General features: G+C 45.4%; 1 protein-coding gene across 1 annotated transcript; it reads left to right on the forward strand.

Moving 5' to 3' along the window:
• Positions 1-15,255: 15,255 nt before the first annotated feature.
• LOC120997091 (C-type lectin domain family 2 member A-like) lies at positions 15,256-49,069 on the forward strand. Its single transcript, XM_040427033.1, has 9 exons — positions 15,256-15,486; positions 32,804-32,878; positions 34,050-34,133; positions 38,448-38,525; positions 44,530-44,617; positions 46,076-46,263; positions 46,706-46,809; positions 46,960-47,080; positions 48,669-49,069. The coding sequence occupies exons 1-8, from the start codon at positions 15,358-15,360 to the stop codon at positions 47,072-47,074; spliced, it is 861 nt and encodes a 286-aa protein (XP_040282967.1). The 5' UTR covers positions 15,256-15,357; the 3' UTR covers positions 47,075-47,080; positions 48,669-49,069.
• The last annotated feature ends 23,020 nt before the right edge of the window (positions 49,070-72,089 follow it).

The following is a 72,089-nucleotide window of genomic DNA, read 5'->3' on the forward strand; positions in this document are numbered from 1 at the left end:
TAAATAAAGTTTTTTGTTGCATCACCCTAAATCGGGTGTCTGGGGTCCACAGCACAGCTGTGTGACCCTAGACCCCCCCAGGGGTGCTGCAGCTTGCCCCCTCCCCCCCCCCCAACTTTTTTTTGGGGCTCAAGCATTTTTTTAAATTTATTTTTTATGCGTACACTGACTTCGGCCGGCACTCTTAGCGTCCGGCCACTGTTAGCGCATCTCACACCCCACCGCTGATCAACTTTGGCCGGTTGATCAGCGAGTTAGAATTTTTTATAAAAAAAAAATTTCCACATTTTTTGGCCTTTTTTTTATTTTGTTATTTTTTGTCTGTTAGGTTTAGGTGGACCCACACACACGCACACCAAATAAAGATTTCCACGCACACACACACCAGATGTTCTCGGCCGAGAGAGCATACACACAGCTTGCCTCCAACTCAGAGAGTCCCAGTGAGGATGAGGATGACCCCACTTTCCTTTTGTCATCCGCGTCCTCCTCATCATCTAGCGATGATGATGAGCCCCCAAAGCAGCGGAGACGCCGCCAGGCGGAGCAAGGGGACCGCCATGCTAGGGACCCTGTGGCCCACCCTAGTATGAGCAGCTCTGGTGCTCGTACTAGTTTTCCAGCCCACCAGATCAGTCCACCGGAGCCCCCTGCTGGTGAACTTGTCTGGTATACCCCAGAGCGCTTTGAGCCCGTGATTCCTGATTTTGTAGGCCAACCAGGAATCCAGATTTCCACAGTGGGCTTCACTGAATATGACTTTTTTAGTCTTTTTTTCAGTGACCACTTTGTGAACCTGATGGTGGAGCAAACAAACCTGTACGCCCAACAGTTCATTGCTCAACACCCGGGCTCCTTTTTGGCTAGACCCGGTGGCTGGACGCCGGTCAGTGCAGGCGAGATGAGGATGTTTTGGGGCCTCGTGCTGCATATGGGCCTAGTCAAGAAATCTAGTGTCAGGCATTACTGGAGTCCTCTACCAGACCCCACTTTACAGTATGGCCATGACACGTACCCGGTTTGAGGCCATCCGGAAATGCCTGCATTATGCAGATAATGCAGCATGTCCCCCCAAGGTGATTCTGCCTATGACCGCCTGTACAAAATCAGGCCGGTCATCAATCACTTTGGTGCCAAATTTTTGGAGGCCTATGTACCTGGAAGGGAGGTCGCGGTTGATGAGTCTCTCATTGCTTTCAAGGGGAGACTCATTTTCCGCCAGTATGTTCCCTCTAAGCGGGCAAGGTATGGCGTGAAGCTATACAAACTTTGTGAGAGTACCTCAGGGTACACTTACAAGTTTCGTGTGTACGAGGGGCAAGATTCCCATAGTTAACCCCCAGAATGTCCCCCCACTCTGGGTGTTAGCGGGAAACTTGTGTGGGACCTTATGCACCTACTGCTAGATAAGGGTTACCACCTGTACGTGGATAACTTTTATACCAGCATTCCATTGTTCAGGTCCCTTGCCGCCAGATCCACGTCCGCTTGTGGGACCGTGCGAAAAAATCAACGTGGCCTCCCTACCTACCCCCTCCAGGTACCTATCCCCAGGGGTGAGACCCGTGCCCTTACTAGTGGAAACCTGTTGCTGGTCAGATATAAGGACAAGAGGGATGTCCTTATGCTGTCCACAATTCACGGTAACGGCATCACCCCAGTGCCTGTGCGAGGTACCGCGGCAACGGTCCTCAAGCCCGATTGCATCGTCAGCTACAATCGGTATATGGGAGGAGTTGATCTCTCTGATCAAGTCCTCAAGCGATATAACGGCATACGCAAAACCCGGGCATGGTACAAAAAAGTTGCGGTCTGCTTGGTGCAGGTTGTCATGTGCAACTCTTTTATACTATCCCGAAGCGCTGGCAGCACAGGGACATTCCTCCAATTCTATGAGGCAGTCCTCAAGGACCTGATCTTTTCTGACCGGAAAAGAGCAGGCTGGAGTACCTCAGGAACTGGAGGCGCCCGGATCGTCCCTGGCCAACACTTTCCAGGTGTGGTCCCCCATACTGGAAAGAGGGGACGGACTCAAAAAAGGTGCATAGTGTGTCACAGGAGGGGGATATGGAAGGACACCACCACTCAGTGTGACACGTTCCCCGATCATCTCTGCATTGACGGTTGCTTCAGGGAGTACCACACTTCCATGGAGTATAAATTTATAATCCCCTTCCCCAATTTTAATTCCATTTAGCCACTGACAATCGGAAAAAAACTATGGTTCTCAGACTTGAGACACTAAAACGAAAAAAAAATTCTTTCAAAAATATTATTTTGGAAAACTAAAATAAATAAAAAAAGTAGACATATTAGGTATCGCCACGTCCGTAAGAATCTGCTCTATAAAAATACCCCATGACCTAACCCCTCAGATGAACACGGTCAAAAAAATAAAATAGAAACTGTGCAAAAAAAGGTATTTTTTTGTCACCTTACATCACAAAAATTGTAATAGCAAGCGATCAAAAAGTCATATGCCCCCCAAAATAGTGCCAATAAAACAGTCTTCTCATCTCGCAAAAAATGAGCCCCTACCTAAGATAATCGGCTAAAAACTAAAGACTAAAGACTCTTAGACTATGGAGATACTAAAATGTTTTTTTTGTTTATAGACATATTAGGTTTCGCGGCGTCCGTAAGAATCTGCTCTATAAAAATACCCCATGACCTAACCCCTCAGATGAACACGGTCAAAAAAATTAAATAAAAACTGTGCCAAAACAGCTATTTTTTGGCACATTTTCCATTTTAATCCGTTTTTTCCCCCAGTAACAAAGCAAGGGTTAACAGCCAAACAAAACGTAATATTTATTATCCTGATTCTGTAGTTTACAGAAACACCCCATATGTGATCCAAGATGTATGACTATGTGGACAATAACACAATGAAATCTACATTTTTAAATTATTTTTTTTTAAGGCTGGGTTCACACCTGAGCGTTTTGCAGCGCGTTCCTACGTGGTCTCAACAGGCAAAAAACAATGATCCCCTGTGGGCATGGTTCTCACCTGAGCGTTTTACAGCGCGTACGAACGCGCTGTAAAACGCCCTATGCCCCAAGAAGTACAGGAGCTTCTTTGGGGCGTATGGTCGCGCGTTCCCGCACATAGACTTCCGGGAACGCGCGACAATGGGCGTTTGCTTGTATCTCCCGCGTATGTAAACGCCGGATAAAATCGCGCATACAGGAGTACGCTCATGTGTGAACCCAGCGTTAGAAGTTTATGAAACAAATGTTATTTAAATTTGAAAGTGTTACTAGTTGTACTGTTTCTCTAATACAACAATTGTAAAAACATGTTTTTATTTGTTAATAAATTGTGTAAAAAAAATGCAATTTAAGTTGTTGGGAATTGTTTTATTTTTTGGAGTGACGTCACTATATTGAATCCGATTGTATAAGTTTACGTTTGATTTTCTTCTTCATCAATGTAAACAGCAGTGAATCCTCTTCTGCATCACAATGTATTTCAGAGGTGCATCCAATATGTCCACACACAAAAAAACCCTCACCATGTATGTACAAGGGCAGTTCATAGGGACATCATGTAACCACTACAAAATCAAAAAAGCTCCTGGAGTAAAGAGAGTCTAAATTTGCTTACCGAAATGTATCTTTCCTTGAGTCCAAAGGCAGCACAACACAAAGGGTTAATGTCTTGCTCCTCCCGTCTAGGACAGAAGATAAATCATTAGTAAATCAGACTAATTAACCCCTCTATAAAGGAGGACATGCAGCGTGCCGGGCCACAGGGGGGTGTTTCTTATGTGAGTGTGACGGTGGTGATGTTCCGAGTGGGTGTAGTAGTACTCACAGTTCAGTTGCTCCCTGAGCCGGTCATGCAGTGGATGGGAAGACAGCACCAAATCCTCCGAGGCACTCTCGGTTACAGGGGACGCCAACCAGATGGAAGCTAAGGGTGCCCTTGATGGTGGTGGCATTTAGGGTGCTTGTGGTGGCTGGGCCCCTGGTTCGTGACGCCAGCACTGTTAGGTGCAATGAAGAGATGGAATGGAATGATGAGAGAGGCAGTAGGTGAACCAAACAGGAACTTTACTTGTCAGATGTAATAAAGCATCTAATATCATCACTTTGTCTTGCATACAGATGGCAAAAATGGTAAAGGTGCAAATCCTAATTAGCAGGCTCCTGGAGGTGAAGTGTAGAGGTTAGCTCCAGCTCACTTTAGTAGAGGTGATGTTCTTCCTTGTACTTGGTTCCTGATCTTGCTCTGCTTACTCAGCCTTTAAATGTAGCTTAGATCCTCTGTAAGTGAATATTCTGACAGATGGCCTTTCTGTCCTTAGCTATGGTGGGCAGCTTGTAGCTTAGAATCCCTCCACCTAATGCAAAGGTGACTAAAGCCTGATAAACGGCAGTTATCTTCCTTTGTCTTTCTCTATAGTTCAGTAATCCAGAACTTGACAACCAAACAGGGTGGTCTTCCTAGCGGGAGGCATCAGTCTTCTGCTCCATTATTTGAACAGGTTGCAGTCCTCAAAGTGATAGTTCACTTTATACCCCGGAAGGGTAGTCTACAGTAAAGGATCTGCTAGTCCTACTCTTGGACTCAAAGGTTGAAGTAACATGGTTCCCTGGACACCACGGAGGACGAGGACAGAGACAAGGCTGTCTCCTCTCCTTCCTCCTCCTAATCTCCCATTTCTCAACTCTCCATTTTTCAACTAACTCCCAACTTCCTGTGGCTGCAATATATAAAGGGTGTGCTATAGGGACCTCTAGTGGTGGAAGTATGTAATGCATGTAAACATCCTGTAATATGCATTTAGCAGCATAGACCAAGGAATAGTGTAGAATGACATCATATTATAAATAACACTTTGGAGAGGACCATACACACATATGTGGGACACTACAGACACACCCACTAGGCAGACGTGTTTTTTCCAAGCAATGTCTTTTTCAGGGAGGGATATTTGTGCTGCCTTTGGACTCAAGGAAAGATAAATTTCAGTAAGCAAATTTAGACTTTCCTTATCGTCCTTCGGCAGCAAAACACAAAGGGATCTGAAAAGCAGTATTAAACAAGAGGGGGGGGGGGGGCGGCGAAATAGTAGCCTTACTAATCACTTGTCTGTCAAATGCCGAATCGCAGGCACCAGATACATCCAACCTATATTGTTTTGTAAAGGTGCATGGAGAAGACCATGTAGCGGCCCTGCAGATTTGATTCATCGCCTTTCTTCCCCCCTCTTTTCTCTGCCCAAGCGACTAAGTGGACAGAGTTGAGTGTGCTGTAACTCCACCTGGTAACTAGAGTACTCAGAATTAAGAAGCAGACTTTTATAGTATTCTTAATCCAAGCAGTGTAGCTTGCTGGCTTTTATACTTCTGGTCAGCCGACCTGAAGGAACCTGGTTTTCCAATGACCAGTATATGAGGCTTGTCTTGTTCAGCTGATTGAGGATTCTGATAGATGAATTTCTTAACTTACATTCATGTCAGATGAGAGCTTTGGTAGGATACAGGGCATCAACCTTAACATCAGGTCTTCTTTGTAACATTTTCTTTTTATTGAAAGTTTTTCATATATTAGGCATAATCATTTCTTATGACAAAATATATTTCATTTCAACTGTATGCATATAACAACAGACATTGTACAGTTAGTTAATATTCCAGAAAGGACCGTAGTCTTTATTAACAAATCAGGTCTTCTTGATGTACTTTCAGATATGGCCCATGATAGAGCTTGCAAAGTCTGACACCTTCTTGGCTGATGCAAATGCCACCAGAAATAAAACCTTCCAAGATACAAACCTTAGTGGTGCTTCTGTAAGAGGCTGAAATAGAGATTCAACCAGGGTCTTGAGGAGAACCGCCCGATCCCAGGCTGGAATGTTGCAGGAATTTATCTTCTGCACTGACTATCTTCTGCTGTCTTGGGGACTGACTTTCTGAGGAGGAATTTGGCTTCTCCTGGGGTCTCTGGACGGTACTCACAGTTAATGTCTCGGGTATGCTTCTTCCTGTAGCTGGAGGTGGCTGCTTGCTTTCTTCCAGCTGAGGCTGCAAGGCTTTGATTCCTATATCTGGGAGCTCCTACTCGCACAGCCTTCCCCTAGCCGGGGTGGCTGGCACACCAACTGATCTTCCTTCCCCCCCCCCCCATGAGGCAGGACATGGGCCAGCCCACTTCTGCTCATAGAGGGGAGCTAAACTGGAATGAACTATTCCAGTTCAGAAACACTAAACTGGCTAAGTCCTTGCTGAACACATTGCTGCCACCTGCTGGTGAACATAGAAATGACAGCAATATATATTTTTACAAGGCTTACAATGCACAATTGTGAGAATATGATATAGAATTACATTAGATAACAAGGTAAATACACTTAACAGGTTGTAGCGGGGTAAAAGAGTTTCGTAACACAACTCTGGGGTGTTACAAATACAGTCGCTGAGTCTTCAACTGGGACCTACTTAACAGATCCGCCTGAACATTTAGAGTACCCTGAATGTGGATGGCTGTCTACGATTTGACATTCCACTGCCCAAGTCCTAATTTGACTGTATTGACTGTTCCGTGGATCAGAGCGAGTCCTGTGCCAATTGTTGATGTAGCACATGGTGGAGATATTATCTGTTTGTTCCACCACTGACTGATTCTTGAGCCTGCCCTAAATGAAGAGCTAGATATATTGCTCCCAGGTCTCTGATATTAGATCACAGATACATTTCTTGAGGAAACCACCTGCCCTGAACTCAAAGAATGTGGAAATGTACTTCCTGACCAGAGTTATTGGAATGGCCAGAAAAATGTACCATGTTCAGTATTTCTTGGCCGAAGCCATCAAGACAGGTCTTCCCGAGTTTCTGGCTTGATCACCACAAGACGAACCAGACTTGAAAACATTGGTTTAGTTTGCTGGTTTGCAAGCTACCCTAATGCCCATGTTATGGCTTCTATCGAAGAGGTCAGGAAAGTATATATTTGTAGACAGAGCAGCTGCCTGGCCTGATCTGATAGCGATCGTGACTAGCAACAGGAGCGGCGGTTGCACGGGGGGGCTTGCACAGAAGTTGCTGGCGGGAGCCCTGTTTAAATATTTGCTGTGTGGCCCAGTTATGTCTAGTTACTCCACTGGGTCCTGACTGGCACTTGGTGATGGGACCTAAAATCTCACATCCACCTTGATTTCTGGATCTGCTCCTGTGAGAGCTTAACCCATAGAGGACCCTTGCCGTACATGTACGGCGCTGGTGGAAGTGACTTAAGGACCAGTTCCTGCACCCGCCCGATCGGAGGCACGAACCGGCCCCTGCTGCATACGCCGGCATCAGTGAAAACACTGATGCCTGCGTATTAACCCCTTGTATGCCGCGGTCAAAGCTGACCGCGGCATGCAGAGTGTTCGCGGAGGGTACGGGTGCCCTCCGCTTTTCCATCGGGTCCCTGCACTGTAGTGGCGGGGACCTGATGGCAGAGAAGGCAAGCTCGATGCCTTCCATAGGCATCGGGACTTGCCTTCTACGGAAGCCTGCGAGATCCAGCCCTTAGGCATAAATGCATTGCAGAGGGGATCAGACCCCAGAAGTTGAAGTCCCGAGTGGGACAAAAATTAAAATAAAAAAAAAAAAGTAAAAAAAAAGTGTTTTTCATAATAAATAAAAAAAAATGTTTAAAAGAAAAAAATTAATTCCCAAAATAAAACACATAAAATTGTAAAAAAAAAAAAGAAAAAAAAAAGAAAACCAGACATATTGGGTATTGCCACATCCATAACGACCGGCTCTATAAAAATATCACACGATCCACCCCCTCACCTGAACACTGTAGAAAAAATGAAATAAAAACTCTGCTAAAACAATCATTTTTTGTCATTAAATAGGTGTATGCCCCCCAAAATAGTACCAATAAAACCGTCACCTCATTCCGCAAAAAATTAGCTCCTACATAAAACAATCGGGCAAAAAAAACAAAACTATGGCTCTCAGAATATGGAGACACAAAACATGATTTTATTTTGTTTCAAAAATGCTTTTATTGTGTTAAAAGTGAAAAAAATATATAAAAAAGTATACATACTAGGTATCGCCGTGTCTGTAACAACCAGGTCTATTAAAATATCACTTGACCTAACCCCTCAGATGAACACCGTAAAAAATAAAAATAAAAACGGTGTCAAAAAGCCATTTTTTTAACCTAACATCACAAAACGTGTAATACCAAGCAATCAAAAAGTCATATGTACCCCCATAATAGTACCAATTAAACAGTTATCTCGTCCCAAAAATAATGAGCCTCTACATAAGACAGTCGCCCAAAAAATAAAAAAAACTATGGCTCTCAGAATATGGAGACACTAAAATGCTTTATTCAAAAATGCTTTATTATGTAAAACTGAAACAATATTTGGTATTGTCGTGTCCGTAACAACCTGCTCTATAAGAATAGCACATGATCTAACCTGATGAACATTGTAAATAACAATAAGTCAAAACGGTGGCAAAACAGCTATTTTTTGTTACCTTGCCTCACAAAAAGTATAATATAGAGCAACAAAAAATCATATGTACCCTAAACTAGTACCAACAAAACTGCCACTTTATCCCGTAGTTTCCAAAATGGGGTAACTTTTTTGGAGTTTCTACTCTAGGGGTTCATCAGGGGGCAAGGGCGTAGACAAACGCTCATGGGCCCTGGTGCAAGAGTTTAGCTTGGGCCCCCCTTCCCTCAGTGCTTTGTGGCCAAGGGCAAGGAAGCACATAGCCTTCGTGCTGCCTGAAGCAAAAATTTCAATTCCCCCTCATGCCAAATTCTTGACCTAACCCCTTCCCTTCAGCCAGAGGTGTAACCTGACCAGCATGCACATTGTATAAAACCAATGTCTTCTTATGTGGCCCAGGTTTGGGCCCCCTCATGCTCCTGGGTCCAGTAGTGACTGCTACCTCTGCACCCCTGTCTGGGGGTCTTCAAATATGACATGGCAACTTAAAACTATCCCAGTGAAATCTGCCTTCCAAAAACCATATGGCGTTCCTTTCCTTCTGCGCCCTGCCGTGTGCCCGTACAGCAGTTTAGGATGGCAAATGGGGTGTTTCTGTAAACTACAGAATCAGGGTAAGGGCTCATTCCCACGTCATGGGTGTCCCGTTGCCGTATTGCGGACCGCATATGTGGATTCGCAATACACGGGCACCGTTCCGTGTGCAATCCCCAGCAAAAAATGCATACAACGGAGGATGCCCGCAACGGACCACATGTAAGGCAAATGTGCGGGTGTGGCTATAAGAAACAGGAAATCACTGAAAAATGGTGCACTACAATGGTAAATGCAATTGACAACATATGGCTAAACCCTGACGCTGATATTAAAATGAAATTTCGCCTATATATTCTTATATTAAGAACATCCAGGAGCCCGCGCACCCCGTCAAGGTTTCTCAGAACAGCACGGGACCTAACGCTAACCTACCTATGCCATATGGACAATTAATGATAGGTGCATAAAGACCGTCACACAGCCAGCAGCTCTCAGTTACCTCCAGTGTAAAATCCCACATACAATGGGAGGAGGTAGGAGGCTGTGAGTCCCACCTATAACTGGCTCATGTGACGCAGGCTGCCCAGGTGCACCTGCATGTTACCCATAGATCAAAATTGGACGTGTGAAATCGCACATACAATGGGAGGAGACAACGGCAACGGCTACCAAAAGTTCTCTCTGCCCTTGTGAGTAGGGTGTCCGTATAAACCAGAGAACCAAACATTGTGCACTAAGCGCTCATTACTGACTATACTTTAAGTATTGTCCACCGATACCAAAGAAAGCGCAGTGGTGTCTTCACTCTGTAGACCCACCACTATGCAATGAAAAGCGCCCGCAAAGAGAAGAGTAGCTTTATCCTGTATTCCCTTCCAACATCAAGGTCTAATTATGCTTTACGCTTCATTACCTTGATGAATAAGACAGGTAGCAAAATATTTTTCCTAAGCCGCTGCACTAGGCCTTAGGACATGAATTAGACATTAGGAGGATTAGTCAAACTCCAAACATTCCCATAAATCAGGAGGAGGAACAATTTCTCCTACAACTCCAGACATACATAATAGCAGCTGGTCACCCTTAATGGTGTTAGACTTGCCTGGTACATAACCATTTGGTCTAGAACCATTAGTTATACATGTACTCGACTTAGCACACAACCACTTGGTTCAGGTCAGGGTTAACGGGTCCCTGTCGGCTCCTCTGCAGATACATAATGGCACAAGGCAGGGTTGCCCCCTCTCCCCTCTTTTGTACATACTGGTGATGGAGTTCCTGGCCAGGGCTCTTAGAGCTAATGATTCCATTAAGGGCCTCCAGGTAGGAGACATGGTTTCCAAGATCGCTGTATATGCGGACGACCTTTTAATCTTCTGTTCTGACCCGAGGGTTAGTTTTCCTAACGTCTTGAAAGAGTTTGCTCTCTTTGGGGACCTTAGTAATTTCAAGGTTAACTTACATAAGTCTGTGATACTAAACATCAACCTCCCTGAATCCCTGGTACACGACCTAAAGACTTCATTTCCATTTAGATGGTCCTCCAACCACCTCACTTACCTTGGCACGTCTATCCCCTCACGTTTGTCAGACCTTTTTTCACTAAATTTTACTCCCCTGTTGGAGGAGGTTCGTAGAGATCTGAAGGCCTGGAAGCATCTACCGTTGTGATGGTTTGGGAGAATCCACGCAATCAAAATGAATATCCTTCCTCGGATTTAATATTTATTTTGTACCATACCGATATCCCTACCTTGTGGTTTCTTTAGGACCCTCAGGTCTCTGCTCCTAAAATTTATTTGGGCAGGGTCCTCCCCTAGATTGGGTTTACGCTTTTTGGCTCGTCATAAGCTAAAGGGAGGTATAGGAGTCCCTGACCTTTCCAAATACCATAAAGCTGCAATTTTTTCATGTATCTTAGACTGGTTTCATAGCACTTCTTCTATGAGATGGGTTCAGTTTGAGCGGATGCTAATTGGATTCCCAACCCAAAACTTACTTTGGCTGGCGAGAGCCCTTAGACCTCCGAAACTCCCCTTCATAACGGCCAGCGTTTTGAAAGTTTGGGACAGACACGCGGTGGCCTTAGGTCTCACCACTTTTCCGGGGCCGTTGATTCCCATATTTAATAATAATCCAGGATTCCCCATAGGAGAGGGCACTAGATGGGTGATGGGACTCCGAAAAGAAGATAACCCACAAGTTAGACAGTTGGTAGTCGGCGGGGCTGTCAGACCTTAAGTTCGCTTGTTGATCCGTCCAACAGGGGGGCGTGGCTACAATATCTTAGCATAAAGAAGTTCTTGCACTCACTAGGCCCCTTGGTAAACGTATCCAGGGATCTCACCTCCTTTGAATCTCTCTGCACCCAAAATACACCTCCTACACACCTGGTGTCTCTGGTTTACGGGCTGCTCCAGGAGGGGATGGGGCCGTCCCATCTCTTCCATACGTGGGGGCCTTGGAGAGAGAGTTGTGTAAAACCTTCTCTTCCGAGCAGTGGGAGAAGGCGCTTACACTGTCCCACAAGTCATCTGTCAGCTGCAGCTTACAAGAAAAGAACTTTAAGATTCTTTCTAGATGGTATAGGACCCCCGTTTTGCTGCATTCCTTCTTTCCCACGTGTCCAGACATTTGTTGGCGTTGTGAGAAGGAGAAAGGCACCATGTTACACGTGTGGTGGCAGTGTGAACGCCTCTCCCCTTTTTGGAACAGAATCAATGAGCTGTATGGGCTGGTCAGCGGTAATACCACTAAGTGGACACCGGAGGGCGCGTTGTTGTCAATGTTCCCTGGCCCCATCTCCTCCCTGAAGAAGGGTCTCCTCAGATTTTTTGTACAGGCTGCTCGCCTGGTTATCCCTCGCCATTGGAAATCTACGATGACACCGAGCTTCGAGGAGTGGCTTAACACATTTGAAAAGATACACAGAATGGAGGAACTTATTGCTGAGGATGATGGCCAGGATGCAAAATACCTTAAGATATGGTCCCCTTGGTTGCTTTTTAAAGGATCTGAGTCTTACCTTTCGTGGTTGAATACCATCTCTAGTAATGCTTAATACAACCTATGCTGATGGGTTATGGCACTCCCCTTTTTGTCCCCTTTGTTTCTGTCTGTCTGTGTGTGTATGTGTGTATGGTGTTAGATGTTTTTGCTCCCTTTTAGAGTAGATTTAAATCTATTTGTGAATGCGTCACTTTGCTTGTAGACCACCTACATTTGTTATGTACTTAATCACTTCAGTATCCTGGTACTGTAAATGACAGATTTGGTATATTGTTTTGCACTGTGGTTTTATACCTTTTGATCCGATAATTTACTCTTGTACTTAATAAAAGAGATTGAACAACACAACCACTTGGTTTAGAACCTTAGCTTTAGTTGTGTTCACCTCCCACTGAAGGTCCTTGCTCAGTAAGAAGGACAGAGTACAATTGCTGTCTCCTTCCCCCACCACCTCCTATGGCCGTTCTCACTCTGGGATCTGCAGTACTGGCACAGCACTTGCCAGTACTGTTTTTTGCTGTCTATTGGCTGGCAGCTTACTATGACATCAGCTGCCAGTCAATAGTAGACTGTAATAGGATCAAACTCAATCCCCAGCATGAAACTAGTGTAGAACAGACTGGTTGCTCCTGCACACAGAGCTCTGCAATGCCTGCCCCCCCCCCCACTGTGTACAACATCCAAGTTTAACAACCACATTTTTTCACTGCTTCGGACTACACTACGTCTGGGATCCAAGGATATCCAGGTAGGAGCACCGTGACACGTGCATACAATATCTACAGAGACATTGTAGGCCACTCTGGAAATCCTACCCTGGGTACCAACACTACCATCTACAAAGGGGACTCCATGACCTCGTTGCTTAACTGCAACTGGCGTCATGATTAATTGCTCTATAAGAGGGACATATTTCGTAGAAACCTCCTTAGGGGCCAGGGATACCCCAGACGCTGGCAGTAAGCCCGCTGCAAAAACACATAACATGGACATACACGAGGAACAAACGGTGTAACAAATAGTACAGGGGTGTCAAATATTCTGTTCTATCCTAGATTGGCCATTTTGACCCCTCAGAACCTGGTGGAGCGTATGCTGCTGAGAGTTAACCCCTTTATGGCCAAGCTGACTAGGCCCCACTTCACGAGTTCTTACTTGGTTACTACTACTGGACACATTGCAATTACTTGCACAAGGGAAATTCCTTGCAATGTGTCCTTTGTTCCCACACCTGAAACACGTGACTTGGCTTCCTTTGCTGTGTGTTTTGTACTACCTGCTATGCAATATTTCGCTATGTGACCTAAGCCACCACATGCAAAAAATCTGATCTTTGCCCTGCATAGCTTAGGTCTGTCTACACTGCAGTCGTGCTGCCTTCTTTTGAATTGTTCCATCCTCAGGGATGCACTTTTGACAAAAAAATTTTTTTCCCAAAGCCATGGAACAATTTCTGTTATTCTGAATAGGTAAAATTTTTGGGGAGATTTGGCCTATCACAGACTGACCTCCCTGTTTTTGCCCTGGACAGGGCAACATTTTTGGAGATTCTGGCCCTGACTTTAAGGAAAAAGAAAGGGCAGGCACCATTTTGTAAAAATTGTTGATGACATGTTGCATGCCAGTCATCAGCTGGGACCTAACAGCAACCTTATAATTCAATTTGGCTACCATCACGTCAGTAGAGGCAGCCCATTCATTGAAGGCCTTGATCTCCGCATACAACTGAGTCAACTCAATTTCCTCCTTCTGCCTCTGCAGCTCTACTAACTGTGACTCTGCCAGCTGTGCCCGTAATGCCGAAACCTGGTTTGAATTACTGGCACAGCACTGGCAATGAATGTTCGGAGGAATTTTCTCTGTTGACCGAGACACCAGTGCAACATGCTCTGGCTTGCAAATGCTATCCTCAAATGTATGCACAATTTTGGCTAGCATATGAAGCCGTTTGGTCGCCTTATTCAATCCTGTCTGTTTGTTAATGCAGAGCTTTTCATGTCTACAAGTAATTTCTGCTGACTTGTACGTGGTGGGAAGGATAGGGTAAATGTGTTGTGTTTTACCAAGTGCAGTAGTGTTGAGAAGTCCATACTCGGCTGTTTCTCGTCTGTTGGGTAATTGGAGAAGGTTTCAGTATCAGTGTGAACCTGATGTTGGTGTAAATGTGTGACACTAGAGATCTGTGCCACAATGCTGAGGAGAGGAGCCGAAAGGAGCTAATGAAAGCTATGTTTTGGCCAAGTGTGGATGGTCCCTGTTGGAATTGACCTGCTATTGCCCTGCAAGATTAATTACTCCTGGGGCCTGTCCATCAGAGGAGCATGATGGAACTGGTGTAATTACAGAGTGGTGGTCCAGACTCTATATATCGATGACTTATCCTCAGGATAGGCCATAAATATCCAATCGGTGGGAGTCCAACACCCATCATCCCCACCGATCAGCTCTTCTCATGAGCTACCAACACTGAAAATAACACAAAGGACGTAGCTGAAAGCAAGACTGTTTTCATGAGATCAGTAAACATAATAATATAATTTCTGCAGTAGTCACATGTGAGGCTGTAGAAGTAACTTTTTATGAACAGGAGATTGTTAAAATGTTGTTGGATTCAAATATATAGAAAACTGGATGGAGATCCAACTGATCATGATGTTCAGAGATATTCTACAGGAGGGGAAAGCATTAGAGCTTTTAAAAATAAAAAGGAAAATCCACAACTTATCATTATCTTTCATGTCCTCCTGAAAGCACATAAGGAGAACTTTGCCTTGTCTATGAGGCCAATTGTCTCAGGCATATGTTCACGTCACTTATGGAGCATCTCCATCAGCCTCAGACATTGGTGGAGAGGATGCCTGTTATTTTTAAAGAAATCTATAGAGATGCTCAAAATTATGAGCGGTGGGTGACGTTGCCTTGTTGTGTTCTTCCATCTCCCATGGCAGGGCTATCGGCACATTGTCAAGTCTACTCTACAGATACGCATCTTATTCCAATGAGCACAAAGAGAAGTCACTCCACCCCACCCCAGAAATGTTCTCGTTAAATGGTCTCCAAAAAGATGCCTGAAAAAACAAGCCCTCAAACATCTACATCGACGGAAGAATAAGGAAGTTACGGCTTTTGAAATATGTCAATGAGAAAAGGAATGGGTTAAATACTGTACTTAGTGTCATCTATCACGTTCTCCAACTCCTCCTCCTCCTCTTTGTGCCGTATGTTACACTGAGCTTTCTTTTGCCTTTCAGTTGGCAGCCGTTTTGGTCTTCTGTACACCTGTCCTGCAGCACCATATACTGTGTCCACACACAGGGTCCATCTACAGCAGCATCATGGAGGATATTGAGCACAGTATTGCCGAGTCCGGTTTTCTGACCAATTCCTATCCGCCAACTCTGGATGGAACTTTTGAAACTCTTTACAGCAGCAAGGAGCAGCTGCGGATCTTCTTGGAGTCGAAGGTGAGTGATAGGGGCGTGGAGGGGGGGCACTGAGAATAATGAACATCTCACCCATGTCACCATACACACACATAGGTATAAGGCAGGAGGATTATTCTAGCCACAATGTCACCATAAATGGATGACATATTTTATAATACTTGCCCTATAGCCGTCACTCAGAGGTGTTACTAGAAAGTTCTCAGCCCCATACCACACTTTTGGAAGCCCCTGATAAATGTTTAGAAGATTCTGGGACAATGGTCCCACACACAGGGCGGCACGTATCAAAACTGGCACCAAGAAAAAGTTGTTGTTTTTTTTGCACCAGGTTTTTAAAAAATTTTCATTCTCTCTCACAAATGGTATTTTGCAGTAAAGACGCTCAACATCACTGCCATGTCTGGCTCCTTAGATTCCTCTGTGCTGCTGTGTCTACGTTAAACGAGCAGTGACCTTAAAAATAATTGATAAAGTGTCCAGAAGAGAACTTCACCCCCTCCCCCATTGTCTGTCAGGATATTTTGCAGCTCCTGTAACTAACAGGGTAAACAGTTAAAGGCGTTGTCCATGATTACCAGCACGGTATTTGCAGTTTGACCCGTGGCTCTTTTATATGTTTCTTTTGTCCTGTTACAGTCTCACCCTCCGCTCTACCCAATTGCCGGCCTCATGTACTTGGACGTAATAAACCTGTAATAGGGCACCTATGGAGGTGTATGGGGTCTTATTGTACCTCCATATACTTCTGAAGTCATTCTCCATGTGGAACTGTTAAGATTCTGCTGTGTGCAGGAGGACAGAGCAATGAGAAAGAAATGAATAACTAATAATAATCCTAATACTGTGATAAAAGAGACAATATGTAATAATAAACAACAACAAGACTGTGGTAAATGACAGATGATAGGTGTATAATAACTATAATAATATGATAAAAGAAGATATACAGTATAAACATAAGAATAATAAGACTGTGGTAAATGACATAAGAGATGATAGGTGTATAATAAGTATAATAAGATAAGTGGAGATATATAATAATAGGTGACAATAAGAAAGTGATAAATGATATAATACATCATAAGACTGTGATGAATGATATTAGAGGTGATGTATGATAATATACACTCACCTAAAGAATTATTAGGAACACCTGTTCTATTTCTCATTAATGCAATTATCTAGTCAACCAATCACATGGCAGTTGCTTCAATACATTTAGGGGTGTGCTCCTGGTCAAGACAATCTCCTGAACTCCAAACTGAATGTCAGAATGGGAAAGAAAGGTGATTTAAGCAATTTTGAGCGTGGCATGGTTGTTGGTGCCAGACGGGCCGGTCTGAGTATTTCACAATCTGCTCAGTTACTGGGATTTTCACGCACAACCATTTCTAGGGTTTACAAAGAATGGTGTGAAAAGGGAAAAACATCCAGTATGCGGCAGTCCTGTGGGCGAAAATGCCTTGTGGATGCTAGAGGTCAGAGGAGAATGAGCCGACTGATTCAAGCTGATAGAAGAGCAACGTTGACTGAAATAACCACTCGTTACAACCGAGGTATGCAGCAAAGCATTTGTGAAGCCACAACACGCACAACCTTGAGGTGGATGGGCTACAACAGCAGAAGACCCCACCGGGTACCACTCATCTCCACTACAAATAGGAAAAAGAGGCTACAATTTGCATGAGCTCACCAAAATTGGACTGTTGAAGACTGGAAAAATGTTGCCTGGTCTGATGAGTCTCGATTTCTGTTGAGACATTCAAATGGTAGAGTCCGAATTTGGCGTAAACAGAATGAGAACATGTATCCATCCTCTGATGGCTACTTCCAGCAGGATAATGCACCATGTCACAAAGCTCGAATCATTTCAAATTGGTTTCTTGAACATGACAATGAGTTCACTGTACTAAAATGGCCCCCACAGTCACAAGATCTCAACCCAATAGAGCATCTTTGGGATGTGGTGGAACGGGAGCTTCGTGCCCTGGATGTGCATCCCTCAAATCTCCATCAACTGCAAGATGCTATCCTATCAATATGGGCCAACATTTCTAAAGAATGCTATCAGCACCTTGTGGAATCAATGCCACGTAGAATTAAGGCAGTTCTGAAGGCAAAAGGGGGTCCAACACCGTATTAGTATGGTGTTCCTAATAATTCTTTAGGTGAGTGTATAACTGTACCACTGGCGCTCCTGCTCCCTAACAAACTGCTGCAGTTCCGCACAACCTGCTGCCAAACAATTGTAAAACTACACCCACTTAATATAAGGCACTGCGCAATCCCTTCTCCGCTACTTATCCTGCTCGCCCGCCTGAGATGTATCCACAACAAGTATCAATATCGCGATCAAGATTACCTTGCTCTCGGATACTCTTCTGTGGTTCTTTCACCTCCTATCGCGGGTTTAGAGGCAGTTTTTTTTGTGGATCGGGTGTTTCTTTCTCATAGGAGTTCGCCCCGGCTGGTGGCGCAACTCCGTATTAGTTTGGTTGAGCTACAGGTTGAGCTGGTTGAGCTACAGAGCGCTGTGAGTGCCAAAATCCAACGCGTTTCGGACAATGTTATCCTTCGCCAGGGAATCACGTGGCACTTCCCGATACCATCCTTTTATGCCTCCCCTAACCTGTTATTTTACCTCTTCATGTACCACATCCAACTTCAACTTCCCATTTCTTTGTTATGTTACTAAAAGGCGAATAGCTCTATTTCCCCATTCAGACCCTTCGGTACCAGAGTATCCATAATAAAAATCCATTTTGTTTCTTCTCGTAACATGCTCTTTATAAAATCTCCCCCCCCCCCCCGCTCATCTACCCACAAAATGTTGACCCTTCAAATTTTCCTCTGTGTTTGTCTTTGTAATGCCTTGACAATGTGTGCCCCTCAAATGTCCTTTGGATATTATATATATATATATATATATGTATAGGCAGCACCGTGGCTCAGTGGTTAGCACTGGTGCCTTGCAGCACTAGATATCTGTAAAGAATAAATGAAGGCAACTGGACTTACTGTAGATTTCTTAAAAACTTTTCACTCGTTCTTCCAACGAGATTTCTCAATTCTGAGAAAGAATTGAGAAAGCTCGTTGGAAGAACAAGTGAAACGTTTTCAAGAAATCTACAGTAAGTCCAGTTGCCTTGATTTATTCTTTACAGATATACCATGACCTGGATAAATGAGAACCTTCACAGACATCTTGCAGCACTAGAGTCCTAGGTTCGAATCCGACGAAGGACAACATCTGCATGGAGTTTGGATGTTCTCCCTGTGTTTGCGTGGGTTTCCTCTGGGTACTCCAGTCTCCTCCCATACTCCAAAGACATACCCCATTGGGGACAGTTGGATGCTAATGTCTGTAAATCGCTGCAGAATATAGTAGCGCGATATAAGTGCATAAAATAAATAAATAAAATGTTCTCCCAGTCTTTTCTTTAATTGTCTCTTAGTTCGTCCAATATTAAGTCTTTTTACAGGGGCATATAATAGCATATATTACCCCCCTACTATTACATGTAATGTGCTCTCTAATGTCATGTGTATATGACCCATCCTTTTTTTATGTATTTGGGATTGTTTTTTGCATTGAAAAAAACCCTTTCAGTAAATTTACCGGTATATTTCCCATGCTTTTTTTACCTACTGCTGTACATCCTCTTGTAGAGGCCACCATGTTACCTACATTTTTTGCCTTTTTATACACAAACCTAGGGGCATTTGGGATGCATTCTCCAATAATCTTATCTTATCTTTTAAAATATCCCAATATTTATTTACAATTTTTTTTAAACATTTCGTCTGACTGTTATACCGTGTAATCATTTGGTGGGATTTCTTCCTCATTATTTTTCTGTTGTTTTTTTGCGCATCCTGCCTCCTCTAGAAGAGTTTGTCTACTTAATTGTTCTATTTCTGTTTTATGTTTTATTAGTATTTCCCTATTATACCCTTTGGATTCAAACCTACTCTGCATATGTTCCGCTTCTTTTTTATATACCTCAATTTCAGTACAATTCCTTTTTATACGCAAGAACTGACTTCTAGGTATATTATCTAGCCACTGAGGTAAGTGGCAGCTTTCTCTAGAGATAAAACTATTAGCATCAGTAGGTTTATTAAATGTTTTTGTGCAGATTTTTCCTTTTTCAATGTACATGGTCAGATCTAAAAAGTTGATTCCATTTTCACTATATCTAGGTGTTAATTCTAAAATTCTAATTCTAATAAAAATCATTTTTATTAATGTATTTAAAAAGTTTGACAGACTCCTCCCCCCCCATATGAAGAGCACATCATCTATAAAACGCCACCACAGGACGAGGCCCGCCCGGAGTCCGTCCTCTGGATGTATGGCCTCCTGCTCCCACCACCCCACATACAGATTTGCAAACGCCGTCCCCATCGCGGTCCCCCACATTTGGATAAAGTTTTTTGGTATACATTCCCCTAAATACTCTATCTGGTGTTTTGGCATCTCTCCCTTCTTATATAAAAAATATTTGGCCTCTTCACATCCCTTCTGATTCTCAATAACAGTATACAGTGATTTTATGTCTAGTGTGCCCATTATTTACCCTGGTTTCCATTTTATGCTACCTAATATTTGTAACATATGTTTCGTATCTTTCAAATATGTAGGTAGGGCTTGGGCACATGGTTGTAAGTACTGGTTGGCGTATCTCGAGAGAGAGCTAGTTAAAGAGGACCTTTCACCTATCCTGACATTGTGAACTAACTATACAGACATGTAGAGCGGCGCCCCGGGATCTCACTGCACTTACTATTATCCCCGGGAGCCGCTCCGTTCTCCTGCTATGTCCTCCGGTATCTCCGTTCCCTAAGTTATGGTAGGCGGAGTCTGCCCTTGTTCTGCTGTAGTGCTGGCCAATCGCATTGCTGAGCTCACAGCCTGGGAGAAAATAACCTCCCAGGCTGTGAGCTCTGCGCTGCGATTGGCCAGCGCTAGAGCAGAACAAGGGCAGACTCCGCCTACTATAACTTAGTGACCGAAATCTCCGCCTACTATAACTTAGTGAACGGAGATACCGGAGGGCATAGCGGGAGAACGGAGCGGCACCCGGGGATAATAGTAAGTGCAGTGAGATCCCCGGGCGCCGCTCTACATGTCTGTATACTTAGTTCACAATGTCAGGATCGGTGAAAGGTCCTCTTTAAGCAGTCAGTCCCAGACACTATAGGTCTTCCCGGGGGCACTGGGTGTCTTTATGTATTTTTGGATTATGATAAAAAACTGCTATTCTAGGGTGTTTAATTTCAATAACTGTTGCCTCTCTTTTATATAGGAATCCTAGGCTCTTTCCCTTTTGAACTAGTTCTTTCAATTCTCTTTTATACATTTCTGTAGGGTCTCCTTTTAAAAGTCTATATGGTTTTTTTTTATCACTTAATATATTTTGCACTTCCTTATCATAATCTTCCTTATTTAAAATAACTATACCTCTACCCTTGTCCGCCGGGCGAATAATTATGCTATTATTCTTGTTTTTTAAGAGCCAGCCTTCTCATGAATTTTCTTATCCCTATAAATGCCTCGAATTTATTAAAGAAAGTGGTGGGAGCATATTTTAAGCCCTTTCTGAGGATCTGATACTCCCCCTTTGTTAAAGTATGTCTACTTAGATTGTATATTTGTTGCCCCACAATCTCTTCTTACATTTCTTTCCTTACTTGTTGTTGCTTTTTCTTTTTGGTGAGTTTCCCTCCTCTACTTCCCCTTTTTTTGGGCCTGAAAAACATCCTGTCTCGCAATTCTTTTTGTCACCGTTTTTTTCTTTTCATTTGTATTACTATTGCTATTCTTATTTTCTTATTTTTTTCCTTTTCTTTTTCTTTTTTGTCTTTATTCATCATTCCCTTTTTGTTGTTTCTGTTTATCACTTGTATCTTCTTTATTTTCTATACCACTCGTTCCAATTCCCAGAACCTGTTTCTCTGACCGCCCTCCCTCCATTTCTTCCCGCTCATTACTATCTTGAGATAGCGGATCATAGCGATTCTGGATTGGAACCTCTAACGCAATTCTCCTCTCTCTGATTGTTATTTCCGGGGAAAGTGGGACAATTGGACCCTCATTTAAACCTTCTTGTTCGGTATGAGTAGTGAACACGGACATTTGGTCCTCTTGTTCACTACTGTATATACCTCCGGTATATATTCATCCACAGTTTCGAATGAATTCAGGTTCTCCATTGTTTCACCTTCCCTGTTTGGGGCGATATTAATTGGCAGAGAGTCTCTATAAAATTTCTTCTTTTTTTCTCTTTTATTTCTTCTTCTTCTTTTTGGTGCACCAAGACAAACACGGAGGAAAATTTGAAGGGTCAACATTTTGTGGAGTAGAAATAATAAGGGTAGATGAGGGGGGGGGGGGGGGAGATTTTATAAAGAGCATGTTACGAGAAGAAACAAAATGGATTTTTAATATGGATACTCTGGTACCGAAGGGTCTGAATGGGGAAATAGAGCTATTCGCCTTTCAGTAACATAACAAAGGAATAGGAAGTTGAAGTTGGATGTGGTACATGAAGAGTTAAAATAAGGGGTTAGGGGAGGCATAAAAGGATGGTATCGGGAAGTGCCAGGTGATTCCCTGACGAAGGATAACGCATTGTCCGAAACGCATTGGATTTTGGCACTCACAGCGATCCGTAGCTCAACCAGTGACGTCACTAGGTGCTCCGTGCTAGCGCGAGCCTTCAAACGAATACAGAGTCGCGCCACCGGCCGGGGCGAACTCCTATGAGAAAGAAACACGCAATCCACGAGAAAACCTGCCTCTAAACCCGCGATAGGTGAAAGAACCACAGAAGAGTATCGAGAGCAAGGTAATCTTGATCGCGATATTGATACCTGTTGTGGATACATCTCAGGCGGGCGAACAGGATAAGTAGCGGAGAAGGGATTGCGCAGTGCCTTATATTAAGTGGATGTATGATAATAGGCAATAATTCTTTGATAAATTATACACACCAGAGAACAGAGGACATAATAGAGCGTGAAAAAATGTACAGCAGAGAACATAACCAACACACTGCTCTGGCACTTACCTATACTATATATCGGTAAGTGTTCCTGTCAGGCTGCTCAGCCATGATGGAATGTGGTAGGCAGGATCCCATCATTACCATCCATTGTAGAGCCATGTAGTGAGGCCTCGTCCCCTCATCCCCCTCCCCTTGGCAGCACTGTAAGTGGAGGCAACCAGTCCTGCTCCCATTCTAGGACAGGTTGTTGGAGACCGTTTTAACTCATTCCTGGAGAACCCCTTTAAGCCAGTTAATACTGAATATAAAAGAGACGTAAATGAAGGTTTCCACATGAGCACACATAGACACAGAGGAATCCTTACATTCCTCTGTGCTGCTGTGTCTACATTAAACGAGCAGTAACCTTAGAAATAATTGATAAAGTGACCAGAAGAGAACTTCACCCCCTCCCCCATTGTCTGTCAGGATATTCTGCAGCTCCTGTAACTAACAGGGTAAACAGTTATAGGTGTTGTCCATGACTACGGTCACAGGCTTTGCAATTTGACCGGTGGCTCTTTTATGTGTTTCTTTTGTCCTGTTACAGTACTTTTCCTTTTTGCTCAGTCTCACCCTCCGCTCTGCACAATTGCCGGCCTCATGTACTTGGACGTAATAAACCTGTAATAGGGCACCTATGGAGGTGTATGGGGTCTTATTGTACCTCCATATACTTCTGAAGTCATTCTCCATGTGGAACTGTTAAGATTCTGCTGTGTGCAGGAGGACAGAGCAATGAGAAAGAAATGAATAACTAATAGGGATGAGCAGACCCCTGGATGTTCTGGATCGGCAGGGTTTGGCCGAACTTCGGGTCAAAGTTCGGGTTCGGGACCCAAACTTTACCCGAACCCGAACCCCATTGAAGTCAATAGGGACCCGAACTTTGGTGCACTAAAATGGCTGTAAATTAGTCCTAGTAAGGGCTAGAGGGCTGCAAAAGGAAGCAAAATGGGGGTAAGAGCAGGACAATTGCCCTGCAAACAAATGTGGATAGGGAAATTACTTAAAATAACATAGAATATAAAAAAAAATATATATATATAATCTTGAACTAGGAGGCGGAGGTCGAAGTGGAGTAGGAGGTTGAGGACGCTGTAGACATGGCAGTGCAGGTAGACACGGCAGTGGAGGAGGAGGAGATAGCCAAGACTGTTTTTTGTTTTTCCTTTATTTATTTTTTATAAATTTGGGAAGGCCCTAAAAAATTGGGAAATAGAAAAGAGAACGCAAAGAGAAAGTGCGCTGGAGTATAACAATGGCTGGGTGCGACCGGTATACTTGTCTATTCAGCACAAGGTACGGACAAGTCCTGTGGGATCCATGCCTGGTTCATTCTAACAAACGTTCAGACAATACACTGACTGCAGGGCAGGCCAGCACCTCCAAGGCGTAAAGGGCAAGCTCAGGCCATGTGCCCAAATTGGAGACCCAGAAGTTGAAGGAGGCAGACCCGTCATTCAGTATGTGTAGGAGTGTGCACACATACTGCTCCACCATGTTGCTGAAATGCTGCCTCCTGCTAAGACGTTCCATATCAGCTGGTGGTGCTGGTTGTTGTGGCGTGCTGACAAAGCTTTTCCACATTTCGGCCATGCTAACCCTGCCTTCTGAGGTGCTGGCGGTGCCCCAGCTGCGTTGGCGACCTCTTCCTCCTCCTCTGCCTTCGCCTTGTGCTTCCACTGTGCCCCCGCTGTCAGGTGGTAATGCCACCAGCAGCGCGTCTACCAGTGTGCGCTTGTACTCACGCATCGTACGATCACTCTCCAGTGACGGAATTAAGGACGGTACGTTGTCCTTGTAGCATGGATCCAGCAGGGTGGCCATCCAGTAATCAGCACTGGTTAGAATGTGGGCAACTGCAGCATGTAATCGCTCATGTGTGTCAGGCTGCCCAGAGGTAAGGACAAGCTGTCCTCTGTGGGAGGTGTATCGTCTGTGTCCTCTGTATCCCTCCAGCCACGCTCCAGTGATGCCCATGAGCTGCTTTGGGTGCCACCCTGCTGTGAACACGGTTCCTCCTCATCATCATCCACCTCATCCTCCAGAACTGTGTCCTGGACAGTTGTGTACCTGGCCTCTGTTGGTGCAGAAACCCACCCTCCGAGCTACTTGTGAATGACTGGCCTGATAACTGTGGAAATGATCCCTCTTCCTCCTCATCTTTCTCCTGTGCCACATTCTCTTCCACTATCGCCCGAAGTGGTTATTCAAGGAGACATAGAAGTGGGATAGTTACGCTGAGGACGGTGTCTTCGGCACTGGCCATGTTGGTGGAGTACTCAAAACAGTGCAACACGGCAATCACGTCCCGCATGGAGGCCCACTCGTTGGTGGTGAAGTGGTGCTGTTCCGCAGAGCGACTCACCCGTGCGTGCTGCAGCTGAAACTTCACTATCGCCTGCTGCTGCTCGCACAGTCTGTCCAGCATGTGCAAGGTGGAGTTCCACATTGTGGGCAAGTCGCATATGAGGCGGTGAGCGAGAAGGCCGAAGTTACGCTACAGCGCAGACAGGCGAGCAGCAGCAGGGTGAGAACGCCGGAAGCGCGCACAGACGGCCCGCACTTTCTGAAGCACCTCTGACATATCGGGGTAATTTTTCAGGAACCTCTGCACCACCAAATTCAGCACATGTGCCAAGCAAGGGATGTGTGTCAAACCGGCAAGGCCCAGAGCTGCTATGAGATTTCGCACACCACCAGGCCAGGCTTGAGGCTCACTGGCACCAACCACTCATCGGTCTGTTGTTCCATGACCGTCCACAGCTCCTGCGCGGTGTGTTTTTTTTCCCCCCCAAACAGATGAGTTTCAACACAGCCTGCTGTCGTTTACCCCTGGCTGTGCTGAAGTTGGTGGTGAAGGTGTTACGCTGACCGGATGAGAAGGCGGTAGAGGAGGAAGCGGAGTAGGAGGAGGAGGCAACAGGAGGCAATGAGAAACGTCCTGCAATCTTCAGTGGTGGAAGGACATGGGCCAAACTGCTATCCGCCTCAGGCCCAGCTGCCACTGCATTTACCCAGTGTGCAGTTAGGGAAATATAATGTCCCTGCCCGTGCTTACTGGTCCACATATTGATGGTTATGTGGATCTTGCCACAGATGGCGTTGCACAGTGCACACCTGATTTTGTCCGCCACTTGGTTGTGCAGGGCAGGGATGGCTCGCCTGGAAAAGTAGTGGCGGCTGGGAGCCATGTATTGTGGGACAGCCACCGCCATAAGGATTTTAAAACTCTCCGTCTCCACCAGACGGAATAACATCATTTCAAAGGCCAGGAATTTTGAAATGCTGCCATTCAGGGCCAGGGCTCGCGGGTGAGTAGGGGGGTACTTCCTCTTTCTCTCCAGTGTTTGGGGGATGGACAGCTGAACGCTTTCATGGGACATTGTGGAGCAGTTATGACCAGTTCGCAGTGTTTGCCAAGCGAACACATGCAATCTGCCATCTTAACTGACAAGTCAGGCGAGGCACAGGTAAGTCCTTACCTGTGCCTGTGCGCGAGCCAGTCTGAAATGAAATGCGGTCTCCAGGAGCAGGCAGTTCCGAGAACAGCCTCCGGGGGCCGTTCTCGGAACAGCCTGCTCCCGGAGACCGCATTTCATTTCAGACCGGCTCGCGGTACTGCGGTGGTAGTCACACTTTTTACTTCGGCGGCCATTTTTTGCTTTACTGGAGCGGAAGCTCCTGCCATTTGAAACTGGTTCAAGACCTCAGGTTGTAGCGGTGCTGGCAAACGATCTTTTGGTCGCCAAAGCGCAAGACGCCATCTGGCGATTCCCGCAAGCAGCGCACCTTCCCGGTGGCCGCTGGGTCCTCCTAAACGACTGGGGCACCAGACGTTTTGATAGTAGGCTCGTCCTGAATCAAGCTGCTGCCCCGCTCCACATTAAACCAAAGTACCGTCCCAATCCTCCGCTCCAATTCAAGGTCGCCGGGAAGAGGTCGCTCCAACAGTCGGACGACCCAGTTCTCTACCGCATTTCTATATTCCCACGTATCGGCTGAGTGGGCCGTAACTCGAAAGGGCATGACAGGGATGAGCCGGTCCTGCTCCCAGCTCTTCTGGGGCGGCAGAGTGGGAACTCCGGTCGCCTCCGCCGCGCCAGCCGGCACGGGGAACACTGGTGTCACTGAGATGGGTCCCCCTAAATTGTGATGTGGTGATATACAATTTTGTAATACTGATTAAGAAAAAAAAAAAAGAGATGGGTCCCCTCAAAAGCTGGGATACCTTGAGGTCCGGAGCAGGTCTTTTGTCTTCCGGTAGCTCGTCTCCCCAGCACATGTCGGTCCAATTTGGGCGAGGCTGCGCAATCTTGCTCTCCATAGTGTGGGAGCTGACAGGAAATTAAGGATGTGCTATGGAGTCCTCACTTCCTCCCTCCACGATGTAAAGTAGTTCCCTGTTGGCAGGGCTTAGTTTTCGCGCTTCCAGAGGGGGCGTTGCTTTAGTTTCGCACCTTTGGGCATGAAAAATATACTGTGCCATAGCATGGCGATTTAACTCTTAGGGTTCCGACGCGTTTAGTTCGCAACAAAGTCATCAAAGTAATTTTCAAAGGTAGATTTGTAAATCCAATAGGCCAGGCATGCTCAACCTGCTGCCCCCCAGCTGTTGCAAAACTACGACTCCCACAATGGCCTGCTGTAGGCTGATAGCTGTAGGCTGTTCGAGCATGCTGGGAGTTGTAGTTTTGCAACAGCTGGAGGGCCGCAGGTTGAACATGCCTGCAATAGGCAAATAAAGCTGGTAGGCACACAATTTTGTTGTTTGTATCCTGTTCTTCGGACTTATATGGCAAACAGGTACGTTATTCTTATCTTGTTAGTGACGCCAATTGATGCAATGGGCCACCGCCGGCGTCTGGGTAGCCCTTGCCCCTGAGGAGGTTTCTACGAAATATGTCCCTCTTATAGAGCAAGTAAATGTGACGCCAGTTGCAGTTAAGCAATGAGGACATGGAGTCCCCTTTGTAGATGGTAGTGTTGATACTCAGGGTAGGATTTCCAGAGTGGTGTAGGGTGGCCTACAATGTCTCTGTGGATGTTGTATGCACGTGTCACTGTGCTCCTACCTGGATATCGGTGGATCCCAGATGTGGTGTAGTCCGAAGCAGTGCAAAAAGGGTAGTTGAACTTGGATGGTGTAGAAGGTGGAATAAATGGAATACAGACTTGTAGTAATGTTGAACAATTGATTTTACTTGAGTAAACGGTAATCCAAACAGTTTCCAAACAGTCTCTTGGTCATCAGCATTTCTGCAAAAATCTCAGCTCTGCTATGCGGTAGCTGTGACGAATACCATATCCCGACTGACGTCAAATATGTAGAGCCAGCGAGATACGGTATGGTCACTGGTTACCAAGGCGTGACATTACGCCCTCCTGGAGGAGCGGGTAAGGTCAGTCTTAGTACAGTTTACACGACTGCTTCCTGTCCATGCAGGCCCAGAGAGGCAGAGGGTTGGAGACAATTGCTCATAACCCTGACGAGCTGAGAGAGCCTTTTCACTTCCCCAGTGAAATAGCGCATTCTCAGACCGGGTATACTGCCACTAGTTTCTTGCTTGATATAAGCCCGGTCCGCTAACGGGATTATATAGAATAAGAAACCTACCCGCGGTAGCCTATAACTATGCCAAAAGACGGACGTAGGGATTCGTGATCGAGATTCCAGAACAGCACAAGATTAAATTATATATTTAATTGCCTTAAGGGCTCACTAGACATAACACAATATACACAGAAAATATATACAGTGGTCTGCAGTTATAAATACAGATGATAGGGTACAACAGGGTTAAGCAGAACAATAAGTCAGTTTACCAGGTATATGAGTCCTGTGGGTTGTGATGAGTTCTTAGCTGGAGTCACGTGGGGGCAGTGATGCCAGCAAGTTGCAGGTCCCTCTAAACACATGGCACGATGTGACCCCCCTTCAGAGAAAAGACACGCCCGCTTGCTGGCACAAGCCTTTTAACCTGTAGTTGGTTCCTCCCCTCCCGGCCTCTGGGAGGGGTCCACTCCCCCTCTGCTGGGCTGGCAGCACATGAGCCACAAAACCGATTAGGGCTCATGGCTCCAGACCAGAATGTCGCAGGGAGGTGGTTCTGGGACCAATGGATCCACCTGGGTTCCGGCTACCAGTAGAGTCCAAGCATGGTACCGTTATTTGGTTTCTGTGGGGAGATATGTATATCTCCCCTCCCTGACATCCCGACACCAAACTATGACCATGTGCCTGTTCATAGTGGCCACAGGGACACAAATATGAATCTGGTTTATGTTTGTGATGGACGGGCGATTCATAATTCCTTATGAATCGCTGGTTCCATGATGTCTGATAATGTTCATTGAACTATGGAATGGCCTAGACCCCCTGTAGAGAGGTTTTTCCTGTTCCATTAGCTGGGTTCCTGGCTGGCTGAACTGAGGTGAGAAATTGTAAACAAAGTGGCCTGCAGGAAGTTCTCTGCCATTTGGCTGGGCTTTGAAGCAGGGCCCCCCTGTGGAGTTCACTACCTCTGCTATCTGACATAAGATGGCTGGTGTGGGAACATGGCTGACATAAAATAATAATCCATATTCCTCACAGTGCTATCAGCTCTGCTATGCTATGCTGGATTTAATAGGAATTCTCTCTTCTGCTGGAACTTAGGTTAGCTGTAGTCTGTCTCTTACTTTATATCCTAGGAACTTCTTGTCCTGGCTTTGGAGTACCTCAAGATCTACTTCAGCTTAGATGGAGGCAATGCCAGCCCAGGAGGGGACAGGCAACCATGTAGACTTCAGAGGCTAGGCCGTGCTCTGCTAGCCAACACATGACCTCTCCTTAAGGAGGGTGGACTAGACTGACTTACTGACTAACTAAACTCCTCCCTCTCTAGAGAGGTCTGGAAGGAACTAGATCAGGGATGGTCAAACTCGGCCCTCCAGCTGTTGTAAAACTACAAATCCCATCATTCCCAGTCTGCCTACAGCTATCAGCCTACAGCAGGGCATGATGGGATTTGTAGTTTTAAAACAGCCGGAGGGCCGAGTTTGCCGATCCCTGAACTAGATGGTTCCTCTCGAGGAAACTATCTCTGCCATTGTTTGCTGCCACCTGCTGCTGAACCAGGCAAATTACATGAACATTAGGCAGTTACAGGAATAAATATGCAAAGTGTGACGGACATGATACAAATGCAATTGATGACATGAATTAGCACATAGGAGACAGTAGCAAGGTGCCAAAAAGAAGTGCTAATGGCACTCCGGGACATTACATATGTCCCCCACCGAACTAATAGACGGATTAACTATATTAATTTCCCTGTCACAGATGCAGTGCAAGTGTACCTCACACAAAACATGGGTATATGTCACCCACCGAACTAACAGACAGATTAAATATTATTTTTTTGTGTCAGGGGTACAAAGATGGTGCATTGCACCGACAAAAAAATCGCTCAGGTCACCCACAAAATAAATAGCCAGATCAGATTCATAACACTCTCCCTCACTTCAGCTGCCTGCTTCCTGTCCCTGCACTACCCAGAGCTGATGGGCGGTGCTACACGTGATCCAGCTTGTATAGAGGCTGGGTCACATGATGCACCGGCCAATCACAGCCATGCCATTACTAGGCATGGCTGTGATGGCTTCTAAGTGCCCACAACTTAAAAGATTGTTTATTGGCTGCCCTGCAGCATTTCAACAAGCTTTATTAAATGCCCAAACACCGAACTCGAACCCGAACTTTTGGGGTCCGGATACCCGAACTCGCAAAGATCGGTACGGACCCGAACTGTGCAGTTCGGGTTCGCTCAACACTAATAATTAATAATAATAATAATAATAATAATAATACTGTGATTAAAGAGACAATATGTAATAATAAACAACAACAAGACTGTGGTAAATGACAGATGATAGGTGTATAATATGTATAATAATATGATAAGAGGAGATATATAATAATAAGGCAATAAGAATGTGATAAATGATATAATACATCATACGACTGTGTTTAATAATATCAGAGGTGATGTATGATAATAATAAGCAATAATTCTTTGATAATATGAGGTGATCTATAATAAAACGACTGTGATAAATGAAACAAGTGTGTTAGGTCTGCAGTCCGCGCCTGCTGCCCTCCTCCGGTCCCCTTCAGGTGTGGATGCCGCACCACACCCCATGCCATCTGGCATCATGGTCACCAGCTGACCATGCTGCTGCCTCCATGCTTCTGCCTGATGCTCCCTTAGGACATGCAAGCCTCTTAAAGGTCCAGTGTGCACACCCCCAAATCCTTCCCCAGCCAATGGCTGAAAGTTCCTAGGTATTTAAGGCACCCTCCCCAGGCAGAGGGTGCCTGAGCTTTAGGTTCCCTGGTGATCAGCAGAGTTGCTGATAGTCTAGAGCAGTTGCGATTTATCTGCATTTCTCCTGTGTTATTTCCAGCCTGTGTTCCTGCCATGCTTCAAGTTCTGATCCATCCTGCCTGTGTGCTCCTACATGTTCAAGTCCAAGTTCAGTTCAATTTGTGTTTAATTTAACCCAGTCTGTCTTCTCTATCTGGATCTCTAAAAACAGCACTCAAGCCTTGGTGCTTAGGTTTTTGGTACTTTTTCTATAGCCAAAAATAAAGCAATGTTTTTTAGCCACACGAAACCTGAAAAATATGATCAAATCGTGTGACTCCTGTTCATTGATGTGCCAGTTCTTGCAGCGCACGGCAGCGGCCAGGGGTCCTTTAAGAGGGGAAAAAAATTGCTTGTTTTGTCGTGATGCCAGTTGCAATGAAGCAACAAGGGCAGAGGGCCCCTTTTAGTGATATGGATGGTACCCAGTGTAGGAATGCCAGAGTGGTGTAGGGTGGCCTAAATGTTCCTTAATGGTGTTGCAGGTGTCACAGTGCTCCTACCTGGATACGCTGGAATCCCAGACAGTGTCGTCCGCAGCAGAGCAAAGTGGGTAGTTGAATTGTGGGATGAAGAATAAATTGAGTCCAGACCTTGTATAAAGTTGAACAGCAGCTTTAATTTCAATAAACTTTCTTCCAAACAATTTACAGGCTTTGTCTTGGTTTTCAACAAGCTTTGGCATTAACGGTGGCAGGCAAACTCCTCTCTGCTACGTCTGTTGCTCTCTGGCTTTGCTGTGCTAACAGGCCTAAACAGGAATCTTTTCCTTTCCTTTCTGCTGTACTTAACTTGGTAGTCTGGTCTATCTCTAGCTTTGTCCAGGGAGGCTTTTAGCTGTGGCCTTCAGATGCAGCAGGGCTTAGGGTGCTCTAGCTGGATTGGGAAAGCCTAGTCCAACAGGGACAGCTCCTGCCACTCCTGACTAGCTAAACTCCTCCCTAGAGGGAGAAAATAGAATGGAAAGAAGGGTTCCATTCTAGGTCAAATAGCTCTGCCATTGATGCTGCCATCTGCTGGTGAACCAGGCATATTACACTTGAACAGTTACATAACAAGAAATATGAATTCACATTTTGCAAGACCTGGAAATAAATACATCTTATGACATGAGGTTAACCATAGGAGATAGTGGTGTGGTGCAAGAGTAGTAATGCACCTCTGGGGCGTTACATTATCACCACTAGTCACAAACTGAGAGGGCCAGAATCCTGAGAGCCCTAAAGTTTATTACTTCAGCAGATCGCTATGTGCCTAGGTCGAGATGTAAGCACTGTTCAACGTTGCGTGTCCCATTGGTTGGGAGAACAGCGACAAACTGGAATGACAGCAGGAGGTGAAGAGGAGAACCTCTGCACAGATGGATCATCTGATTAGCAGAATGGCGCGTAGAGATCCTTTCTGTTCTGCAAGTGAAGTTGTCACATCCCAAAACTAGGGCAGAAAATAGTGTCTACATAAACCAGGTATCTGGTATAAGGTATCTGCATGACATTGGGCTATGAGCCAGACCTCCAGCTACAGGTGCTCCATTGACCTCACACCACCAGTGTCAACAGCTATCATGGTGCACATCAAAAAGGCAATGAAGGCTGGTCTATCCTCTTCAGGGATGTGTCTTGTTTTTGTATTGGACAAAATGATAGCCAGAGACCAATTGCAGACCACGTGGACAATGCCATGAAGAGGCATCATTTGCATTTTTATCATTTGCATATCATTACCATGCTAACGATCCTGTGATTTCCATAATGCCATGACTTTTCCTTCTTGATGTTACAATTTCAATGTTGAGGAGTGTATAATGTTTTATACTAGAACTGTGATAAATGATGGATAAGACGTTATATATAATCTGACACTTTATCCCTCCAGCCCAGCAGGAAAAGATTACACTCCTCATCTGTGCGTGATTTGGACGATGAGCCCCAATTAACTTGCCCTTCACAGGTAAGGACCAGTTATTACTGGTATTTCTTCTATTGAGGACAATGGACTGTACTGTGTTATGTCTCCTGAAGACACGTTTCATCCTCTCCAGACCCCTCTGACCTCTCCAGCACCTTCTGTCCTCTCCAGACACCTGTCTCCTCCTTTGTCCTCTCCAGACACTTCTTTCTTCTCCACTTTTCTCTCTAGACCCTTCTGTCCTCTTCTCTGTCTTCCTCAGACTCCTCCGTCCTTTCCTCTGTCCTCGCCAGACCCCTCTGTCCTCTCCAGACTCCTTCATCATCTCCTCGGTTCTCTCCACATCCTTCTGTCCTTTCCTCTGTCCTCCCCAGACCCCTCCACCCTCTCCTCCATCATCCCCAGACCTCTCTGTCCTCTCCAGACACCTCTGTCCTCTTTTCTGTCCTTTCCAGACCCCTCTGTCCTCTTTAAACCCCTCTATCCTCTCCAGACACCTCTCTGTCCCATATGTCCTCTCCAGATCCCTCCATCCTCTCCTTTGTCTTCTCCAGACCTCTCTGTGCCCTCTATCCTCTTCAGACCCCTCTGCCCTCTCCAGACCATTATTTCCACTCATCTGACCACTCCAAACCACTCTGTGCTCTCCAGACCCGTTTGTCTCCTCATCCCCTCTTTTCCTCTTTAGACCCTTCCAGATACTCTCTATCCACTAGACTTCTCTGTTCCCTCCAGACCCATCTTTCCCCCTCCAAACTTCTCCAGACTCTTCTATCCCCACCAGATATCTCTGTCCTCTGGCTGATCCTAGCCCCAGTGTACTCAGCACAACCTGAAAAGTTATATGACCTGTCAGTCTATTGCGAGGGTGTAGTGGCCTGAAAACTACACATTTTTAGCAGTATGAGTATAGTGTGTGTGGGGGAGAGGAATTACATTAAAAGGGGTTACTATGCATTAGTAAAGGATTCTTTACAGTAAAAGTAGTTATGTACAGGACGAGGTCTTTATCGTAAAAGCAGCTGTTACATATAGTAAGCAGTTCTTACATAAAGGGTTCTTCTTAGTGAGAACAGTTACTATATAAGAGGTTTCTTTATACAGCAAGTATTTGTTGTGCATAGGAAAGGGGTTCTTTACAGTAAAAGTGGTTATATACCTGACAACCAACATAATGGCTTCTCTGAGTGTCTCCTTTTGGTTTTTCCAACAGATGCATTATCCCAGTGCTCCAAATATCCAAGATTTTTATAGAAGTAATTATCAGAACCAGGGCGAGATCGATGAGGCTGACAAGGTAAGTAATGGTGGTGACCTCCCCATGTTCTTGTGGCTGGAACATGTATGGGCACAACCCTGACAAACGCCCCGGAAATGATACTCAGATATTTATGCTAACCTCCCAAAACTAGGACCAGACTATTTGCTACTTACCTTGACTGTTACTTGCTGGAAAAACAAAAAAGTTATGTAATCAGTGCGACGATACTGAGCGATGAAATCAGGAAAATAAGTAACAGCAGGAGACTTTAGTGACTTTTTCAATGGCTTTTGTGAGGTTTAGAGCTTCTCCATCTGTATTTACATAGTGGTAAAAAGATCTGTTCCGAAAATAACTCGCCCTATACTCCACACTCTACACTCCGCAATCTATAGTCAGCGCTCTCCACTCCACAATCTATAGTCAGCGCTCTACACTCCACAATCTATAGTCAGCGCTCTACACTCCACAATCTATAGTCAGCGCTCTACACTCCACAATCTATAGTCAGCGCTCTACACTCCGCAATCTATAGTCAGCGCTCTACACTCCGCAATCTATAGTCAGCGCTCTACACTCCACAATCTATAGTCAGCGCTCTACACTCCACAATCTATAGTCAGCGCTCTACACTCTGCAATCTATAGTAAGCGTGCTACACTCCGCAATCTATAGTCAGCGCTCTACACTCCACAATCTATAGTCAGCGCTCTACACTCCACAATCTATAGTCAGCGCTCTACACTCCACAATCTATAGTCAGCGCTCTACACTCTGCAATCTATAGTAAGCGTGCTACACTCCGCAATCTATAGTCAGCGCTCTACACTCCACAATTGTCACGTTTCAGTGTGGGTGGGAAAATCACACCAAACATAGGAGGGAAAGGGGTGAGGAGTAAAGGCCTGGACACTAGTGAAAAGGAGCTGGTCAGCTTCTAGAGAAACCCTAATTAAAGTCCTGATTGACTGCCAATATGAACTGACCCCAGAGTTAGGTGAGTTCATACACAGGAACCTAAAGTCCTAATTCACCCTGTAGGATCCTGGTACTAATGTCAGGACAAGAGACAACCTGTTCCTCCAAACGGTAGGACAAACAGGAGTCTCCCTCAGGCCTGAACCCAAATGAAAGGGAAAAGAGCAACACAAGATAACCCGAACAATAAACCAAAGGGAAAGAAGACACTTAAAAGGTTTTCTGCCACCAGATTTAACCCTATTAAACTGGCTGACATTAGCGATGTGCTAATGTCAGCAGACCCTAACTCTACTATTCTTATGCTTACTGATAGCCCCCTTACTGCACAATTTTAACTTTTATGATATGCAAATTAGCCTCACAGAGCAGGGGGGCGTTGCTACTGCACCTAGAGGCTCCGTTCTCCCACCTCATGTCACACCCTGCCATTCTTGATTGACCTTTTAACTTCAAAAGGCAATGGAATTACAGGAACTCCGCCGAGATCCAAACACCAGCAATCCAAAACCAGACTGAAGCTATAAACCGCACAGCATAGTGGGAGAAGCCACAATAAATAGGGAAGGATAAATGACCACATAAGCAACACCTGAGGCAAGGGGTGTGGCCATCACCAGAAACAACACAGACATGAATTGATCCACAAGGAACCTGTCAGATCAAAACACGTGTTGCCAGTCTCACTGATCTCCTGGCACCTGTGACAGGAATGTCTGTGACAGCAATCTATAGTCAGTGCTCTCCACTCCACAATCTATAGTCAGCGCTCTACACTCCACAATCTATAGTCAGCGCTCTACACTCCACAATCTATAGTCAGCGCTCTCCACTCCACAATCTATAGTCAGCGTTCTACACTCCACAATCTATAGTCATAGCGTTCTACACTCCACAATCTATAGTCATAGCGCTACACTCCACAATCTATAGTCAGCGCTCTACACTCCACAATCTATAGTCAGCGCTCTCCACTCCACAATCTATAGTCATAGCTCTACACTCCACAATCTATAGTCATCGCTCTACACTCCACAATCTATAGTCAGGGATCTACACTTCACAATCTATAGTCAGCCCTCTACACTCCACAATCTATAGTCAGCCCTCTACACTCCACAATCTATAGTCAGGGCTCTACACTCCACAATCTATAGTCAGCTCTCTACACTCCACAATCTATAGTCAGCTCTCTACACTCCACAATCTATAGTCAGCTCTCTACACTCCACAATCTATAGTCAGCTCTCTACACTCCACAATCTATAGTCAGCTCTCTACACTCCACAATCTATAGTCAGCGCTCTACACTCCACAATCTATAGTCAGCGCTCTACACTCCACAATCTATAGTCAGCGCTCTACACTCCACAATCTATAGTCAGCGCTCTACACTCCACAATCTATAGTCAGCTCTCTACACTCCACAATCTATAGTCAGCTCTCTACACTCCACAATCTATAGTCAGCTCTCTACACTCCACAATCCACACACTGATAGCAACACCGCAGGAAAAATGCTAGCACAGGCTTCCAGTATCCGTAGTTTGAGGTGCTGCACATCTCGTATCTTCACAGCATAGACAACTGCCTTCAGATGACCCCAAAGATAAAAGTCTAAAGGGGTCAGATCGGGAGACCTTGGGGGCCATTCAACTGGCCCACGACGACCAATCCACTTTCCAGGAAACTGTTCATCTAGGAATGCTCGGACCTGACACCCATAATGTGGAGGTGCACCATCTTGCTGGAAAAACTCAGGGAACGTGCCAGCTTCAGTGCATAAAGAGGGAAACACATCATCATGTAGCAATTTCGCATATCCAGTGACCCCCTTAGACTTTTATCTTTGGGGTCATCTAAAGGCAATTTACTATGCTGTGAAGATACGAGATGTGCAGCACCTGAAAGTACGGATACTGGAAGCCTGTGCTAGCATTTTTCCTGCGGGGTTGCTATCAGTGTGTGAAGAGTGGGAGAAGAGGGTTGCATTGACAATCCAACACAATGAAATTGCCAATAAGTTTGATGTGTCACATGACCCTCTTCCTATTGAAAAAACTAAAGTTGGATTCAAAATGGCCGACTTCAAAATGGCCGCCATGGTCACCACCCATCTTGAAAAGTTTTCCCGCTGACATATACTAATGTGCCACAAACAGGAAGTTAATATCATCAACCATTCCCATTTTATTAAGGTGTATCCATATAAATGGCCCACCCTGTATAGTCAGCGCTCCACACTCCACAATCTATAGTCAGCTCTCTACACTCCACAATCTATAGTCAGCGCTCTACACTGTGCACTCAGTACTCCACAATCTACACTCCACAATATACACTGTTTGCTCTACACTATATGTTCTACTCTCTGCGCTCTGCTGTATTTGATTTATACTCCATGCACTCCTCGCTCTGCACTCCTTTCTATACACTACACTTTATACTCCACAACCAATAAAAATGAAAATATGAAGCCAAGATCAGCTCTCCACAAAGTGTAGCTACTCTGTATTTTGTGATTCAATTTTTTTTCCATTTATGTAGAAATTTGTTCTCTGTTCAAAAACTCTGTTTCCCCATGTGAATTTCTTCCTGTGCAGCCTGGGATAAGAAGGAGTTAATGTTGTGTAGCCTGTGTTAAAGAAGAATGTTGGGCGTCGGTGTGGTTTTATGTGTAATAGAACGCAATCAGACATCTGCTATGACTAAGACCTCTTACACATCAGAGTTATAGGAGCAGAACAATGAAAATAACAGAACAGCAAATAACTGAAGGAAACGGAGTCGAACAGACCCCATTGACTGTAATGGCACTGGTTCTGGAGAACACTTTTTTAGTGGAGAATGCATGAAGGACTGCTCCATATCCCGCACTCTATACTCCACACTCTGTATACCGCACTCTATACTCCATTCTCTGCCCTCTATACTCCATATCCAACACGCTGTACCCCACACTCCATATACCGCACTCTGTACTCCATGGTTCATTCTCCACCTTTTATACTCCACGCTTCGTATCCTGCACTTTGTACACCACGCTCCATATCCCGCACTCTATACCCTACACTCCATATCCCGCTCTCTAAACTACATGATCCATTCTCTGCCCTCTATGCTCTGTGCTTCAGTTCATACAGAACATTCTATTCTTCATGCTCCATACTCTGCACTGTATTCCCCACCCTCAATAAACTGCACGCTATGTCTTCTACCAAACGCCTTATACTCCACACTGTATACCCCATACCCTGTATCCCACACTCTATTTTGAATCATATTCTACACTCTAACTGTGCACTGTGTATTCTGGAGTATGCTGGATCTGGGTTGTCTACTGATTGCTGTGTTGTTGGTCTCTTTGTACAGGAGCAAGAGACACCACTAGACCAACAATCGTTTAATATCTCTGGAAGGACAGGAGACAATGTAGAGAAGAAGAAGTCGGTGAGTGATTACCATCACCAGATCAAATTTTCCTATCTCAGCCTTGTTTGAACTGTCAGGTCTGTGTAGACCCAGCAGCTCTTCCTTAAGGTGGATTTTACACGCGCCTACCAGAAAGCCGTTTGTTGGGAAGGAAGTGTTCCATGCACTGGTCTCCTTCACAGTATGAGGACAATGGATCGCTATAGCTGCTGGCCAGAAACGATGATTGATGTGCCTGCACGAATGACCAGACCACCCAATGAATGAGCGTTCCACTCGTTAATCAGGTGATTGTTGGCACATTTAGATGGGCAGATTGTCGGGAATGAGCGTTCGCAGGAACTGCCTGACAATCGGAAAGTGTAAATCCACCTTTAGGATCGACATTCTGGCGATCACCTGATCAGTCGGATGACCCCCAGGATCAGTAGAGGCAGCAGTTTTACTCATAGAACACTGTATGTATGAAGTTGGAGAAGACTGAAGTGGTGAAAACCTCATTTTAGGGGCCTAAATCTCTAGAAACCTGACAACTGAGGGGCCTAAATCTCTAGAAACTTGACACCTGAGTCAACTGGGTTCCTGAAGTTCTGCAGTTGTTTTCTTGTGCAGACTGCAAACCCAATATATCTATTAGGTCATACGGATGTCATATACAGGTGAAACTCCAAAAATTTGAATATCGTGCAAAGTTCATTTATTTCAGTAATGCAACTTAAAAGGTGAAACTAACATATGAGATAGGTACGATCATGTAGAGAAATGAAGGGCGGCACTCACCAGTGTACAAACTTCGATTGTTGCTTTATTCAATACGTTGCAAAAGGCGACATCGGGCAGGACGCCAAAAGCTTCACACATTTAAGACAGCGATTCCAATAGGGAGGAGAGCAGCCCTTTAGAAAATGCGTCAGAAGGAGCCGGCGAAAAACCAAGGCAAAGAGAAATCAGAAAATCTGGACGCACAAAAAAACTAGTGTCTTGGAGGAAATAGTTATTTCTTCCACCCTTGACACACAGTCCACTGATGAGAACTAGGCTGTACACGAGCCCTAAGCAGGGGGCTCGGGTACAGCTTGACTGAGCAGTTCGACCCCGTCACATTTGAGATGGACCTCTTTAAGACTGTGAGAAAATTGCATTTGCACAAAATGTTCAAAAACACACCTCAGAGGGCAACCCCCAGGGCGGAGGGGCAGCTGACACTTTTCCCCGACCCCACGGCTTTTTTTATATCCACCAAGTTTAATGAAACTGAATTAAAATGTCTGGATTTCCTTTCCGAAGGAAGTTTGGTGACTGAAGAATCAGTACCAGAGGGTGAGACCACCTTTACAGGTGGGATCAGGTCCACATTTTGCCCCCTCATACCCGCCGGTACTAGCATAGACATCTTTCACCATCAGGTGAAGAGGGATGTGCGTGCTATTGTGTATCCTAGAGCACAGGATAATGTCAGTAGTGAGGAGCGACAGGCTCTAGACTGGCTTTGTGCACAGGATGATATTGTAGTGAGACCGGCGGACAAAGGGGGCAATGTGGTACTTATGTCGAGGGTGTATTACATCAATGAAGCCCTTAGGCAACTAAGGGATGTTTACACTTATGAAGTGATACGGGGGGACCCCACCTTGGACATCAGGTGCCAGCTTGAGTGTTTTGTTCGCAGGTATGTGGCAAGGGGTTTCCCAGGTGACAACATGGTGGACAAACTTGTACCCACATTCTCCTCTAGACCCTGCTGGTACTTCCTCCCCAAGATCCATGTTGCTGAGCCAACCCCCGGGACGTCCTATCGTCTCAGGGATTGGCTCGGTGACTAAGCCCTTATCAAAATACATTGATTGGCTCCTCAGACCGTTACTTCCCAGTGCTCCTGCCTACCTCAGGGACACCAATGATTTTTTGTTGTCCCTGGATGAAGTACATTGGCAAGAGGACTACCAGCTGGTGTCCCTTGATGTGGAGAGCCTCTATACCCGCATCCCCCATGATGCGGGCGTGGAAGCGATCCGAGTCATCCTACAGAATGTGGGGAGGAGTGACCTCTTCTGTGATTTTGTCTGTGGGGTTTTGAACTTCATACTTGCGAATAATGTCTGCAAGTTCGGCAGTGAGTGGTTTAGACAGAAGCTGGGCACGGCAATGGGTACCCCCGTCTCATGTACATTTGCCAACATGTATCTTGCGAGACTGGAAGACAGATTTGTGTTTTCCGTGTCCAATCCATTTTTAAAGTACTTAAAAGTTTTCTTACGTTTTGTTGATGATGTCTTCATTGTTTGGTCTGAAACGAAGGTACAGTGTGAAGAGTTTGTCCGGTACTTAAATACGAATGATATGGGGATGAGATTTACCCTTAATTTTGGGGGGGCACGGTTGGAATTCCTGGATGTGGTTGTCATGGCTAGGGGCGACGGGTTGGTCACGGAGGGCTTTCGTAAGCCCACGGCGAACAACTCCTTGCTCCGCCATGACAGCTTCCATCTCGGAACTGTCAAGAAATCGTTGCCGTACGAACAATTCATTCGATTACGCAGGATTAACAGTGAGTTAGAGGGATATCGACGGCAGGCGTTAGAGGCAAGAGGATACCCAGAGAGAGAAGTCAGCAGAGACATGGAAAGGGTTGAGAAAAAATTCTCTCAAAGGGATTTACAGCAAAAAAATAGGGAACCTAGAAAAGTGGTGGAGATGCCTGGGTCGGGTCATGGTGACATAAGTACAGGCAGATTTGCCTTCTCTTTTAGGTTTAGCCCAATAGTACCCTGAGTGAGGTAACTGAGCAAAGACCACTAGTCTCCTTCAGAAGGAACCGTACATTAAGAGATAAACTTGTAAGGAGTAAGGCTGGTTCCCGTACAGTCTAGTCAGTGGCTGACAATTAGTCGACCAGAAGGGAACTTCAGATGTGGGAATTGTTCCCAATGTAAATACAATTCTTGCAAAAAATGCATTGATTTTGCAGGGGTACACCACAGGGTGCGGAGTTTTATCAATTGCAGAAGTACATTTGTGGTTTATCTTTTAAGCTGCAATTGTGGCCGATTTTATATCGGCAAAACAATTAGATGCTTATATGAGCGCATAAGAGAACACATTAACTCCGTAACCTCTGGTAAAGGTTGCCCCAGGTTAATAGAGCATTTTAGAAAGGTACATGGCGGGGATATTAGTTCCCTGTCTTTTTCAGGATTAGAGGTGGTGCAACCACCGCCACAGGGGGGTGATAGACATCGGCTTCTGCTACAGTGGGAGGCGAGGTGGATTCTCCGCACCCAGGCGGCGGATGAATTGGGCCTCAACGACACAAAATTGATTTAAAGAGGACCTTTCACCAGAATAAAACCTCTAAACTGACTATACAGACGTGTAGAGCGGCGCCCAGGGATCTCCCTGCACTTACTGTTATGCCCGGGCGCCGCTCCGTTCGCCCGGTATAGCCTCCGGTATCTTCATAGTTAGGCTCCACCCAGGGGAACCTGCCGCGGTCTCCTTCTCCTATGCTGTAGCGCTGGCCAATCGCAGCGCTCAGCTCATAGCCTGGCTATGAGCTGAGCGCTGCGATTGGCCAGCGCTACAACATAGGAGAAAGAGACGCCGGCAGGTTCCCCTGGGTGGAGCCTAACTATGAAGATACCGGAGGCTATACTGGGCGAACGGAGCATAACAGTAAGTGCAGGGGGATCCCTGGGCGCCGCTCTACATGTCTGTATAGTTAGTTTAGATACTTTATTCTGGTGAAAGGTCCTCTTTAAGCATGTTTCTTTAACAATGTGTAGAGAAAATATGGATGGGCACTCGTATATGGAGATATAGGACACAATTTATTCATATAATTTACAATAAAATGAGGTCTCACTTATAAAAACAATATAAAACACATAGAAATAAAATACAATATAATGCAATAAATGTAAGGGATTAATGGTTGTATCGTTTATGCTGAGGCTGATAGTTCAAAAAATCGACACCTTGATTTTTCAAACACAGATTCAATGAATCCTGGAAATTGTATGTTGTTATAGGGAGGATAAATAGAACAATCAGCCCCTGCTTGATTCAGTAATACTCTCCCATAATTTTGTAGATATATTAATCACACATCAATGTTTAAAAAAAATTCCACCTATAGTGGTATGATCGGTCCTATTTTTGAAATAAAAAACACTAATTATACTAGAATGCCGCTGAATGTCCTGTATCAGTTCAACATATATTCAAAAAATAGCGCTCTGCGTGTACAAAGTTTCCTTTGTGTTTGGTATTCTTTGCAAGATGTAACCAATTCCTTTTGTAGCTATAGGATACTATTGCAATTTCATCAGAATCGAATTATTAAAAAACAGTCCTTAGTGTATATTCCGAGTACAGTTCGTTTTTTCCTTATGTTTCTTATTCTAGCGCCTCACAAATCTTTACCCACTACGTGGGCTTACCTTTGCCTGTGACTCGATGGGACTTGCGACTGGATTCGTACTCCACACTGTATGCCGGCGTCCCGGCTGTGGAGTTGATCGCGACCCACGTGTCTCTCACGGCTAATTCCCACCTGTCTCTCACAGCTGATTCCAAGGTCCGACTTGGTGTGAGGATAACGTACTTTTCAGGCGCAGGTAAATGACGTCTTGAGGTCTTTTCTAATGAAATGAAGAAGTTTATTTTTCTTTATCTTTAAAGTGCACTTGAATTCATAGAAGTGGGGTATTCGTCCAAAGTCCTACGCCAAACGCGTTTCGGGGAGATACTGTCCCCTTCCTCAGTGGCTGCCACTGAGGAAGGGGACAGTATCTCCCCAAAACGCATTTGGCGTAGGACTTTGGACGAATACCACGCTTCTATGAATACAAGTGCACTTTAAAGATAAATAGAATAATCAGCCCCTGCTTGATTCAGTAATACTCTCCCATAATTTTGTAGATATATTAATCACACATCAATGCTTAAAAAAATTTCCACCTATAGTGGTATGATCGGTACTATTTTTGAAATAAAAAACACTAATTATACTAGAATGCCGCTGAATGTCTTGTATATTCAAAAAATAGCGCTCTGCGTGTACAAAGTTTCCTTTAGTAATCATGATGGGGTGCTGCGCCAGATAACCTGGCCTCCACAGTCACCGGACCTGAACCCAATCGAGATGGTTTGGGGTGAGCTGGACCGCAGAGTGAAGGCAAAAGGGCCAACAAGTGCTAAGCATCTCTGGGAACTCCTTCAAGACTGTTGGAAGACCATTTCAGGGGACTACCTCTTGAAGCTCATCAAGAGAATGCCAAGAGTGTGCAAAGCAGTAATCAAAGCAAAAGGTGGCTACTTTGAAGAACCTAGAATATGACATATTTTCAGTTGTTTCACACTTGTTTGTTATGTATATAATTCCACATGTGTTAATTCATAGTTTTGATGCCTTCATAGTCATGAAAATAAAGAAAACTCTTTGAATGAGAAGGTGTGTCCAAACTTTTGGTCTGTACTGTACATCAGACAGGTCAGTAAGAAGCAAGTGAAACATGCAAATGACTCAGTATAGACTCCAGGGTAAAACATGGTTCCTGACACACCCAGGACATCCCATTCATGTCCTTTGTGTCTTCTTAAATTTTTGTGATCAGTGTCAGCAGCCCACGGTCTCTGGGCAATAGTCAGACCTCCATCATTACAGTCAGTAAAATTGGGGCTTAAAAAGCCCAACCCTGGAAACGCCCCAAATCCGCCAGGAAATACCCAGTTGTGGGCGGGTATTGCATCATCCCCGACCATTTTCAGGCTGGGACAGCACAGAATTACTGGGACTGTCTCTAAAAATCAGGCACAGTCCCAGCAACTATGGTCCCAGTCCCAGCAACCCAGGACAGCTGGCAACTATGCACAATAGAGCCTTAGTAAGGGGCACTACATTCTCATATTGTGGCACTGTCTGTGATAACAGTGATGTGTCAGCGCACAAATGCAGGGGATGTTGTCATTGGGACACAGTGGCCAATAATGGTATTGTTTGAAATATTTCTTCCTCTTTCAGTTTTGGCAAACATCGGTGAAGATCCCACGGTGGCTGATTGCTTGTTCCTGTGTGTTCGTCCTCCTTATACTCACAGCCGTATTGCTGGGTGAGTGTCAGAGTTATCACATGAGTGACAGTGAATGGGCCAGATCTATCTCCAGGAAAAGGTAATAGTATGGATGAATAAGACAATTTCCTTCCATCACCCCATCCTGATCATGTGTGGCCCTCCCTGAAGATTTCCTTAGACCATACTTAATGGTTCCATCTGTGTTATTGGTACTATATCACAGTAGTAATATGGCTGTATTTCTCCAGGGAAACTCCTAAATCATCTTAGTTCACCAGGGATATCCTAAACCACCATTGATGTCCTAAATAATCCTAAACCACCAGGGATATCCTAAACCACTAGGGTTATCCTAAACTATCCTAGACCATCAGGGATATCCTAAACCACCCTAGACCACCATGGACATCATAGACCACCAGGGATATCCTAAATTATCCTAAACCACCAGGAATGTCCAAAACAATCCTAAACCACCAGGGACATCAGAAACCATCCTAGACCACCAGGAATATCCTAAACCACCAGGAATGTCCTAAAACACCAGGGATATCCTAAAACACCAGGGATATTATAAACCATCATAGAACAACAGAAATATCTTAAACCACTCTAGACTAATAGGGATATCCTAAATCATTGTAAACCACCCGGGATGTCCCAAACAATCTTAAACCACCAGGGATATCCTAAACCATCCTAGACCACCAGGAATATCCCAAACCACCAGGAATGCCTTAAATCATCCTAAACCACCAGGGATATCCCAAACCACCATAGACCACCAGGGATATCCTAAACCATCCTAGATCAGCAGAGATATCATAAACCCCTCTAAACCACCAGGAATATCCTAAACCATCCTAATCCACTGAGTATATCATAAACGCTCCTAAATGACCAGGGGTATTCAAAACTAACCTAGACCACAAGAGATATCCTAAACTCCCCTAGAATACCAGAGATATCATGATCCACTCTGGACCACCAAGGATATCCTTACCACACTAGAACAGCATGAATATCCTAACCACACTAGAACAGAATGAATATCTTAACCACACTAGAACAGCAGGTATATCCTAAACCACAGTAAACCACCAAGGATATTATTATTAACCATTGACATCATCAACCAACAAAGAATGTAGGTAGTAATCACTAAGCTAATTAATTTAAGAGAACCCCTAACCTCTCTTCATATATACTCCAACAGCTAAACCCCCCTATCTTCATCTACCCCATAGATTCCCTTCCTGCCCTTGTGCCCCTCTTTACATATACCTCAGAACACCATTATGATGACATTAGAATTCATAGGTTCACCATCTGTATCAGCATTATATAACATGCACCATTCGTGCAATGATATGGACATGCTGGTTATTATGGTTACATCAGAAAGAGTTCTCTTGGAGTGAGGGACACTTGGTGATATTTTTCCATTTTTGTCCATATTCATACATTTAGCTCTACTCATCTTTGTGATTTAAGGTTTTCTATTATCCCGGGGTGCAGTGAAGGATGTCAGCCCCTGTGGACCCCCATGTGAAGAGTCCTGGATTTGGGTTGGAGGTCGCTGTTACTTCTTCTCAAATCATTATAAGTCCTGGAATGACAGCCTGGAGTTCTGCAATACACATGGCTCTGCACTGGCCGTGCTCATCAATCCGGAGATACAGGTGACTTCATCTTCATCCACCTCCTCCCTCCCCCTGTCCTTATCCTCATACACATACATCAGGTCACCTCCTCATTCTGAGTCTAGTCTCATCATACCAAGCTCCTACACTTCTCAGGTATTTATGTTGTGCTCTGCTGGGAATACAAAATGTTAATGGGCAACTCCACCTAACTTTCACCAATTATTAATAAAAGGGGGCAAGAAACAGAGAAATGCTTGATGAGATCAGAAATGCCATCTGAAATAGCTGGGGCTGCAGTGACCAAACAACATCATGAAGATGAAGAGGGGGCCGTATTGTGTGTTGTCTGATCATAAGCATCATGTGGGGGAGGGGCAGAGACATCAAGACCTCATACGTACCCCGGGCAATACTTTTGGGTGGGAGATATATTGAGTTGCTGCACAGTGTTGACACTTTTATAATAATTTTCTTCCAGAAAAACATAAAACGTTATCGGGAAACTGTTAATTACTGGATTGGGCTCAGCATGAACCAGGACGGGCGGTGGATGTGGACTAATGGTTCCCCGTATAATGGCAGGTAGGTCATGTATTTAGAATGTCCCCCTAAATAAAGACCCACCGCCATATACATAATTTGCTTCTTTTTCTGTTCTTGGAAAAGCTGGGTGATGGCCAATACAACTTTCACATATATATTATATAACAGTGATATCATTGTGTTTAATAGTGTAGATAATCAGAACATCAGCGACCTGAGATGCGCTTACCTGAACTCCCACCTGGGCGCGCTAGACTGCTCTACGCGACGTCAATGGATTTGTGTTAAGGACTCCGCCAGGTAGCAGCCGGTATGTTCCACACTCCGCCATAGTCAGTTATCATATGGTTCTGTATGGTTATATGAGATATCTGCTGCGACCTATCAAACTGTTGCCCAACCCCCACCTGGGCTCTACCAGAAGCACCATTAGCATGACTGGAGTCTAATTTTGGCCATTCACACTAACATCATCAGTCTTCTCCACATAAACACACCCCTCAGCTTTGTGTAAGCTATCTGGACTCTTTCTTTTAGTGTGAAATCTGCTTATCTTGGCCTGGGCAGCATTACTCCAACAACTATCAGTGACAATGAGGTAACAACCTATTTGACCACTAGCTGGCTGTAACGAACCAGCGGGTGTGAACCCACTGTGCCACTGACTGGCAATACTCTTGAGGAGCGTAACTAAGCAACACCTGGTATTCACTAGAGCCTCAGATGGTGAGGATAGGCTTGGGCCGAAGGTAGTTGCCAGGGGCTACTCCAGAGCGTAAACCGAGTCAGTGGCAGTGGCAGGAAGCATAACATATAAGACATAACACAAGGCAAGGTAAAAAGCATGGTCAAGGCATAGCAAGGTACAGGACATGGATGAGGCATGGCATGAAACAAAACAATAACAAGGCATAGCGAAATACAGGACATGGATGAGGTATGGCATGAAACAAGACATGGACAAGACATAGATGCAGAAAATGGGCATTCCCCCTCTGGGGAACACAGGAACCCTCTTCCGAAGGCAGGACATAGGACAGACATGAACAGAACATGGACAGAAGCCAAAGACACTACAGGACAGACATGGGACAGGATACATCTGAAGCAGTAAAGCACAGCCAGGCTCTAAGATGCAGTTACGCACTGCTAGGCGTACATGGACAAGACATAGGTAACAAACAAGATACAGAGCAGGAACCGAGCATAATACAGGGCAGATACAGATCAGACAAGGATAAACAAGATTCAGAATACAACAATGTAAAACCAGGCGGAACCATACAAACAGGAGGGTGGTAAGAACCCTTTGGGTCAGCAGCAAGAAGCTACACCTAGAACGAAACAGGACAGACTGACCCCAAGCCCCACAGCTCACAGTAACTTAAGGCTGCATAAGGAGACACCTTAGAAGCCCCACCCAGGCTCAGAACAGGGGAGTTAACCCCAACAGAACCAAACAGAAGCAGGCACAAACGTACAGGCAAAAGTACAGGTCGTTGCCCCTGGCAACCAGCATCCACGGAACACTGCAGCCAGTACGCCAGAGCACAACAAACCTGAACACAACATAAACAGACAGGAGGATAGCAAAACACTCACAGGCAGTTCACAACAGACACCGCAGCCAGCACTCAGCCCCTAGCAACCTGCAGCCAGTACGCTAGGGAGCCTGCAGCCAGCCTACAATGACACCACAGTCAAAGTGAACCACACTGTGACACTGGCATCACATGTGAAACCTGTAATACTACATTAATTATTCTATTAGGAATGACACAAATTCATTGTCCCCTCCCCATATACCCCTCAGTGTCAATACCTGAGACTGTGCTTCACATCCCTATGGCTTGTCCCTCCTGTATAGTTAGTGATTCATATCTGATCTTGTCTTGTAGATTCCATATTGGAAGCCCAGAACCTGGGAGAAGATGACGACATTACCATGAGATGTCAGAGGTCTTATTGCGGAGGCACTGGGCTACTTGAATGGGGGTTTTTAACCATCTCAATGACAAATCATAAGTCTGTGCTGGATTTCTGCACAATGCTGGTGGTAATGAAAGTAGTGATCCTGATGGAAGTAGTGGTACCGATGCTGATGGGGTCATAGTGATGGTGATATTGCTGTTGATGTTCGTTTATCACAATGCTGCTCCTTGCACTGATCACTTCCCTGTAGCTGACAGGTGGACATTAGGGCTCTAGTGGGGTGTAGGTTTCTGGTTTTGTAGCTGGATTCTATATTACGGGTTGGTTCTTTCCCACGGTCAGTGACTGGGTCCCCTGTTAACGCCCTGAATGTCAGTGTGATAGGTACATAAGCAATGATGTACAGAGGTCCAGAGGAATATGGTGAGAAATAGGTACTCCAGATACCACCAGCGTAGCTAAAAACCAAGATGTGAACAAAGCCTAAATGTTAGGCAACAATTCTTGTAAATATGAATTTATTTTTAGGACTTTTTTGATCTGATTGAAACAAAATGTTATTTAAATTTGAAAAATTATTTATATTTACTATTTATCGCACACAGGAATTCTACAAAAACACGACAACTTATAAAAATCACATTAAAGTAACTGGGGTGACTACAAATAAGCCAAAATTATGTGTGGCAAAAAGGGGTTAATTAATTTTTCAAGTCTCTGTAGTTGTATTAGGCTTTTAAATCTTCTGAAGTATAAAATCCTGAGTGGAAAAAGTGCGTAAAGAATGTTATTTCAATGGATTTAAAAAAAATGTATTAACATTGTGAATTACTCGCTTTATTTTTTTGTACAGTTTGATGAAAATGAGACCAAACTATTGTTGTTGTGATGCCGGATTAATAAATGTTACTATAGAAAAAGCTATTTGTTTTACTTTTAAATTTTACATAAAACTTAAAAAAATATTTTATTGTATTTAGTAATTTATTTGCATTTCATATATTAACTTCAATTTAAAGACACTTTCCCCTCCAGGACCAACTGCAACGGGTTAGGCCTCTTTCACACTTGCGTTGTTGGGATCCGGCGTGTACTCCACTTGCCGGAGGTGCCCGCCGGATCCGGAAAAACGCAAGTGTACTGAAAGCATTTGAAGACGGAGCCGTCTTCAAAATGCTTTCAGTGTTACTATGGCACCCAGGACGCTATTAAAGTCCTAGTTGCCATAGTAGGAGCGGGGAGCGGGGGAGCAGTATACTTACAGTCCGTGCGACTCCCGGGGCGCTCCAGAATGAAGTCAGAGCGCCCCATGCGCATGGATGACGTGATCCATGTGATCACGTGATCCATGCGCTTGGGGCGCCCTGACGTCACTCTGGAGCACCCCGGGAGCCGCACGGACGGTAAGTATGCTGCTCCCCCGCTCCCCACTACACTTTACCATGGCTGCCAGGACTTTAGCGTCCCGGCAGCCATGGTAACCACTCTGAAAAAGCTAAATGTCGGGTCCGGCAATGCGCCGAAACGACGTTTAGCTTAAGGCCAGATCCGGATCAATGCCTTTCAATGGGCATTAATTCCGGATCCGGCCTTGCGGCAAGTCTTCAGGATTTTTGGCCGGAGCAAAAAGCGCAGCATGCTGCGGTATTTTCTCCGGCCAAAAAACTTTCCGTTCCGGAACTGAAGACATCCTGATGCATCCTGAACGGATTTCTCTCCATTCAGAATGCATTAGGATAATCCTAATCAGGATTCTTCCGGCATAGAGCCCCGACGACGGAACTCTATGCCGGAAGAAAAGAACGCAGGTGTGAAAGAGCCCTTACTCTAGCTCCACGCCCACAATCTTACAAACGTTTTACTTAGGCTGCAAACTGAGCTTAAATCACACCCTGATACAATCCGAACCCCCCCCCCCCCACCAAATACACGCTACCACCATATACTGAGTAGCTGGGGATGTTCGGTAACCCAACACAGACACTCTGCTTTTCAGCAACTATAGAGGATTTAGACATCAATATAGGAAAGGTTGGGAGATGGAAGGTTAGGTACTATTTAAAGGATCTTCCTTCCACAGGTTAGTACCAACTACTGATTAGATGAAATGCCCGGAGAACCCATTTAATAATGAATTTTATATAATTCGAGAAAAATTGAACGTGATGGACCTATGTCTTTTTTCAACCTATGTAACAGTCAAAGGGCAAAACACTGTATAAAAGGCTATGGATTCTTTTAGAACATACCAGGAACAACATTTTAAGCAAAGCTCATAAAAGCAAAGAAAAAAAGGGAGAAGATACATTAGAGGAGATTTACTAAACTAAATGCACAGAAACTGTAAAAAAAAAAAAAAACTGGGGTACCTGCCTCACTGGACATGGGCACAGTGGTAAAAGGGTGTAACTGGAAGGCACCAATGTGCATACAAATCTTCACACATTATATTGTTGTAAAGTACGCCAACCAGGTGGTATAAAGAAGAAACAATTGTCTAAGCTTCTGCAAGATGGGCTAAATAGATCACCTCACTAATCTGGTGCACCTTCTGCCTGTCTGGTCTAGTTTTAAGCGGTCTAAATTTAAAGGGTCTTTCCCACTGACAACAGTTATCACCTACGCACTGGATATATGATGTAACGGATCTCCTCCCACCCCGACTGGGTACCTCCATTGATGGATGCTCCTAGTGCTTCCTGAGGGCTCCAAGCACTCCGCACGACACCGTAACCACCACAGGAACAAGGAACAGAAACAGCTCTTATAAGAGCTAGCGGTTATAGCCAGGGGAGTATACAGCGTATATCAGTCACCACACACATGAGACGAGGCTCTATGTTGTAGCTAAAACAGGAACTCTTTATTGACCACACAAGCATTGACTTTTATACACATTTTCCACCAAGGTTACCACCCCAGTGGACCTAGTTGGGAACTGAGGACATAACATAGCATCCAATAATTTACAGTTTTACAGTTTAAACACAAAACTATACATTCAACAAATACAATGGCATTGCCTGTGACGCAATCAACAAACACAATGGCATTGCCTGTGATGCAATCAATAACAGAATAGGCATTGTCTGTGACATATTTAACAAACACAATGTACTCTGCCTGTGATATATTTAACAAACACAATGGCCTCTGCCTGTGATATATTTAACGAACACAATGGACCAGGGGCGTAGCTAAAGGCTCATGGGCCCTAGTGCAAGAGTTCCGCTTGGGCCCCCCCTTCCCTCAGTGCTTTGTGGCCAGGGGCAGGGAAGCACAAACCTTTGTGCCGTCCAAGGCCAAAATTGAAACGGAACCCCCCTATGCCAAATTTATGACCTAACCCCTTCCCTCCAGCCAGAGGTGTAACTTGACCAGCATGCACTTTCTATAATGCTGGTGTCTTCTTATGCAGCACAAGGGTCTTTGGGCCCCCTCAGGCTCCTGGGCCCGGTAGTGACTGCTACCTCTGCACCCCCTATAGCTACGCCCCTGCAATGGACTTAATTACTCACAGGCATAAAATACACATTTTTCCCCAACCACAGAAAACACCCCAAAACACCACATATCCCCATAAGAGTTACATCCCCTGATAGCCTGGATCTGGGTGAACAACCCATCCAAAAATCACCCAGATTGATTCAGGAATTTCCTGGAAGTCCTATTTATGCCCGACCGTGCACATGGTCACATGCCCCAAATAGTACGAGTAAAAAGTCCAAGGGGCAGAAACAGAGCCTTTGAAATCCAATATGCCCAAATAGTGTCCCAGGGGCCATAGTCACAGGGCAAGAGGCTGGCAAGCAGGCCTCTCTAACTCCCAGTGACGAAGGTGCTTTCGTCACACATGAGATGTCTGATCACTGGGAGTCCCACTGCCAGGAACCCCACTAATCACAAGAACGAGGGTCCATGATTCCTCTGTGTGAATAGAGCCACACATAAGTGACCACCACTTCATTCACTTCTGTGGAATTGATAGAGATAGCCAAGTGCTGTACTTAGCAGTCTCATAGAAATGTGTTGCAGTGGTCACCTTCTCCTCGACCTGAAATGGCTGATAACAGAGAGCTATAGATTATGTGTAACTGTAAATGGAGAGAAGACTGAGATAGGGTGGGTTGTTTCCTGAAGATGTTCTGTAGTAATGACTCCCTATGGGTGCGGCTCCTGACAGCAGCTGTATAACAGGACGGTCCAGTGTATGTGTCCCCTGTGCTCATCCTTCAATACTCTCTGTAGCTTTCAGATTTTAAAGCTGCTGTGAATAGGTAGAAATGTTCTACAGGACCAGGAATGTAGCTAGAAGGCACGGGGACTGGTTGTCAGGGGGTACAACCAAGTCCCAGGTATATAGCTAGAAGTTGAAGGCAGCAAACTGAATCTTTGCCCCAGGTGATGGAAAGCCTGGCTATGACTCTTACCAGGACACCCTGGTTTTTGCTGTTTCCTGTACCACGGAGCTCAGGGGATGCTGGGATTACACAATCTGTATCTTTCCTGCATTTCTGCTAGTTGCTGGTAATTTCTCCAGTAGCTTGAGGCTGTAGAAGTTTAGAAGAGGCAGTGACCTGCAATATGAGATTATTATGGTAGAATAAGAGCTGGTCAATGAATGTCTCCAGTGGGTCTAGTCAGCAACTGAGGTGTACACCAAAGTGACAGAACCCTGAGGAGAAGTGGAGCCTGAGACACTGCCATGTGTAGCTGTTGAGGAGGGAGGTGGGACCTGTATCTAGAAGCCCTCAGAGGGCACTGTGGTAGGGGATAGCCTTCCTTTAGACTCACAGCGACACAAAGAGTTGTCAGCCATATTGGCCACAACTCGACCTCCGGGAAGATTTGTGATGAGGCGCACATTCCTCTAGGTCCAACGTATTGGATGAGCTAGCTTCAGACATCTTCTGCTGGAATAGCCACTAAATCAGAAACATGAGTTCACTGACTCACTGCCTTGTCCCAGCTTTTCATCCCATGTCCATTCTGACTTGTAGAGTCATCTATCCACCCTGCCGGTTCTTGGAGATGCTCTGCCGTCCGACAACTGTTGTAGCCATATATACAGGTCTATGGTCATAAAGGAAAGCTGAGGCACTCATTGAATAAACCAGATTTCTTCTTATACTAGAAGCCTAATCAGAGGATGAGCACAGTTCTCTGCATCCTGCATTGAGTCTCAAGACTTTCATTTCCTATATCTTGTTTCAATTACAGCTTAAAGGGGTTCTCTGGGTGTAGAATATCAATGGCTATCCCCAGGAAAGGTCATCAATTTCTGATCGGTGGAGATCCGACTCCCGGCACCCCCGTTAATCAGCTGTTTGAAGAGGCCTCAGCACAGTAGTGCATACCAAACACAGCGCAGTGCACTGTATACTGGCCGTGCTTGGTACTGCAACCCAGTCCCATTTACTTTACTTAGCTGCACCTAGGGCGTATGACCAATTACATTACTAGCCTAGGAAGAGGCGGCTGCACTCAGGGGTGCACCACCAATGAGGTTAGGTGAGGCAATCGCCTCAGGCAGCACCAGGTAGGGGCAACAGGGGGGCAGCCGAAGGGCCATGGGCTGAGGGAAGGGGTAAGGTTAAGAAATTGTCATTGGGAAGGGGGGGGGGGGGCCGAATCAGTTTTCACCTCAGGCAGCAGAAAGGCTAGGTGCACCCCTGGCTGCACTCAACAGAGCACCATGGATCAGCTGGGTTCTCGAGAGCCAGGCCCCCACCGATCAGATATTGATGACCTATACTGAGGCTGTCATCAATATTGTACTCCTGGTAAGACACCACAGCGGTTTTTGCTGCAGGTTTTTGAACTAAAGCTACCAGTTTCTAACTCTCTGCTGCCAGTGAATGAGAACCTGTGTATGGCCTGCATCCAGTCTAGACAATGCTCTGAACTCCACACTGATACATTGTAACAGAGAGATGAATGCTGCTCACAGAGCATTGTCTACACTGGATGCAGTTGTATCACTTCTCAGCTGACAGCAGGACTGGCTGTGTACAGGGTTACTGCCTCTGAATGTTCTTATTCGCTGGCAGCAAGCAGAGACTTTGAAACTGGTGAGGAATTGAAACATAAAGTCTATTAGAAAATTGTAGAACTTTACAATTTTAAGGAAAATCTCTCCCCACAAGACGGTGCTGAGACTTTCCGTCTGGTTCTTCCTCAGTAATGGCTTCTTTCTCACCTCCTCCCATAGAAGTCAGGTGTGTGCAGCGCTCTTGACGTGGGGGATCGGTGATCTGCCGCTCCTTCACAGTGATTGTCGTCCGCTCTACGGCTCCTCTCACAATTCTCCATCTTTCTCTGATGCTTTGTGTTAATGGACGGCCTGGCCAAGTTAAAAAAAATATTTAAGATAGCACAAGGGGCAGAATAACAAAATGTATAAGTACATCTGTGTACGTACATCTGTGTTAAAAAAAATTGCAGTGATTGTAAAAAAGCAAATACAGCACAAAATCATTATAATAATGTCATAACTTATTTGTCCGAGCTCCAGCGGCGTGATCATCAGCGTAATCACATTCTTATCTACAGGGTGCAATGCTCTGTTTCTCCCCACAGGGGGCGTGTGCTGGAGGAGATTAGCAGTGGGCTGATTTACCAGCTGCTCTATTCCTGTGTGCTAGTGATTCTGACTAATGGAGCGTCAAGTCATGGACCTATCAGGTTCTGATCCCAGGACTTGGCGCTCTATTTAAACCCCTAATGTTTTTTACCTCGGCTCGTCCTTTCCCCACTCTGTCTCTCATTTTTGTGCTGCGTTGTCCTCTTCTCCTGGTTCTGACCAATTTACCTACAACTCTGTCTTTGTGTTGCTTGTCTCTAGGTGTTTATCTGTCTCTGCATGTTAGTGCAGGGGCTGTCAACCAGTTGCGGTCATGCTACATAGGGCTTGCACTGCAAGTAGGTAGGGAACGTGGGCTGGGTTCTAGGTCAGAGCTGACTGTCCGTGTCTGTCCCTACCTACACACGTTACAAATAACTTTTATTTCTGTAAAGAGCACTTGAAATCTTACACATCCAATTCTAAATCAAAACCAGTAGCAACATTTCTCCAGCTTGTGTTAACCCTTTACAGAAAGTAAAGAAAAGGGAACATGTCTGTTAAAAAAATAGTATCTCCATAATTTTTCTTTACAAACTCTTCTTTGAATGACTGAACTAATATTTAGTGGCATCACCATTGTTCTGAGAGCCTCTTGACATTGGTGTTGCATGGAGTCGATCAACTTCTGGTCCCTCTGAACTGGTTTTCCAGTACAGGACACTTGGATGAAATTCTACAGTTCTGAACTTTTGATGTCCCCTCCACAAGTTCTCAATGGGATTGGTCTGGCCACTTCATTACCTCAATCCTGTTTGTAACCAAGATGTTGTTCTCTTACTGGTGGGTTTTGGGTCCTTGTCCTGTTGAGACACCCATAACAAGGGCATGTCTTCTTCAGCATAGGGCAAAATGATCTTCTCAAGTATTGTGATATGTTAAAACTGATCCATGATTCTTCTTATGTGATAAATAGGCCCAACACCATGGTGTGAGAAACATCCCCATATCATGATTTTTGTACCACCATGCCTTAGTCTCTTCACAGTGGACTGTGGCTTGAATTCAGTGCTCAGGGGTCTTCTGACATACTGTCTGCAGACACTTACCCCAAAAAGAACAATTTTACTTTCATCATTACAGAGTATATTGCGCCATTTCTCTTTAGGGCAGTGACTGTGTTTTTTGGTGACTTTTAACCTCTTTAGGACCATGTCTTTTTCGGGACTTTGCAGAGAGTTCACTTCATCGTCTTCTAATTGTAGCAGTGCTCACTGGTAACTTCAGTTCGTCTTCCATCTTTCTGGGGGGTGATCATTGGCTGAGCCTTTACCATTTTAGCTATTCTTCCATCCATATTAATTACTGAGAATGAGCGGGTGTCGTGCTCATGTGTGGGAGGAAAACACCACACCGAGCATAGGAGGGAAAGGGGATACCGGAATAAGGCCTGGAAACTAGGGAAGGAAGATGGACACCTCTTAGAGAAAACCCTAACTCCAGTCCTGACAGACTACCAGTAGGAACAGGCCCTAAAGGTAGGCAAGTTCATACACCGGATACCTAGAATCCTATCTCACCCTATAGGACCCTGGAACTAATGTCAGGACTCAGTCTACCTGTTTCTCCAAAGGGAAGGACGAACAGGAGTCTCCCTCAGGCCTAATGACAAACAACAGGGAAAGGCAACACACATACACTCACCTAAAGAATTATTAGGAACACCTGTTCTATTTCTCATTAATGCAATTATCTAGTCAACCAATCACATGGCAGTTGCTTCAATGCATTTAGGGGGGTGCTCCTGGTCAAGACAATCTCCTGAACTCCAAACTGAATGTCAGAATGGGAAAGAAAGGTGATTTAAGCAATTTTGAGCGTGGCATGGTTGTTGGTGCCAGACGGGCCGGTCTGAGTATTTCACAATCTGCTCAGTTACTGGGATTTTCACGCACAACCATTTCTAGGGTTTACAAAGAATGGTGTGAAAAGGGAAAAACATCCAGTATGCGGCAGTCCTGTGGGCAAAAATGCCTTGTGGATGCTAGAGGTCAGAGGAGAATGGGCCGACTGATTCAAGCTGATAGAAGAGCAACGTTGACTGAAATAACCACTCGTTACAACCGAGGTATGCAGCAAAGCATTTGTGAAGCCACAACACGCACAACCTTGAGGCGGATGGGCTACAACAGCAGAAGACCCCACCGGGTACCACTCATCTCCACTACAAATAGGAAAAAGAGGCTACAATTTGCACGAGCTCACCAAAATTGGACTCTTATAGACTGGAAAAATGTTGCCTGGTCTGATGAGTCTCGGTTTCTGTTGAGACATTCAAATGGTAGAGTCCGAATTTGGCGTAAACAGAATGAGAACATGTATCCATCATGCCTTGTTACCACTGTGCAGGCTGTTGGTGGTGGTGTAATGGTGTGGGGGATGTTTTCTGGGCACACTTTAGGCCCCTTAGTGCCAATTGGGCATCGTTTAAATGCCACGGGCTACCTGAGCATTGTTTATGTCCATCCCTTCATGACCACCATGTATCCATCCTCTGATGGCTACTTCCAGCAGGATAATGCACCATGTCACAAAGCTCGAATCATTTCAAATTGGTTTCTTGAACATGACAATGAGTTCACTGTACTAAAATGGCCCCCACAGTCACCAGATCTCAACCCAATAGAGCATCTTTGGGATGTGGTGGAACGGGAGCTTCGTGCCCTGGATGTGCATCCCTCAAATCTCCATCAACTGCAAGATGCTATCCTATCAATATGGGCCAACATTTCTAAAGAATGCTATCAGCACCTTGTGGAATCAATGCCACGTAGAATTAAGGCAGTTCTGAAGGCAAAAGGGGGTCCAACACCGTATTAGTATGGTGTTCCTAATAATTCTTTAGGTGAGTATATATATATATATATATATATATATATATAGAGAAAAAATACAAAAAGGGAAAGGAAACACTTATCTTCAATGAAGCTTTGGTAGCACCAGGAACTCAGCCGAGAACCAAACACCAGCTAACCACAAGTCCAACAGAAGCTACAAACCGCACAGCATTGTGGGAGAAACCACAATAAATAGAGAAGGTAAAATGACCACAACAGCCACACCTGGGGATAGAAGGTGCGGCAAGCGCCAGAGACAACAGATGTTATTTGATCCAAATGGAAAACATGTCAGATCAAACCACGTGTTGCCAGTCTCACAGATCTCCTGCCACCTGTCGCGGGAATGTCCGTATGTCTCGGTACATCCGTGACAGCGGGATGCAGGTCCTTATTGTTGGGTCTGTTTTTTTCTATTACTCTGCTATGCTTACAAGTAATTTATTTGCTGTATATAAATATCTCTTCTACCAAAACACTTATTTATCAGGTTAATGATGTTGGACACTACTGTATATGTATCTGTCTATGATAAATGTATTGATTATCTATGCTGTATGTAATAATGATGCTATATAACATGGACAATCTCACCCCCTTTGGCTGTGCTTTACCTGCTAAACTTGGGGAACATCAGGAGATGTGTTATTCCACTTCTGGGTGCAGGAGGAGACCCCCTGGTTCTGAATGCCGCACCCCAATCCCAATATTGCACATGAACGGCTACACTATCTGCTCTAGGCTCTGCTGCATCTACATGAATGTAGCAGCCACCCTGGAAATAAATGATAGAAAACAAAACAGGAACTCGCCCACATATGGTTTGTCAGGGTTTTCTGCAGCTTTGGAAGGGAACACAGGGTTAAATACTGGATAAAATGAAGGCTCAGCATTTCGCTTTGCTCCTGTCCATGAGGAAATCAAGTGAATGGGGAAAAGCTGCAATACCAGTAACAGCCATGGACAGGAGTGGCGCTGTTTCTGTAAAAATAAATTTTAGATCTATATGTTTCTTTTCCGGACATTTTATGTGTATTTTCTCCTTTTGAGGTTTTCTTTGTTCTCAGCTGAGCCCTCTGATGTAGATAAGCTCCATGTGCTTGGTCATAATCTAGCGCCATACAACTTTTGTTATAGAGCTGTAAAAGGGCCCCATCATAGGTGTACGGGGCCCTAATGCACCTCTATATGCCGCCGTTTTATGAATCTGGTAGTAAAAATATCACGGCTGTTCCATCTATGGTATAAGGAAGCTTGTGACAAGGAATACTAGGAGTAGCTAAGCCTGCCCCCGAGGTTCACAGCACTTACTGAACGGTGACACTTCCTACACAGCCTAGACCTCTATAGCGGTGCTAGCTGAATCCCAGCAGGACCCCACTGTCTACCCCTAACATCTATCCACAGATACAATGAAAGAACCTCGACTGTAACACATGCCACCGTAGGAAGCAAATCTGTGCAGCACGACCGGTCACACGGTATAAGGAGAGGTTCTTTACAGTAAGAGCAGTGATATATATTTATGAAGTGCGTTTATAGTAAGGGTTGTTACTGATTAAAATGGACGTGTGAATGGACCCTAAATATTAGATAGAAAATGATTCTTTACAGTTTGTGAACTGGGTTTAGAGTAAGGATAGTTACTGGCTATAATAAAGATGAGATAGAAAAGGATTATTTAAGGTAGAGTAACAGTGGATACATTTATGAAGAGGTTTCATCGGGACGCTATACTATTCTGAATCTAGAACCTCTGATAAATTTCAGATTGAGGGAAAAATGATAAACTTCTATCCGGATTATAAAAAAAATAATTAAACTCTCCTCATCCACTTGTTCGTGCAGCCTGGGAGGAAAAGGACCTTTGGTGACGTCACTGCGCTCATCACATGGTCCATCACCATGGTGATGGGCTATGTAATGGCTCAGCACTCATCACATGGTCCATCACCATGGTGATGGACCATGTGATGAGTGCAGTGACGTCACCAAAGGTCCTTTTCTCCCAGGTCCTCAAAGAAGAAGAAAGAAGACAAGCCGGGCTGCGCGAACAAGTGGATGAGGTGAGTTTAATTATTTTTTAACCCCTCCATGCCTAATTTACTTTGCATTCTGTATTAAGAATGCTATTTTCCCTTAAACCATGTTATAAGGGAAAATAATAAAGATTGGGTCCCCATCCCGATCGTCACCTAGCAACCAATGCGTGAAAATCGCACTGCATCCTCACTTGCTTGCGGATGCTTGCGATTTTCACGCAGCCCCATTCATTTCTATGGGGCCTGCGTTGCGTGAAAAAACGCAGAATATAGAGCTTGCTGCGATTTTCACGCAACGCACAAGTGATGCGTGAAAATCACTGCTCATGTGCAAAGCCCCATAGAAATGAATAGGTCCGGATTCAGTGCGGGTGCAATGCGTTCACCTCACGCATTGCACCCGCCCGTGTGAAAGGGGCCTTAATGTAATGGGGCTAAGAGAGAGATTAATAAGGTTTGCTGCCTTTGACTGGTTGAGTGAATAGTTTAAAGTCGTATTTTTTTCCCCCTCCTCTCTTTTTTTTATAAGGGGTTGATTGGGTTTTAGGGGGGGGGGGGGGGACAAAAAAAAGACAAAAGTGGGTATGTAATCTTTCTTTTCTTGTCATTGTGTCCCTTAAGGTGGTGAATTCATGGATTCACCACCTTATCAGCTACATATCACACCATTAGTGGAAATGCTGGTTATTATGGTTCCACCAGTAACAGTTCTGAAGGCAGCAAACTGAATCTTTGCCCCAGGTGATGGAAAGCCTGGCTATGACTCTTACCAGGACACTCTGGTTTTTGCTGTTTCCTGTACCACGGAGCTCAGGGGATGCTGGGGTTACACAATCTGTATCTTTCCTGCATTTCTTCTAGTTGCTGGTAATTTCTGCAGTAGCTTGAGGCTGTAGAAGTTTAGAAGAGGCAGTGACCTGCAATATGAGATTATTATGGTAGAATAAGAGCTGGTCAATGAATGTCTCCAGTGGGTCTAGTCAGCAACTGAGGTGTACACCAAAGTGACAGAACCCTGAGGAGAAGCGGAGCCTGAGACACTGCCATGTGTAGATGTTGAGAGGGAGTGAGGTGGGTCCTGTATCTAGAAGCCCTCAGAGAGCGCTGTGGTAGGGGATAGCCTTCTTTTAGACTCACAGCAACACAAAATGTCCAGGCAAGAGTTGTCAGCCATATTGGCCACAACTCGACCTCCGGGAAGATTTGTGATGAGGCGCACATTGCTCCAGGTCCAAACATGAGACTATTTGTCTGCAACCCATCAAGTGTACTGTACCACTTAAAGCGACAGTAACCATTAAGATTTATGTGCCTCTGCATGAGAAAAAAAATGAAATATTCTTCTCTTGCACCAAAAAACACCTGAGACTTTTCAGGGAGACGTATTGGATGAGCTAGCTTCAGACATCTTCTGCTGGAATAGCCACTAAATCAGAAACTTGAGTTCACTGACTCTGCCTTGTCCCAGCTTTTCATCCCATGTCCCTTCTGACTTGTAGAGTCATCTTTCCACCCTGCCGGTTCTTGGAGATGCTCTGCCATCCGACAACTGTTGTAGCCATATATACAGGTCTATGGTCATAAAGGAAAGCTGAGGCACTCATTGAATAAACCAGATTTCTTCTTTTACTAGAAGCCCGATCAATGGATGAGCACAGTTCTCCGCATCCTGTGACCATGATTTTAGTAAAAGAAGAAGTTTGATTTATGTATTGAGTCTCAAGACTTTCATTTCCTATATCTTGTTTCAATTACAGCTTAAAGGGGGTTCTCTGGGTGTAGAATATCAATGGCTATACCCAGGATAGGTCATCAATTTCTGATCGGTGGAGATCCGACTCCTGGCACCCCCGTTAATCAGCTGTTTGAAGAGGCCTCAGCACAGTAGTGCATACCAAACACAGCGCAGTGCACTGTATACTGGCCGTGCTTGGTACTGCAACCCAGTCCCATTCACTTGACTTAGCTGCACCTAGGGCGTATGACCGATTACATTACTAGCCTAGGAAGAGGCGGCTGCACTCAGGGGTGCTCCACCAATGAGGCTAGGTGAGGCAATCGCCACAGGCAGCATCAGTTTCACTGATGTAGTAGGGGAGAACACGAAAAGACAATAAAGAAGGGAGGGGAAAGACACTAGGTCTCACCGCTAGAGAAGAAAAAGGGTCACCACCTATAAAACACTGCTCCTGGCCCTAACTACTATCCGTATGGGCACCTCTCGATGGTAGAGATACCCATACACAGGAACCTAGAAAACCCTGGTGACCCTCAGATGCGCTAAAGATAATGACAGGGCCAAGACCACCTGTGGGAAAGTAACAGGATCAGCGTCAGGGCAAGCAAGTCTCTAAAAGACTGCTGCCAGCCCCCAGAACCACCTAGAAACCAGGCAGCCAGCCACCATACAGCTCAGAGAGACCGCACTGAACACTGTGTCCACCTCAGACCCAGTTCACACAAGGTCGCTGCCAGCAAGCATTCCCAACCAGCACAAAGCCAGTACACCACAGGAATGCAGCCAGCACACAACACAAGTGACAAAACCACTGAGACATGGACAAGGGGAAGTAAGAAGATTCAGCGTCAGAGTGTTATGGACTATTGTTGAGAACTATACTGTAGTTAAAATGGCGGCCAGGTACCCAGCCAATGCCTATAACAAGAATCTTGCTCTTTGCTTTATCATGTGTCACAAGACTGTTTCCGTTCAGCTCAAGCAAGCAGCTTCAAAGAAAGAAGAAGTAACGGCTTCCCCCACCAGCAAGGGGGGGGGGGGGGGGGGGGGACTTCCTCTTGTCATCGATGTGACAGAAAATACAGAGTTTATAGCCAATAGAAAAGATACACGCCACCTTACACCCCCCACTCCTTTCCGTCCTATATACTGTCTACTGTTCCGCAATAAACCAGAGACCCTGTTATAACCCAGCTGTGTGTTGTCTCAGTATTGATCTCTCAGTGTACGTATACTTTAACATTCATTAATTTGGAGCAGTACATCAACCGAACTGGCAGCTTGGCCAGAACCAGAACAAATTTGGAGCCCAGCGTGGGGCTCGAGGATTGGACCCTTTGTTCCTGTACCCCCGGAGACTAGACGAGGAGAGGCACACTAACGGACACCGGGATCGCGACCCGTAATACGAGGTAGGAAAATTGAGTCATCTTGGGAAGTCCTCGAGGGCATGAAAGTAAGAACCCCATTTGTTTTTTAAAGTCTTGATGTACTGTGTTGTGCCTATAAGTTGTGAAGACCCTGTTGAAAAGTATCACTAACTGAGACACAGAGTTCTCCTATGTGCCTGTATCGGAGTTCAGCCCGGCATCTGACTCAAATCTCCATAAAGGGGACGATCACAGAAGGGGGGAGAGCGGTCCGCATTAGCCCAGAGTGTGCTGACCGGGACTCAAAGGTCTTCACGTCCAGTGATTACTCTACACAGAGGCCTTTAGACGGCTCCAGTAGGTGCGAGAGACGATGGGACAGTACGCAAGGGTTCTTCCTTGATGTATTGTGGTTTATTGTTTTTAATGTGCGACCCTTTGTAACGGAAACACAGACTGATAGAAACCCAAAGGTCTTCTAAACTGCCTGTGTCAATCGGTCACCCTGGTGTTGTAAATAAAAATAAAACGTTCTATGTGTAAAAGTCACAAACTAAGCAGCAGTCCTGAGAATAGGAGTCGATCCAACCTCCTTATCACGTGCAATCAACCAAACCAAAAACCCAGGTCCGCGCTTCTAAGGAGATAGAGTTGGAAAACGCCTTGTTGAAGGAAAGCGCAGTTGATTCGTATCCCACGCTGAAACCTCCCCACAAGAACACGCCACACTGCCGACCGAAACTTCACAGGGCAGGGGTAACCTTTCAAAAGATCAGCAACATAGTGCAGTACCCGTGAATATGTCAAAGAATAAAGGCTTTATTATACTCACAAAAAGCACCGCTAGTAATCAGCATATAACACCATCTGAAATATCGCTGCCCGACCCGGGTTTCGCCCAAAGGCTTCGTCAGGGGCTCTACATAGCTATGTGCTGGTGTCTATTTATGCATCCAGGTAAGTACTTCCGTGTCAGGTATTAACCCTAACACGTCCGGCAAGCCTCCTTATCAGGCCTTAACATCGGCAGTGATCCCATGTTATTTAGACTATCCTACATAGCAAACAATCAATTATAAAAACATATATATAAAGAAACTATATTAAAAAAATTCCATAATTACATTAATAATAATGCATAATTTCTATAAATAACACAGAGATGCGTAACATATAAAATCACATGTCCAGGATAAAAAGAGTATAATAATCATGCAAAAACAGGCAACAAACATTCTAATCAATATTATGTAGTGTGAGACTGGCACTCCCTCGCATGCAAATAGAGCAATAGTAATAGTGTTGTTACACAATATTTAATTGGCAAAGTACACTGCTCAAAAAAATAAAGGAAACACTTAAACAACACAATGTAACTCCAAGTCAATCACACTTCTGTGAAATCAAACTGTCCACTTAGGAAGCAACACTGAGTGACAATCAATTTCACATGCTGTTGTGCAAATGGGATAGACAACAGGTGGAAATTATAGGCAATTAGCAAGACACCCCCAATAAAGGAGTGGTTCTGCAGGTGGTGACCACAGACCACTTCTCAGTTCCTATGCTTCCTGGCTGATGTTTTGGTCACTTTTGAATGCTGGCGGTGCTTTCACTCTAGTGGTAGCATGAGACGGAGTCTACAACCCACACAAGTGGCTCAGGTAGTGCAGCTTATCCAGGATGGCACATCAATGCGAGCTGTGGCAAGAAGGTTTGCTGTGTCTGTCAGCGTAGTGTCCAGAGCATGGAGGCGCTACCAGGAGACAGGCCAGTACATCAGGAGACGTGGGGGAGGCCGTAGGAGGGCAACAACCCAGCAGCAGGACCGCTACCTCCGCCTTTGTGCAAGGAGGAACAGGAGGAGCACTGCCAGAGCCCTGCAAAATGACCTCCAGCAGGCCACAAATGTGCATGTGTCTGCTCAAACGGTCAGAAACAGACTCCATGAGCCCAACACCGTGCAGGACGTTTGGCATTTGCCAGAGAACACCAAGATTGGCAAATTCGCCACTGGCGCCCTGTGCTCTTCACAGATGAAAGCAGGTTCACACTGAGCACGTGACAGACGTGACAGAGTCTGGAGACGCCGTGGAGAACGTTCTGCTGCCTGCAACATCTTCCAGCATGACCGGATTGGCATTGGGTCAGTAATGGTGTGGGGTGGCATTTCTTTGGAGGGCCGCACAGCCCTCTATGTGCTCGCCAGAGGTAGCCTGACTGCCATTAGGTACCGAGATGAGATCCTCAGACCCCTTGTGAGAGCATATGCTGGTGCGGTTGGCCCTGGGTTCCTCCTAATGCAAGACAATGCTAGACCTCATGTGGCTGGAGTGTGTCAGCAGTTCCTGCAAGACGAAGGCATTGATGCTATGGACTGGCCCGCCCGTTCCCCAGACCTGAATCCAATTGAGCACATCTGGGACATCACGTCTCGCTCTATCCACCAACGTCACGTTGCACCACAGACTGTCCAGGAGTTGGCAGATGCTTTAGTCCAGGTCTGGGAGGAGATCCCTCAGGAGACCGTCCGCCACCTCATCAGGAGCATGCACAGGCGTTGTAGGGAGGTCATACAGGCACGTGGAGGCCACACACACTACTGAGCCTCATTTTGACTTGTTTTAAGGACATTACATCAAAGTTGGATCAGCCTGTAGTGTGTTTTTCCACTTTAATTTTGAGTGTGACTCCAAATCCAGACCTCCATGGGTTGAAAAATTTGATTTCCATTTTTTTATTTTTGTGTGATTTTGTTGTCAGCACATTCAACTATGTAAAGAACAAAGTATTTCAGAAGAATATTTAATTAATTCAGATCTAGGATTTGTTATTTTTGTGTTCCCTTTATTTTTTTGAGCAGTGTATATTAAAATACAACATCACAATACAATATTAAAATAACAATCGCTGCAGCGGAGACAATATCAGTCCCTAAAAATACCTAAAATCTAAAACTTCAATAAAAACTCAAAAAAAGTCCAAAAAGAAGGGGACCATACATCCTGAATGTGCAAAAATATCGCAAGCCAAAAGTGTCAGTCTATTCTTTATAATAGTATTGGCATTCCTTTCTTGTATGCAATATAACATGCAAAATCCATGCAAGGCACCTTTTCAAAAATTCAGAATTTGTCTCAGATCTGGTTATACGATCAGGGTGTGATATCGCGAGAGGTGAACTTATACTTGTACTGACCAGTTTGAATGGCTGAAATTCCGGGTCTTTATCTTTGGAGCGCTCCAATTTCTTTGTGTATCTCCGGATATTAGTAGCCGAACTTCCAGTGGGGGTCACTTGTTGGGGATGTCTTTGAAAAGCACCACTTGATACTTTTTATTACGCCTTTGTTGATTTGAGTGAATCAATTTGAGACTAGAGCACCCAATCCAGAATTGTAAGGGGAGTGAGCGGTTTGTCTATACTACTTATTCTAATCAATAATCACAAGCATAGGGCAAAATACCAGGATATCTTGTACATAGATAAAATAATTGCATATATTACACAGGAGCCACAGGAAAAAACCCTAATCTATTCTAATCAAAACCAAAGGAAGTTACATCGCTGCCCTAATGTCCCATTCTATATTAAGCCCCTTAGGTTGGAGACAGTCAATATCAAAAATCCATTGAGCCTCTTTTTTATTTATCTGTTTGATTGGGTCGCCTCCTCTCCAGAATCGCGTCACTTTCTCCACACCTAGAAATTTGAGACCTGTCGGATTCTTTTGGTGAACACTTTTGAAATGTGCTGAAACACTATGAGTTTCTAGGCCTTTTGAATATTTGCGCAGGGTCCTCCCTACATAATACAAACCGCAGGGACACTCCAGAATATATAGGACCCCTGCTGTCTCGCAGGACATATTCCCTTTTATTCTGAATTCTTTTTTGTCTGTCCCCACTATAACTTTATTGGCATTCCTGATCTTTTTGTCCGCACTAATTCTATTCTTGCACCCACTGCAAAAACCGCACCATGTGAATCGGTCCGTCTCAGCATTGGGTTTGGACTGTTTTCCAATATAGCTGTGCACCATTTTGTTCCTCAAGCTAGGTGCTTTTTTGAATATGAAAGGGGGGCGACTGGGTATAGAATCACCAATGACTGGATCATTTTTTAGTATATCCCAATTTTTTTGTATAACTTTTTTTTATTTGTGGGCAGAATGTGGAATAGGTTTATAATTTATACTTATCTTCCTTAACCTCCGTTTTGTTTCCTATGTTACTAACACTTTTAATGCTATTATTAACCCTGACCTCTTCTCTTTGTCTAATAACTCAGAACCATAGCCCTTTTCTTTAAATCTATTCAATATTATATTACTTTGCTCTTCATAATCCTTCATATTAGTACAATTACTCCTTATCCGTTGAAATTGGCCCTTTGGAATGTTATTAATCCATGGATCATAATGGCAGCTACTTTTATCTATGTGACTATTTCTATCAGTGGGTTTAAAATATGTGATAGTTTGGATCTTCTCTTTATTCAAGGAAATTTCAAGATCTAGGAACTGGACTTTTTCTTTACTAATGTTTTCCGTGAAAACAATGTTCCAGTTCCAGGTTACCCCTGCCCTGTGAAGTTTCGGTCGGCAGTGTGGCGTGTTCTTGTGGGGAAGTTTCAGCGTGGGATACGAATCAACTGCGCTTTCCTTCAACAAGGCGTTTTCCAACTCTATCTCCTTAGAAGCGCGGACCTGGATTTTTGGTTTGGTTGATTACCCCGGTGTTGTGACCGAGAGACGACAGAAGGGAGGAGACCGGCCAGTGTCTACCCAGAGTGTGTGGGACATTAGGCTCAACGTGTTATATCGGGTTTCTGTGTTGTCCAGAACAAGGTGAAGGATCCAGAAGATGGGAAATGAGGAAAGTCACCCGAACAGTACGTGGAGGAGCGGAGAAGCAAACACCTTCAATTGCTTTTCAATGGCTTTTGTTTCAAGATAACATGATAATTTAAGAAATTTGAGTTAAGAGTTTTAGTGCTAACCCTGCTACATCTGTATAACATACCAAAAGGTGGCACACTGCCCTGTTATGTGGCAGACATTGCTGAATGAGAAAAGAGGGAAGTTAGAGGATGATAAATTGACAGACATGATCCGTGTGTGGTTGGACTGTAGTAAAGAATTTGAACAGACGGGGGGAGAACAAAATTTTGATGAGAAGAGACAGATATTTCTGTAAACCTGGTGTTGCATTGATACATGACTTGCTACCGCCCTATAATGGCGCCGAGAAGAAAGCAGGTGGGTGGACCTGCAAAACATGTGGTCAACAGAATCCCTCCTCCCGTGATACGTGCCTTGCTCCCCACCCACAAAACCACACCTTGGTAACTACTCCCCGGCACGTCCCATCACTTCCCATGTTAGCTACAGCGCCATCTTGTCCCCAGCCAACGCCCATGAACGGACCTTTAATATCATTCGGTCCGGACACCCCCTTCCGTCACTCCTATGTCACCCCTAGTGTCCCGGTGATCTCTATGCTGTACCCGATGATAAACCCGGATGGCACTTTTATGACTCCCCGTTAGATCATGACCCCCACACCCATAATGGTGGGAGGTCAAACAGAAGAGCCCGATCAAACGCAGTCTGACGAGGCGGTAGAATCTGTGTTGGGCACAAGGACTCCCACCCTTCCCCAATTGGCACCATGGAACGGGGGTAGTCCTGATGCACAGAACCCAAACACCGCCAGTCTCAGATTACTGCATTGCAAAGAAACATGCAAGATCTAAAGAGGGGCAATTACAAAACCCTTAGGGAAGCCCTGGCACTAACACATCCCCAGGGCCTGCCCAAATATGTGTCTTTCACTCCACAACAGTTATTCACCATAGTGAATTTACTGCCTGACCCTGAGACCCACCCAATGCCATTTTACAGGAAATTGTCTCAAGTGCACCAAACCTAAGGATGTACGTGGTCTGATTTGCAAAGTATAGTGGAGAATAAGACCAGTGAATACTGCTCACTGATAATTTATTTATTTATTTTATGCACTTATATAGCGCTACTATATTTCGCAGCACTTTACAGACATTACCATCCAACTGTCCCCAATGGGGCTCACAATCTAAGGTCCCTATCAGTCTGTCTTTGGAGTGTGGGAGGAAACCGAAGTACCCGGAAGAAACCCACGCAAACACAGGGAGAACATACAAACTCCATGCAGATGTTGTCCTTGGTCGGATTCAAACCTAGGACCCCAGCGCTGCAAGGCACCAGTGCTAACCACTGAGCCACCGTGCTGCCCACTATAATGGACCACATTCCCATCCCTGAGCAGAGGGGTCAGAACTTTGACCCCTGGGATTATGAGTCTGTGGAATACTTTATAGAGAAATGGGCAAAAGCTAAATTAGCAGATCATTCCACCACATTGCAGGACAGATACGGGGGATCAGTTGACCCCCACCTTTTTTCTTTTCACAGAAATGTTAGTTTCTGCTGTGTAAGGGCTCTTTCACACTTGCGGCAGGACGGATCCGACATGCTGTTCACCATGTCGGATCCGTCCTGCCGCTATTTCGCCGTGCCGCATGTCCGACTTTTTAGTCCGGCGGCTTTCGCCGTGCACCGCCGGAGCTCCGCCCCCGTCCCCATTATAGTCAATGGGGACGGAGCGGCGGTCCGGCGAAATAGCGGCAGGACGGATCCGACATGGGGAACAGCATGTCGGATCCGTCCTGCCGCAAGTGTGAAAGAGCTCTTAGTTTAAGATCCTCTTTCTGATAAGAAACGGTCTTGCTTCTTGGTCTTTGTGGTTTTCGCTCAAATTATGTGACACCCACGGCTGCCGGATGTCTGACAATAAAATTCTGCACTGATTCATATGAGCAAGGGGATTCGCTGCAAACCATTTTGCACCTCATCCCCGATACTCTCTGGGCCAGAGGACCCCAGGATATCGGATGCCTCAATGTCCCACCAGCAGGGCCGATCCTACACGGGGTGCAGTGGGTGCCCCGCACCCCAGCGCTGTCACCCGAAAGGCGCCGAGCGCAGGGCCGGACTGGCCTGCCGGGATAGCGGGAAATTTCCCGGTGGGCCGGCAAGCCTGAGTGCCGCAAGGCCGCGGCCCTGGTGACAAGTGGGGGCGGCCGCGGCCGGCGGCAGGGCAGAGCAGGAGATGAGCGCCTCCATTGCGGAAGCGCTCATCTCCATAGTCATCTGTATTGCCGTCCTCAGGACGGCAATAATACAGATGCCTGTGCTGCGGCAGAGGAGGGAGAGGTGTGTCCCCTCCTGTTCCTCTGATAGGCTGCCGGCTAAGTGCTGGCAGCCTATCAGAGGCCGGTGCAGGTGGCGCGATGACGTCATCGCGTCGCCTGAGGCTGAGCCGTATAGCGAGGGACACAGACGGAAGAGGCGGCCTGCATCGCATCGCATTGCTGGAGGTAAGTATAAGTGTATTATTTTTTTTTATATAGGTACAATACTCGGCTGGCACATGATAAGGGGGGCTACTGGGCTGGCACATAAGGGGGGCTACTGGGCTGGCACATAAGGGGGGACTACTGGGCTGGCACATGATAAGGGGGGACTACTGGGCTGGCACATGATAAGGGGGGCTACTGGCACATGATATGGGGGCACTCTGGCTACTGGCACATGATATGGGGCACTCTGGCTACTGGCACATGATATGGGGCACTCTGGCTACTGGCACATGATGGTGGGGGGGGCTCTGGCTACTGGCACATGATATGGGGGGGCTCTGGCTACTGGCACATGATATGGGGGGGCTCTGGCACATGATAAGGGGTGCTACTGGCACATGATATGGGGGGGCTCTGGCACATGATAAGGGGTGCTACTGGCACATGATAAGGGGGGCTACTGGCACATGATAAGGGGGGCTACTGGCACATGATAAGGAGGGCTACTGGCACATGATAAGGAGGGCTACTGGCACATGATAAGGAGGGCTACTGGCACATGATATGGGGGGGCTCTGGCTACTGGCACATGATGGTGGGGGGGGGCTCTGGCTACTGGCACATGATATGGGGGGGGCTCTGGCTACTGGCACATGATATGGGGGGCTACTGGCACATAGGGGGGCTACTGGCACATAAGGGGGGCTACTGGCACATAAGGGGGGCTACTGGCACATAAGGGGGGCTACTGGCACATAAGGGGGGGCTCTGGCTACTGGCATATGATATGGGGGGCTCTGGCTACTGGCACATGATGGTGGGGGGGCTCTTATTTCTGGCACATGATTGGGGGCACTCTGGCTACTGGCACATGATATGGGGGGCTCTGGCTACTGACATGATATGGGGGGGCTCTGGCTACTGGCACATGATGGTGGGGGGGCTCTTATTACTGGCACATGATTGGGGGCATCTATGGGGGCACATCTTACTGCAGATTATTGGGGGGCACTATAGGGGCATCTACTGAGGCTAAAAAAGATGATATTTTATATGGGGGCTCTGTATAGGGGCATTTTATACTGGGACACATTATGGTGGGTACTATGGGGAAGGGGGGGGGCACTATGGGGGTCATCTACGGGGGCACTGAGAAGGGGTATTTTATATTGGCACATTATGGGAACATTAGCTCAACTGGGGGCATTACAAATGTTTTGCATATTATAAGGAGAATTATTACTACTGGGGGGGCATTATGGTGGGCTTTATTACTCCCCCATGGTATGACCCCCTAGTAGCAGCACCAGCCTCTCCCTGCTCTGCTATCCCTCTGCCCCTTCTCCAAATCCTTATTATGAAATCTTTCTCATTAG

This window comes from Bufo bufo, chromosome 4 (assembly GCF_905171765.1).
Source record: "Bufo bufo chromosome 4, aBufBuf1.1, whole genome shotgun sequence".
Taxonomy (NCBI): Eukaryota; Metazoa; Chordata; class Amphibia; order Anura; family Bufonidae; genus Bufo; species Bufo bufo.

Bases quoted from the DNA above. Each gene is read 5' to 3' on its own strand.
- LOC120997091 (XM_040427033.1), top strand. From the start codon at position 15,358: ATGGAGGATATTGAGCACAGTATTGCCGAGTCCGGTTTTCTGACCAAT. The intron at 44,618-46,075 runs GTGAGTGTCAGA...TTGTGATTTAAG, and splicing joins ACTCACAGCCGTATTGCTGG to GTTTTCTATTATCCCGGGGT. The intron at 46,810-46,959 runs GTAGGTCATGTA...TGTGTTTAATAG, and splicing joins GGTTCCCCGTATAATGGCAG to TGTAGATAATCAGAACATCA.